Source organism: Gobio gobio (assembly GCF_949357685.1).
Source record: "Gobio gobio genome assembly, chromosome: 15".
Taxonomy (NCBI): Eukaryota; Metazoa; Chordata; class Actinopteri; order Cypriniformes; family Gobionidae; genus Gobio; species Gobio gobio.
This window is the reverse complement of record NC_137108.1, coordinates 16,511,727-16,583,815: the sequence shown is the minus strand read 5'-3', so window position 1 is coordinate 16,583,815 and position 72,089 is coordinate 16,511,727. Positions and strand designations below refer to the sequence as shown.

Genomic DNA, 72,089 nt, shown 5'->3' with positions numbered 1-72,089 from the left:
AAAATTTTCTTAGGGTAGGTTGTAACATTTAATTATTGTTACAACTAACCCCGAGTCTTGTTGTTACAACTAACCCAGAGTCATGTAGCCATGAACTAGCTCACCTTACAGCTAACAGCTAAAACATTAGCACTAACAATTTGCATGAAAGATATCTACACAGACACACAATAAACATAATTTACATTTGATGAGTTTAACTACAAAGCAGAAATTCCCATAACAAAAATAAAAAAAGTAAAAAAAGTAACTTTCTTAGCTAAATTTTTTTTTTCTCACTAGCATCTGCTATGTCTGCCACACAGCACTACTTTTTCACATGTGGAATAAGGACTAAACTGAGCATGTGCGAAGTGAATCAGGTGATTTGTAACTAGTTCCTGATTGGACAGATTGGAGTTGTTACAACTGACCCGTGTTACAACCATCCTCGGTCTCCCCATATCATATTGTGACACGAGTGTATTGTTACAACCCTAATTATGAGCAATATGAAACGTGAAGCATGCTAACCCAGGATTCCATTTACCCAGTTTAGAATAGTGACCATCGGAATAGTGATAATGAGTTAACAATTTTAAGTGTGAAAAGCCCTCTGCTGTTTTCTGAATGGACTTTTCGGACTATAAAAGGTAAGAATAAAATGGTCTGTTCTTCACTCCAATTGTCATGTTTTCTGTCACTATTTTACATTTTTCCTGCTGAACTACTGTTTATCCAAAGCTCAATTCACCCTTTGCCGCAAGTTTGATTGACAGGCAATCTGAATCACATCTCCGAATCTGCCGTTTTGTCCGACAAAGCAGTCAGGAGAGTTAGTAGATTAAAGGGGTGGTAAACCACGATTTCACTATTCTAACTTTAGCTAGCGTGTAATGTTGCTGCTTGAGCATAAACAACATCTGCAAAGTTACAACGTTCAAAGTTTAAAGCAAAGGGAGATATTTGCTTTTAAAGAAATCAGTTTCTAAGAACTACTGCAAACGGCCAGTAGGCGACTACACACATTCCTCCAGGGCTTGCTGACATCACCAGGCTCAATATTTACATTAACCCCTCCTCCGAGAATATTAAATAGGGGGGGGGGGGGCATTTTGTATTGCGGCGCTGTTGTGGTATGGTAGGCTGGAGTGTTGTTGCCGCGATGCCGAGGAAACAATGTTATTTTCATCCGGATTGCAGGTCTGGGGTACTTGCTCTGTTCAGCCTTCATAGGGACGGGGGTGCGTTGCAGAGCGTTTAACATACAGCATGTTATATGCTCGTGTGTTTGAGTCAGCGGGGAATCAGGCGCGCGCAGGGCTCCCTGCAGAGGAGATCTAACATCTAAGCACATCTAACAGAGGAAAACATCCACCGTCTTCGCGATTTCAATGCCAGATTTGCACAACGTCAGCTGCGTGAAAAAAACACTGCCGGTGCGTGGATGCATGACGCGCGCGCTGCACATTTCACGGAGGACAACACAAACTTCCACAAACTTCGCGAGTTCAATACAGGATATGCACAACGGCTTGTCCTGAAAGCTGGATTTACAAACAGAAGCTGTTCACGGGCCACAACCTGTAAGTCTGATTTATTTTTCATCGATGTGTTTTCCTGTAATAGGTTGTAGCAAGGAAGTAAACAGATGACAACGCTGTTCTGCAAACCAGTCTGTTAAATGCTCATTCATACTTAACGATATCCGACGAACATCTAACGTTACAAACATTAACGTTAAAATCTCAACAGCGAACCTGGCATTAGTGTAAATGATTCTTTGATTAGAGCTTTTATGTATTGTTTATCTTCAGGCATGCTAAACATGGTTCTGTGTGTGATTTGGCTAACTTACTAAAGTCAGTGCTTAGTGTTCGTTTTGGGTTAACGTTAGTTCTTGCGACAGATATTTGGCTATAATCGTTCTAAAAATACAAAAGTTAAAGTGCCATTCAGTAGCAATCATTATAGATCCGCAGTCTTTACTCTTGAGGAATGAACAGGTTCTGCTCGATCATCTTCACTCAAATGTTCTGGGTCTGATTCGAGCTCATATGGTTTTATTGACGTCGTTGTTTCTAATACTGAACAGCCTCCGGTAAGGGGCGTGACGTTTCCGACGTGCACTGCGGTTAGCGAATCACAACACACTGGGCCAGCTAACCAATCAGAGCCCACTGCGTATTTTTGAGGGACTGGCTTCATACAACCCGGAAAGCATCAGACCGTTTTACAAGGAGGGACAGAGCAGTGTAGAATAAAGGTCAAATATATGACAAATAAGGCAATTTTTTTTTTAAACGAAGCATGAACACATGTTACAGTGCACCCCACAAACACAGCCAAGCCTTCAAAAGAATGTGTTTTACCACCCCTTTAATGTCGGTGGACTTGAACTTGGAAAAACGGTGCTGACGTCTTTCCGCGGTTGAAACCATATTTCTTTTAGTGTTCATTCATGTTTATGTTATGCTTATCAATGAACTACAAGGAAGAGATAATCTGTTCACGAGTAGCTTTAACTGAGGCGCTACAGCAATCACGACACATTAAAGAGCCACAAAACGGTATTTATTGTTAAATTTCTTTAAAAAAAAAAGTCAATTTCAAAGTTGAGAATTTGTTTCATATCAAAAGTAACTTGATCTGTCCTGTCTGTCGGCATGTTGTCAGTGTCCTCTTTGCTCCGCGATGTATTTTCTCTACGTGAGAACGTGTGTGGTGTGAGAGCGCCATGGCTTGTCGGACATAGGAACAGTAACTAAAGATTGTGGGTCTTTGCGAACGGTCATGTTTCCATGACTGTCCAAAGCATGTAATATGAGGCACATGATTGGTTGTCTGTTGCTAAGCATCTATCAAATTACAAATGTGAAATGGTCCTTTATCCGATGTTAAAAGCGGGGTTTAAACCAATGATATCCTGGGCCCAGTTGTTCAAAACATTTAATCTGGATCTGAATTATCTGAATTTGGAAATCCCATGTTTTTCTATCCAGGATCAAATAATCCATTTTACTTTTGTGCAAGTTTTCCAAAGCAAAATTGTATTAATCACCCTGATCCAGATACACACCTTTTCAGATCACCAAATCTGGATTACTAGTGCTTATGATTGTGTCAATGTAGTTAACAAACAGTGATAAAAACACTTAGAATAATGTTTTTTTTTGATATTCACAGCTTTTTGGCATCATTATTGTGTGATGCCAAAATATATTTTTTACTTTACTGTAGGCTACCGAAAGTCTTAATAGGTGTAATGTCTACTTCTAATTTATCACAGTTAATTTATCTAAAGCAAAATAAGAATTATATGTGTGTGTATATTACATGATACAAATGTTGTATTTAAAAAAAAAAATATGAAATATGAAATTTATGTTGCTAAAATCCTCCCTTCTGCTGAGATCAGGATAATCCAGATTTTTTTGGATCAAAAGGTATCCTAATCTTACTAAAAGGTTTTGATGATTTCCAGATCAAATCCAGTATTGGATTTTGTGATCTAATCTGATTTCAAAATCTTTTTTTTTCTTTTCTTTTGAACAACCCATTTTCAAGATTTGATTCAAAATCTAATCAGATTACTTTTGAACAACTGTCCCCTGGAGTTAAGCGCAGTGTGAAAAGCCATATTTAGTACATTTGTTTGTTTTTTTACTCACGTGGTCAAGGAAGGATAAAATAAGATTATAGCTTTTTTGCGGTCAGAGGTTACCGCTACCTTACTTAAGTTTTTTTTCAATTTAGAGTAATAGCTAATCTCAAGTCCTTTTTATCCCGAAATGATCTTGAAATTCTTATACATGCTTTTATTACCTCCAGACAGGGGCGCCGCTAGCAATTTTGGGCCCTATGAAAGAAAATGATTTTGGGCCCTCTACCGCACCAACCTAGCTATCCAAAATCTTTGTCTGCTATGTAATAATACTGAACAATTAAGCTCAACCCAGAATGCCCCAATTGGCTGATGAAACATTGATTAAAATTAAGATAAAATTTATACAAAATGTAATTAACTTTAAAGAAAGGCTTTCTACTAAACAAAACTTGATGACGCGGTCAAAATCATGTCTGACCCACTCCGTGTCTCCTGGCATTGCGCATCTTACGATGTGTCCTTTCTCACTCATGCTGTTCACTTTTCATAATCAACATAGATTGACAGATTGACAACATAGATAGATATAAAAAAATAACATTATAATATTTAAACAATAAAAATAAAAAACGAAATACCTTTTCTTAATGGCTGCAACAATATAGTAGCCTACAGTACCGAAAAATTTCATGTCGGAGTGGGATTTGAGCAAATGTCCTTTTACCCGCGAGCGGTTCATGAGTGGAGCGTTTTGCTGGATTTTGCCGGAAATGCAGAAATAAGCCATAATTTTGTTATATTTGTAACTGTTTGGTAGATTATACATTTATAATTTCTATTACATTACTACTAGTAAAACCAATCTCTGGGGGCCCCAAAAGTGCGTGGGCCCTTAGAAAGAATAAATTTTGTTTGTCATGTACAGCACTTTGGGACAACTCCTGTTGTTTTGTAAATGTGCTCTATAAATAAAAGTGACTTGACTTGACTTGACTAAGTAGAAATTTTGGGTATCTATACTTTACTGGAGTAATTATTTTTCAGCCTACTTTTTACTTCTACTCCTTACATTTTCAAGCAATTATCTGTACTTTCTACTCCTTACATTTTAATAATAGCCTCGTTACTCCTATTCCATTTCGGCATGTTTTCATTCCGGCTTGTCGTCAAAAAAAAACTATCCACTGTATCCAGATAAATCGCGCCATCCGGATAGAGTGAATTTGATTGTGGTTGGATGAGAAGGATAAACACAAACCATTCCGACACCCTATTGGGTTGTAGGCGATCAATCACGCCTGCACCTGGACAAATCACACACCATGTTGCCAGATAGGGCGGGTTCTCACCGAGGAGCACGTACTTTCAGCCAATCAGCGATCAGCAGGCAGACGAGCTCATTCAAGACTTTAGCCGGGTTTTTAACGCGATGACTCGTAGCTGTATATTCCAGCGATCGCTATGCCAGTGGCATAAATATACAGTAAGTTGTATCTACAGTAAAGAGTGGGAGAGTGACTCAACTCTCAAACGTGAAGTACACATGTGACACGAAGACTCTTTATAAATATAACCATGACTCCTGTCCATCTTCATACACACACATCTGCAAAGTGCAACACTGGCATGAAGTTGGTTTGACGTTTGACGTTTGATATTCGCAAATTTAGGGACCGTCTCTAAAGTTGCATACGACATTGGTATGCACGTTTCAAACTTCAATAACATTTGAAGGGAATAATTTACAGTCATAAATCCAACTGTACAGTGTTCATCCAGGTGTCGGCTATCATGCACATCTTTTATATTTTTGATTTATATTAAAATATACTGTCAAATCATACTTAAATATTGCTGTTTTTCACTACTGTATATTGGCATGAAGTTGGTTTGACGTTTGACGTTTGATATTCGCAAATTTAGGGACCGTCTCTAAAGTTGCATACGACATTGGTATGCACGTTTCAAACTTCAATAACATTTGAAGGGAATAATTTACAGTCATAAATCCAACTGTACAGTGTTCATCCAGGTGTCGGCTATCATGCACATCTTTTATATTTTTGATTTATATTAAAATATACTGTCAAATCATACTTAAATATTGCTGTTTTTCACTACTGTATATTGGCTCACACATAAATATGTCATAATCTAAAGCTCAATAACATTTGAAGGGAATAATTTACAGTCATAAAACCAACTGTACAGTGTTCATCCAGGTGTGGGCTATCATGCACATCTTTTATATTTTTGATTTATATTAAAATATACTGTCAAATCATACTTAAATATTGCTGTTTTTCACTACTGTATATTGGCTCACACATAAATATGTCATAATCTAAAGCTCAATAACATTTGAAGGGAATAATTTACAGTCATAAATCCAACTGTACAGTGTTCATCCAGGTGTCGGCTATCATGCACATCTTTTATATTTTTGATTTATATTAAAATATACTGTCAAATCATACTTAAATATTGCTGTTTTTCACTACTGTATATTGGCTCACACATAAATATGTCATAATCTAAAGCTCAATAACATTTGAAGGGAATAATTTACAGTCATAAAACCAACTGTACAGTGTTCATCCAGGTGTGGGCTATCATGCACATCTTTTATATTTTTGATTTATATTAAAATATACTGTCAAATCATACTTAAATATTGCTGTTTTTCACTACTGTATATTGGCTCACACATAAATATGTCATAATCTAAAGCTCAATAACATTTGAAGGGAATAATTTACAGTCATAAATCCAACTGTACAGTGTTCATCCAGGTGTGGGCTATCATGCACATCTTTTATATTTTTGATTTATATTAAAATATACTGTCAAATCATACTTAAATATTGCTGTTTTTCACTACTGTATATTGGCTCACACATAAATATGTCATAATCTAAAGCTCAATAACATTTGAAGGGAATAATTTACAGTCATAAATCCAACTGTACAGTGTTCATCCAGGTGTGGGCTATCATGCACATCTTTTATATTTTTGATTTATATTAAAATATACTGTCAAATCATACTTAAATATTGCTGTTTTTCACTACTGTATATTGGCTCACACATAAATATGTCATAATTTACCAAAAAGGAACAAAACAATTATACATTTCTTAATAATGAAATCGAACAGATTACACAAACATTTTATTATCTCAATTTAGTATTTTCTTCATTTTATTTTCTGTCAGCTGGCCACCAATATAACTGACAAAAATTGACCCAAAACGTTTTTGCTGGATCATCATGGGATTTTGAGGCATCAGCAGCACAGACTGAGCAATAATTCTCTTTCTTGAACACTGAAAACATACAGTTATAGCTGTGTTGGCAAATGATACATATATTAATGTGATATTAATGGTACATATTTCTAAAAAAAAAACCCTCTATTTACCATAATCTAAATGACAGCTATTTTTTTGTATTAGAAATAACTTACCTGAGGTTTTTAGAAGTTCCTCTGCCATTGCCAGTCGCAGTTGTTCTAGTTTCTCCTTGGATATGTCTAAGCTCAAATTGCAAGGGATGTTTGGGAAAGCATCAACAACTTGCTTTGCCATCTATATAAAACAAGATAAGTTAATTTTTTTTTCTGTCTCAGGGATGATTCACCACATCAGCCATGCATAGAAAAAAAAAAGAAAAAAAAAGAAATAAAATAAAAACATGCATAAATGATATGCAGGACTCTGTTCCCAAATTCTGCATTGAACAAACATTAAAGAGTCTAAGCCTCCACACAAGATTCTGCTCTGATCCTTCTTGTATATGTAGCCTTATTCTTGTACCGGCCCATTTGTTATTTTAGTACAATCTATTGATCTTATAAGACTGACTCATATCAGCATTCTTCTCCATAAATTTATAAGAATTATGTCAGAGTTTAGCCCAAATAAGAACTTGTTTTTCTTCATGTTGTACAATTAAATGAGGAAAACCAACCTGCATGACAAACACTCCGCAGCTGTACCAGTCTTGTTGCAATGAATGGTTCATTTTTCCTCCATTCCATTTTATGTCCACCCAGTCATTTTTACTGAGAGAATTTCTTCTCATCTTGAAGTACTCTCTGGGCACAGTAAACAAATAAAATGAATATTCTTCATGTAAATAGCCTTTTTATTACTCTTACTGTTTTAAGTCTAAATGTAGAAAAAGATGCATCCGTTGCTTCTCAGTGAGTGTTTAATTTCCTGGCTCATATGATATTTTTCTGATCACATCCCCACTGAAACTTTTAAATTAAGAGACCCAATATGTTAGCCAATTTAAATGAATGTGCTGCATTTGCTTTCTCTGTTATATTATTACAAACACAAAATGTGTGAGAGAAAAAAAAAATTTTGTTACACGTTGTAGGTACAGTATATAAAAAGCAAAAATGTTACCGAAATCTCCAGGCTGCATACATGGATTTAGCTTCTTCATCATGTCCTTCTGGGTCTACCACAAACACCTGACTGGATGCTGCATGGAGATACTGTGCAAGATGAAAAATTATTATAATAATTAAAAAAAGTATCTAGAATTAAACTACAAAACAAAGTTTGTAGAAAAACTGATTTGAAAAAGTCTGGTCTGAAAGTTTGGAAGGATGGATGGATGGATGGATTCATTCATTCATTTATTTAGTGATTTAAAAAACAAAAACAATCAAATGATGGTCATTTTCTATAGAATAGAGTATACAACATGTCATGTATATTAAAAAAGGCCTATGAAATGTATTCACCAAAAACACCCAATGATTCTGGTTGAGATTCAGGAAACTTATAATTCCCTCATAGTCATCAAAGTTCACCTGTATTTTAAAAATAAAAAGGCATTACATTTAACATCTTAATCTTTTAATGATTATAAAAAAATAAAAAAATATAATTTTTTACCTTTGAGAGACTATGTCTCCGTACTTGATCTCTTTCACCATTAATTATGACATTTGCTGTGAAGTGATCTAGTACATAAATCCTATGTCCATGGTCACTGTTGTTCGCCAACACTTGAAAATAGCATTGCATTGTCTAAGAACAAAAGCCCAGACATAAACTTGATTAGATAAATGTAAAAAAAAGAAAAAGAAAAAAACAAATGGTCACAACAAACTTTGATTTTGGTTTGAGAAAGCTCACCAGAATGACCAGATTGTTTGAACAAGATTTAAAAGCGTGAAGTTTGAAGGTTTTCAGTTAGATTTTTTTTTAATCTGTTTTTAACTTTACATTTTTTAAGGGAGTTTTTTTCAGTTTTGATTGCCATTTTCAGATCATATGGATTCAAAAAGGAGGAGGAGACAGAATTATACAATTTTGTCTCATAATAATAATAATAATAATAATAATAATAATAATAATAATAATAATAATAATAATAATAATAATAATGATAGTGTTTCAGTAGGTTGGCTTTCTCGAAACCAACCTAATCAATTACCGTGCAGTTTTTCTCAGTTGCTTTGGCATATTTCTCAAATAATCCTTAAAATTTGCAAAACATTACGTTAATTTCTCGGAACAATTTGTACAAACAGCACAACATATTGGATTACTTGCAAAAGCCTGTGATTAAAACTGTATTTTACCTGTATGGCATATATCAATTTTAACAGTACAAATGAACAGATTAATGAATATGGGAGATTGATTGCACAAGACTGGACAGGATTCATTTGTAGTATTAAGATCACAACATGCATACCATATTACAGTACAGTGCACACTGGGCCTCATTTCACCAGAAATGTGCATACACCCATGCCTTATCTACCCCTTCCTCTGTTTTCTGCTCTGTCTATATATATATGCCTTCTAGTTGAAGATTCATGACATGCATGTTTGAGCAGTTTTATAGAACTGGCTGTGTCATTGGTTGATCTAATGCTTTACCCCTGAACACTTAGAAATGTATACATAATATATTTTTCACATTATGATAACTAGGTCAACCATTTTGCATTTAACGACTTATGCGATGAACTAATGACTGGATGCTTTGAGGGGTAAGACTATTCAACAGAGAACCATTTAATACATTTTGAGCAACGTGGCATTAGCAATTGTAGGAAATAGCAGACAATTGTACATAATCAATAGCATGAATTTACCAAAGCATTTTAATTTTGTTAAAAAAAAATGAGAAACTGCTTTTATGATGTGCACAAGTGACTAGGTAATGTGGTGGTTGAACAAATAGCTTTGAGATTTTCAGCTCTGATCTGAGAAATGTGCCAAAGTGAATGAGAAAAACTGTAAAAGCAAAGCATTTCCCAAAAGTTTTTTTTTCTCACCTCTCCTGCCAGCCATTTATGTGGCTGGAGTGTTTTCAGCTCTGAATGATGCAGGATAAAGGACCTTTTTTTGTCCTTTGACTGTGTGATGGCAATGACAATCTCACATGCTTTCTTGGACCACAGAGATTGGATCTGTAATGCGATATTTGAATTTAATACTAAATGTACTATGAGTTAATGTAAACAAAAGCGTAATTACATGATTGAGAATTTCATTGTACCTGGGCTGATGTATCATCTGAATGATCCTCAGGCACTGCTGGTCTTTCAGATGTTGATTTCTTGTCCCATTGCTCCTCAACTTGAGAAAGACTATCAAGATTTTGCATCATCTGATGGATGGATGGATGGATGGATGGATGGATCGATGGATGAGTTAATGTAAACAAAAGCTACATGATTAGGAATTGTATTATACCTGTGCTGTCGTATCCTCTGAATGATCCTTGGGTATTTTCTTTGTCCTGTGTCTTTTTGGTTGAGGCACTGCTGGTCTTTCAGATGTTGATTTCTTGGCCCATTGTTCTTGAGAAAGACTATCAAGATTTTTCATCATCATCTGATGGATGGATGGATGGATGGATGGATGGATGAATAGATAGATAGATAGATAGATAGATAGATAGATAGATAGATAGATAGATAGATAGATAGATAGATAGATAGATAGATAGATAGATAGATAGATAGATAGATAGATAGATAGATAGATAGATAGATAGATAGATAGATAGATAGATAGATAGATAGATAGATAGATAGATAGATAGATAGATGAGTTAATGTAAACAAAAGCTTTATTTACATGATTGAGAATTTCATTATACCTTGGCTGATGTATCCTCGGAATGATCCTCAGGTATTTTCTTTGTCTTGCGTCTTTTTGGTTGGGGCACTGCTTCTGGTGGATCAAAATACTTTGAACAACGCTTTGCAGATCTTTCAGATATGGATCTTTTGGCCCATTGCTCCTCTTGCTGGTCAATGGTCTGTTGCTTGGGAGATGCACTTTGAGACTGACAATCAATGCTATGCATCATCTGATGTTGTGTATATCTTCCTTGCAGAGAGTTAAACATCTTTGTAATGAAATCTGCAGGCCGCAGGAACTTCTTTCGATGTAAAATGTGATTCTTTACAATTGAGAACCACTGCTCCACATGGCAATTTGTCTCCCTTGTTTTGATTTCTTTGTTGGTCTCTTTGGCGTATCTGCTCAGGTCCCCAAGCAATATGCCACTCCAAAGGGGAAAAATTCCCATATAGTTCTTTATGAGGACATTCATGATCCCTGGGCAGTAGAAGTCATTATTTATGTCACTCTCTGTCTCTGCACACCTGCCCTTTTCTAGAAGACTGTTGAACACGTGTGAAGGGAGATTTGCCACATATTGTCCTGATGTTGCTCGAACTCTCCATATCTTCTGCGTACGGTGGAAGTGTTTCAACCATTGTAGTAGGTTTGGACTTTAGGATCTTTTGGTCCAGTGTGTTTTTTGCCTCCATAACTTTTTTTGAATTGTTTGCTGATGTGAACAACACAGCCATATCTTCAAAGATGTGAAGCGCTTCCTGTAGGGTGGAACTGTTAAGTAGAAGACCAAAAGAGTATGTGGCATATTCCTTCACAGCATGGTCACCAGTTTCCTTTGAAAAGGCTTGTGTTATAGCCTTTATAATGTGAGATGAACAGAGATGGAGCACTGTGAAATTCACTGCATCTGCACTTTTCACTTTTTGGCTGACAATTAAATGTGCTCTGTTTATATAGGATGAGACACTTTCTTTATTGAAGGCCAGGAGGACACTACCAATGAGTGCCCAGCTAAAATCAGTCTCAACCTGGTGGACCTTCCGTGTCGTTATCTGACTTAGATGTCTCAATGTTTCCATCTGCCAAAATGTGAGAGTTGGTATGGAGTGCTGGTTAGATATTAGCTCAGACACAGGAATGGGTGGTTTATCCTTCCCCTTTCCAGGGAGAACAAGGGCATAATAAAGGATTCTTTTGTTTTGGTTGGGAATCCTTGACATGACGCTGCCTGTAGCATCTAGATGCAATGTGACTGGGGGTGAGTTTTTTAAATGCTCTGCCAGTATTCGTAGACCACAATCTGTATACAAGTGGACACCAAATGGGTCCACTTGTAAGTGTTGAATGTAACCTGCCACTTGAGAGGCAGTACCACTGCACTCCTTCATGATCTTCTGACAGAGCATCATCTCCATTATAATATCATCATGGAGTCTAGTGCTTTTCCTAACTTCACTGGATATTACTCTTAGGACATCCATAGTAAGGCATCTGGAGATGTTTCCAGCCAAGATCTCATCTGGTGGTGTGCTTCTCAGTGATTCATAGTAGTGCTGACTTACTCCTTTTGCTATTGTTGCAGCAATTTTTCCTCTTTTAGTGAATTTTGCATTTCTGAATTTAAATTATTTGTCCTTGTGGGTCACATCACCAATTCGCATGACATGTATGTCAATATGCTTCTGGAATGGTTTGGGCTTTGTTTTAATTGTAAACTTGTATTTTGCTGAGCAATCATTAAAGACACAGACAGCAAGTGCCCTGAAATAAGGTGCTCTTTTTTTATGACTTTTCCGGCATTTTACATGCTGATACTTGAATGAAAGGACACAGCAAGGATTTACTTTGGTGAACGCTTCATAAAAGATATCTGTCCAGGGCTTTTGTAACTGAGTTGAGTCTGCGTTTGGCTTTATTTTTTTCCAACTACTTGTTTTTATGGTCACCACAAAATTTTTTGGTCCTGGTCTTGTTTTCCTCAAGTTTCCGGTGTCTGACTTATCGTTATTTACATCTTTATCAGCATTGTTATGGTTCCTGTCTCCAGCCTCATCTTCCCTGTCACAGGAATAATCATTGTCCCTGCTTTCCTCTGTGCCACTCAGCTTACTGTGCCTTGAATTTGCATCATCACCCTCATCTTCATCTGCAGTGTTGTGTCTGTCTCCAGCCTCATCTTCCCTGTCACAGGAATAATCCTTGTCCCTGCTTTCCTCTGTGCTACTCAGCTTACTGTGCCTTGAATTTGCATCATCACCCTCATCTTCATCTGCAGTGTTGTTCCTGTATTCAGCCTCATCTACCCTGTCACAGGAATGATCCTTGTTCCTCCTTTCCTCTGTACAGTTCAGCTTACTGTACTCTGAACTTGCACCACCATCCTCATCTTCATCTGCAGTGTTGTGTCTGTCTCCAGCCTCATCTTCCCTGTCACAGGAATAATCCTTGTCCCTGCCACTCAGCTTACTGTGTCCTGAATTTGCATCATCACCCTCATCTTCATCTGCAGTGTTGTGTCTGTCCTCAGCCTCATCTTTCCTGTCCTCATCTTTCCTATCACCTGTGCTGTTCCTTTCATCTTCCCTGTCGAAACTATAGTCTTCATCCCTTCTTTCCATGGTTTCATTGATTTTATTTTGCCCTCCAATTGCCTCATCAATTTTCTTATCTTTCTCAACATTTTCCCTATCTTCGAATAAAAAAGGGTTAATAAATGACTGTAAAAAATATATAAATATATATATGAATAAATATATATATATATATATATATATATATATATATATATATATATATATATATATATATATATATATATATATATATATATATATATATATATATATATATATATATATATATATGACAGAAAGCTATATATGATACATATATATTAGTGCTGTCAGTTAAACGCGTTATTAACGGCGTTAACGCAAACCTATTTTAACGGCGTCAATTTTTTTATCGCGAGATTAACGTTCTTTTTGGTCTAACAAACTTTGTAGTTTTTTCACATGCTGTTGCAACAACTAGTAACGTTAGAAAAACTACAACACCACTCCGGATGTAGCTAGACCGGAAACAAAACATCAGGCACGCTGCGGCTGCCCGCACTCGTTTGGGCCATTAAAAGAGTAGACGTGGATGGCAAGCGTGAGACGCCGAAATGAGAAACGTATTAAGCCATGGTTTAACTCAGGGGTCTTCAACTAAAAGTGCTTGTCTTGAGCGCTGCTTTCTGCTCTGATGGTGCGTAGCCTACACACCAGACGCGAATGAAGCGTTTTGCGCGAGTGATTTAAGTCAATGCAAAGACGCAAATAGACATTCTGCGGCGCGGATTAAGCGGTGTGCATGTCGCGTCATTCGCGTCCGGTGTGAGCGCACCATCAGTCTCTTCTTCACTGCATGCTTGACCGCGCGTCTGGGTCTGAACGTAGTAACAGTGAGCATTGCAACGTTAACTGTTTCATTATGTCAAAAGGCTTCGCGGTCCGGATGGACGCATCTCGCGGTCCGGATTCGGACCGGAGTTCACTAGTTGGCGACCCCTGGTTTAACTGCACTATAGGCGGAGTCCTAGTTTACCTTGCATGTGCACTTTGTAATTTTATTTTGTATCACCCTGTTTTGATCCCTTAGAAAGGGCTGTTGAAGGGGCTGTTTGTGCAACAGAGTATTTGTTTCACCCTTTTATTGATGGGCAGTGTTACATTGTGTGAGATTATTTGCTCCAAGTGAGAATGTTGGTGTGAAATCGAACACTAAAGTATGCCAATGTTGTTTTCAATAAAACAAACATTTGAACAAAGCAAGCCGATCCACTTTTCTATGTTGATAAGAGCATTAAAATAAGAAAAAATAATGGGACAAAAAGAAATCAAGGGACATTTATAATAAATAAAAATGTGCGATTAATTGTGATTAATTGTGAGTTAACTATGACATTAATGCGATTAATCGCGATTAAATATTTTAATCGTTTGACAGCACTAATATATATACATGATACATATATATATACACACACACTCACACGTTGGTTTATGTGGTTTAAAGGGACTCTCCATAGGCGTAATGGTTTTAATACTGTACAAACTGTATATTCTCTCCTCCTATGTTTATGTTGTAATACCTATGTTATTATAGACATTTTTGTCCTCATAAACCATATAGACAAGAACACACACACACACACACACACACACACACACACACACACACACACACACACACACACACACACACACACACACACACCACATGCACATACACACACATGTTATTACAATATTATTATATGTGTTTATATATATAATACACATGTAATAACAAATATGTTTAGCTATACATGTTACAAAAGCTTTCTTCCTCAGATAAATGCTGATATGTATACCATCAGTGATTTCTGATTATGACAGAAAAACAACAGTGTTTCCATGCATGCTGTACTGTGCATGCTGTACATACTATGAGCCACTTAACTTAACATGTCATTGTGCAAAATTAAAATATTGTTAAGTGAACATAAGTTAGCTTTGGCCATGTTGCTTATTCGAGTCAAATGGCTAAGCTACTGTCAAGCTACTGAAAAATAAAACTTAAGTTAGTAACTCAGCTATTCATGTCTACCTACTCCCAAAAACTGTAAAACATTATTCTATTATAAATATATTCATGATATTTAACAGATGTTCTGTCTGTTTGGAGTACCTGTCCTCGAACACCTTTTCTGTCCTCCGTCCAGACAGTTTGCAGCCATTTTGCCAGTTTTTTGTCATCGGATTTGAAAATGGAAACTGCAAGGGTAGGCCACTTTGTCCTTCCCTTTCCAACACCATGTCTAAGAAATGCCTGAATTATTTCATGTCTTCCTCCAGCTTTTGACCAAACATTTTCTTCTCTCTTGCGCTTTCCTTTTTTAATTCGGACCATGATGGCTCCTGCAATCTCCTTACAGCATGCTCTTAATTGTGTGTTGAGCCCCTCCCCCCCTTAGTAGTAGAAAATTACTGAGAAAGCACCATTAAGAGATACTGGACATTTAAAAAAAAGTGTAAATATAAGACACATACCTTCACATTTTGATATGATTTGCAATTTTTTTTATCAACAAAAAATATTTATTTGCACTTGAAACTCAAAAAACTTTTGAGACTTTTGGCTCTGAGCCAAGAATTTCCCTCCACCAGGTCACATGACATCAGTTGTCATAAAACATTTTCAAGTCACAGCAAGCACTTAGCAATGTTTCTCCTATTCTCATGTCAAAGTAAATTTTAACTTGGGTATAAAATATAATTGAGAAACACATTATAGATCATATAGTACTTTTTATTTTTATTTTTACTTGTTCATAAAAGCATTACATTTGGTACACGTGTACAAAAAAAGCCTTGTGGTCACTATGGCGAGGATTTTACTTTTCACCATAACATCATGATGTATTTTGTATCATCTTCTAAATATATATCATGATAACACAAACATGTATCTGAACACTGTACAGTTGGTTTTATGACTGTAAATTATTCCCTTCAAATGTTATTGAGCTTTAGATTATGACATATTTATGTGTGAGCCAATATACAGTAGTGAAAAACAGCAATATTTAAGTATGATTTGACAGTATATTTTAATATAAATCAAAAATATAAAAGATGTGCATGATAGCCGACACCTGGATGAACACTGTACAGTTGGATTTATGACTGTAAATTATTCCCTTCAAATGTTATTGAAGTTTGAAACGTGCATACCAATGTCGTATGCAACTTTAGAGACGGTCCCTAAATTTGCGAATATCAAACGTCAAACGTCAAACCAACTTCATGCCAGTATTAGCAACACCGACAGATGCTGAAAGATGTTAAAATCAACGATTAATCCGTTCTGACTGTACTAAGTGCATGTGCCATGTACTTCACAAAAGACGTACTGTAGTTTTGTCAAAGCAAAGTGCAACAGTGGTAAGCGCATTGTTGTTATTTTTGGTTGGCGGATTATTGTACAGTTTACGCATTTTGACCAACACAGTCTCACTCCCACTCGTCACATATTGACGCTTGGTCAGGACCCCTCGTCGTCACTTTTTTTACGTACAGGGTACCCCTTGAAAGGCATTTTTCGACGTTAAGGGTACTGCAGTGATTCCAATGAGACACCTTTGGCGTCATACACAGACGTGTTGGGCATGTGAATGTTATCATGATGTAACTATTTATTGGGTTATAATTTTTCCATTATGACATGCTGGAGTATGATTCTCAATTTAATCAGCCAGCATTATTTTATTTACATTTATTAATTTGTATTTACGCTATTCAGACACGTTTGAAAGTAGCCCAACCCCGCCCCTTAACCTACCCATTTGCGTTATATGATATAAAACACAGAATATAACTGACAACAAGCACACTTTATTGAAAAATGTCAAGTATTCCAACTGTTCCGAGGCCAAACGATTGATTTGTGTGAAGAAAAGACCCAAAAGCGATCTGCGTTTCCCTCCGCACCCCGGCGTCATAGTGAAGACGCTACAGGCACGGCCATACCCCTCGGCGTCAGTCTATAGACGAACTGGGAACTCCATTGCTTTCAATCGCGATGTTTGGCATCAGTGCACGTGGGCCACATGTTGGTGAGTAGCCATGAATATTTGATATAAAGTATTTTCTGTCGTTATTGATCAGATTATGTTCAGTCACTGCATTATATCTTTCATTTCCACTCAGGCTTCGCTTTTCTTTGCTTTCTAAATCAACACACCTTGCTAATAGGGCGATTAAACACTGTCACGTGACGTGCTATAGACCTTTTAAACAGTTATTCATATTTAATAATAACAACTAGTGTAGTTCCAACGTGGCATTTGTAGTAGAAGCACAATAAAAACAACCTTAGTTGTAATGTGATGTTTGTTGTAAATAGACAGTAACCACAACACTTACCATGCTTTTAATGCCTTTTAATGTAAAATCCAAATATTGTGATGTAAATAGTACTTTGTCCTGTATATAATGTATGTGTTATATTTTATGACTTTTTTACCTGAAACGACCAAAAGGGCCTTTCGGACTCAGTCAGCCCATTCTTGTTCATGGAAAAGTAATGGAGAAGACCGAAAGCAGCAACAGCAAATATTTGCAATGGTAAGTATGTGTTGGTTTGAACTCTTTATCAAGCATTTGTTGTTTCTTAAACATATTCTTATAAACCCCATGGCTCAATCAGTGAGAACATGTTCTCAAAGTCTTAATAATTCACAAGATTTAACAAGCTGTCAAATTCATATGATACTCGTACATATTTGTACAAATACTCATACATAATCCTGCAGCTTTTACTCCGACTCCTGCCATTGGCTACAGCCTCAATTCCTGTACATATTTATCATGATTTTTGTAAATCAGTTGCGCCCCTTCTTGGAAAGCAGTCCCAGAAAGAAAAGTTTATATTATGTCCAATGTATTCTTTAAAATGATTACAAATTGGGCCATTGGGGAGGTCTCTTCACACCTCATGACCTACCTCTGTTTGCAAGAGTGGAAATGCTCACATAACATCAGATATTCAATTATTTTGTCATCATTTGCACTGCTGATAACGTCCCGTTTGCATGTAAATAATTTACGTGATCAAAAGATTAAGTGAATAATCAACATTTTTAAACAAAGTCATATGTGCTACTAAAAATATACTTTTAATAATGGAAATGCACACTTATCAGTGAACTTGTTTCATAAATGTATTTAACATTTAATTATGCAACACTTTTTAAAGAAAGAAACAGTTATGTATGAAATCACAACTTGCATGCAATGTAATGAAATTTCCTTTCTTTCTGTTTTGCAGGATTACTTGCAGATTACTTTTATGAGCCAACCCTCACAAGAGCTACTAGTTAGTTGTAGTGAATCTTGCCATAATCAGGTAAATAATATTTTTAGTATATCAGTATTTACTCATGAAATGCTCCCCTGAATCGTATGTAAATTCATTTTATTGTAACTGTCTTAATTTATATGTTTCAAAAACAATAGTAATTGCACATAGAGTAAGTGAGACTTTCTTGTTTTACAGCAGAGAAGAAAGACCAGACCCTTATATCGAAGCAAGCTAATCGAATAAGTCCTTTGTTTAGGGTGAGGAAGGAACATGGCCATCTTGTGCCCAAAGACGACAGAAAAGTGCGCAAGTCCATTGGTATGTCTTGTATTGATGTATTGTCTTGCTTTAATATGTAGTACAGAATTTGATGTTGATCTCTCAAAGGACAGCTGTGATCATTCTTTCTATACTCTGATAAAATACACACCATTATTCATGTCTAAATCTTTTTATAACCCCTAAAATGAGCAAATTAGGTTCTGTATCTTGGATTTATCTAAAATGGTAAATATTTGTTTCCCTTTTTGATACAATTATTATTAAAATGATTGCCTTTTAGCATAAAGGCTGGAACACTTTTGGCCTTCAATTCTTAAAAATGGCACCATCTGTTTGTCTTAGATAAAAGCAGACATGTATTGAAGGGTTAAAAAAAGCATTTAGTTGGTATAAACTCCAGGTATTTCTCTATTGTTTTGTAGACCATGGGTGGTTCTGTGTAGCTTTGGAAGATAATGAGTTGTGGCATATATTAGGAATCAAATAGTAAATGTTCTTTGAATTATGTGAAATATCTGGTTAGTTTTTTGGCTTGAAACAAGGCTTTATACTCCACAGACTAAAACACATTGCATTTGTGTTTTAAGATGGATAGCAAGAGAAGGCACACACTTCAGAAGATTCTACAGGAAAAGACTAATGTGCAGCCAAGGAGGAATACAAGAGGCAAAAACTCCAGTCTCTGAGAACTATGCATGGCCATGGGTGCTTCATAAGCATGGTAAGTCTTGTGCCTCTGTACCTATTGTATTGCCGTATTTTAACAATTTTACATTGTGCAGGCTATCACAAGTGATGCTCTTGAAACAAGTGACAGAAGAGTATGTTGTCTTAAAAGAAATCTAGCATCACTGGCAAAGGCTAAGAAGAGACCATGCCTTTCTAAAATATATTTTTAAAGATCTGCTGTTTAAAAGGTTGCTGTTGATATGGGTAAAATATTTTTTGTCAGTACTTGGCTAATATAATGTGCTGCAATATTATATACATAATGCTTCAATGTGTATATTATATAATGTACTGACTGCGGCTTTGTAAATTTAAATTAGGAATGGGCAACTCTGGGCCTTTTGAAATGGAGAGTTTGCCTCCAAGACTAATCGAGCATGCCTGGAATTTGTAACTAAAGTCTTCAGGTATACTTATAGATAATTATAGGCAGGTGGGTTTGAGGTTGGAGCTAAATCTGCAGGACAATGGATGCTGAGGGCCAGAGTAGCCAACCACTGCTTAAATCATGCAGAACATATGCTAACCTGACTACATTAAACTTAATTTGAATTGTGTTTTTTCTTTTACTTTAAGACCAGGACTGGAGAATGCCTGACAATGGGATGTTACAACTTCTTCCTCTGGTTGAGAAAAGGCTACACCACATCAGTGACCACATCATCTGTTTATCAGTTATACACTGTAGGGTACAAGTGGGCAAACTGTTTAGAAGAAGAAGAACAGGATAGAACATGAACATGATAGAGGGAAGAGCAAGAAACCAGTCTAGCTGTGATAATGAATCATTATTTTTCAACACAATATCAAATCTGTTTTCTGTATCATAGTTGACTGGATGGGATTCTGTGGCACTCATTTGTGTGGCTTCAGCAGCTGTGAATGGATTAATATGATGTTAATGTATTTTTGAAGACCCATTTTTATTTATCTTGAATCTAATTTTTCTTTATGCTACTTTATCAACTGTATACTGTATCCTCCAATAAAGAGTTGAGTGATAAAGTATGGTGAATATTGTGTATGGTGTTTTTAAAGTAAATACACATTTTATGAGTTGATTTAGGTTATCAAAGTAATTAACAATATTATTTTACTTGAAACATAAACATTTTTCACCTGGTTATATTATATTTGGTACAACAATGCACCAAAAAGTTGTATTTGCATGCTGTGACAATATGCCAGTTTTTAGTGAAATAAAGGGAAGGATTTCAAACACTTCAAGCTTAACTGACGATGATCCATGTTGATAAATCTGGTACATTAACTACTGCAATAAAAATTAAAGCATGCACATTACCGATGTCAGGTACGTGAAAATACATACAATTTTGGCAATGTCTCTTGTTATTTTACTTAATGGTGCATTGTCCTATATTTAATAATAATAGTGAAGTGTAAATCTAAATAGTTTTTGTTTACACTGGAAACTGGATAATGGCAAGTTGTTTTGGGTTCATCCATTATATTTATGGGTGTTTATCCATAAAAGAAAATAAATATTAATAATTATATTACATTTCTTTCAAATATTTCTGTATTTCATCAGATGGTCTCACAATACCCATCAAAACCTAATACAAGCATGATGTTAGAATAGAAAAGAGAAAATACTCTGATATTTAAATGTGACTCAAAGTTTGTTGTCCATGATGAGGAAAATAGATCTGTGTATGTTGTACTGCCCTTCCGCCCTCAGGGACCCAGTAGAGGCCCCTGGAAGAGCAAAAAAAAGCACATTTCAAATGGCTGTTACTCAAAGTCTGGTTAGCGTATCACAGAGAAAATTGGCAGGACAACTGCTTATGCTATGTTTACTAAATAATGTTGGGCACAGTTTTCAGACAGATATGGAAAGCTGGCATAAAGGTTTTCTAAAAGTGCTCACAGTAAAATATCAAATTTCAGCCTGCCCCTCATATATGTCATAAAGGTTTACACAATGAACATAATTAGATATCCAGTTGTCCATTAAAGATGTCATTTACTTAACATTTATTGTCTCGTTATTAAACGTTTTAAACTACATTACCCATATACCTTTGTCAGTGTATCAATGCAATGGGAAACATGGCGCTGTAGTTCATTGAAGTGTGCAGAAATGCTTAGGGTTAGGGTTGGGATCTCGGTAAAGGAGTAATTTCTCACAACATAGCGACACTTTATAGTTAACTTAACGTATTACTAACGTAACAATAACACCAAAACATACTTTGTAACATGAAACGCCGTTTTATATCGGTTAAAAGATAGTCCAATCACAGCGAGTTCTGCGATAAAGTCCTAGCCAATGACAACGGAGCAGAACAGAGGCGTCACACTTACTTGTCCATTTATGGAAAATGATGACAGATCTCATCCGGTTCCAACTGAAGGGATATCCTTAAATACTTAATATTTAGGCTGCTAAATATTTATTTCTTCTAATTAATTAATACAACTCACATTTTAAAACAAAAATCTCCTTTGTGTGGTTAAACTGATGCATAGATATATATGGAAGAGAAACCTTTCTCTCTCTCTCTCTATATATATATGTGCGTGTGTGTGTGTGTGTGTGTGTATTTATATATATATATATATATATATATATATATATATATATATATATATATATATATATTATATCACTTCTTTATGCCATCGTTCACCATCTGAACTCATGGAATTAAAATAAATGTAACAAAAGCATAATGAATGCACACAATTTTGTAAGCATATTCCAATATTTAATGTCAAACAGTTTAAATACCAATGTAGCGGCCAAACTACTGCACAACAGTATAAAATAACTATGCTGCGGTACAAATAAAAGAAATGAGGTTAAACTTTATCTGAAAATATATTGGTTTCTTGCCTTTAAGAAATAAATAGGCAAAAACATTAAGAACATTTTACATTCTCAACTTTAAAACTATATAAACTATATCCTTGTGAGTATTGTTCACTTCTATTGTAACTAAATGAAAGGCCAATTCAAATAGTTAATGATTATTATAAATGTTAACCATTTTCAGTAAGAAAATGCTTTAATAAAATACATTCCTGTTACATTTACATTAGCAAGGTAGTGATATAATGATACCATATATTTAGTTATGGTGGACATTTACTATAGTGAATACTATCCCACTGTAATAAAAGGTTTAATGAATACATATTGATTTCAAAAGGTGTTCACTCTCACTCTATCTTCATTTGTTCAAACACTGTTATACAAATGCATATATATGCAAATATACAAATGCAGATATATACATTGGAATATAGCATCATGAAGTCGATGGCAATAAATATGTCCTTTACTAAAACTCCTGATGAGCACTGATGCTTTTTTGATAAAGGCATAAGCAGACATCAAGTACAGTTTATGAATATTGGTTCTGCATATATCGAAGAGATCATGAGGAGGAGTGGTACTCCACGTGAAGACTTTGAGAAACTGTGACATAGCAAAGGGTGCGCCTCACTGGACATATCCTACGCATGCCCAAACAACAACACCCCAAAACAGTTATGAAGTGGACACCACCAGGAAGACGCAGGAGACAGGGAAGACCAAGGAAGACATGAGACAGATGTTTCGTGAAGACCAGAAGAATGCAGGTGTTCCATGAGAAGATGTGAAGAACGTGGCCACAGATCGAATATGTTGGAGGACACATGTTGCCCAGTGTGCCCAGGACAGGACAGGACAGGACATGATGATGATGTTGTTGTTGTCCCTTTACATAACTGTAGGATTTCCTTCTGTAAAAAGTGTTGCATAATTAAATGTTAAATACATTTATGTAACAAGTTCCCTGATAGGTGTGCATTTCCATTATTAAAAGTATATTTTTAATAGCACATATGAATTTGTTTAAAAATGTTGATTATTCACTTAATCTTTTGATCACGTAAATTATTTACATGCAAACGGGACGTTATCAGCAGTGCAAATGATGACAAAATAATTGAATATCTGATGTTATGTGAGGATTTCCACTCTTGCAAACAGAGGTAGGTCATGAGGTGTGAAGAGACCTCCCCAATGGCCCAATTTGTAATCATTTTAAAGAATACATTGGACATAATATAAACTTTTCTTTCTGGGACTGCTTTCCAAGAAGGGGCGCAACTGATTTACAAAAATCATGATAAATATGTACAGGAATTGAGGCTGTAGCCAATGGCAGGAGTCGGAGTAAAAGCTGCAGGATTATGTATGAGTATTTGTACAAATATGTACGAGTATCATATGAATTTGACAGCTTGTTAAATCTTGTGAATTATTAAGACTTTGAGAACATGTTCTCACTGATTGAGCCACGGGGTTTGTAAGAATATGTTTAAGAAACAACAAATGCTTGATAAAGAGTTCAAACCAACACATACTTACCATTGCAAATATTTGCTGTTGCTGCTTTCGGTCTTCTCCATTACTTTTCCATGAACAAGAATGGGCTGACTGAGTCCGAAAGGCCCTTTTGGTCGTTTCAGGTAAAAAAAAAAAGAGAAAAAGTCATAATATATAACACATACATTATATACAGGACAAAGTACTATTTACATCACAATATTTGGATTTTACATTAAAAGGCATTAAAAGCATGGTAAGTGTTGTGGTTACTGCCTATTTACAACAAAAATCACATTAAAACTACCGATACTGTGGTAAAAGCATGGTAAGTGTTGTGGTTACTGTCTATTTACAACAAACATCACATTACAACTAAGGTTGTTTTTATTGTGCTTCTACTACAAATGCCACGTTGGAACTACACTAGTTGTTATTATTAAATATGAATAACTGTTTAAAAGGTCTATAGCACGTCACGTGACAGTGTTTAATCGCCCTATTAGCAAGGTGTGTTGATTTAGAAAGAAAAGAAAAGCGAAGCCTGAGTGGAAATGAAAGATATAATGCAGTGACTGAACATAATCTGATCAATAACGACAGAAAATACTTTATATCAAATATTCATGGCTACTCACCAACATGTGGCCCACGTGCACTGATGCCAAACATCGCGATGTATTCTGAATGAGACTTCTTCAGCGAGATTTCATACCGATAGAATACCGGCAAAGGTTTCCCATTGAAAGCAATGGAGTTCCCAGTTCGTCTATAGACTGACGCCGAGGGGTATGGCCGTGCCTGTAGCGTCTTCACTATGACGCCGGGGTGCGGAGGGAAACGCAGATCGCTTTTGGGTCTTTTCTTCACACAAATCAATCGTTTGGCCTCGGAACAGTTGGAATACTTGACATTTTTCAATAAAGTGTGCTTGTTGTCAGTTATATTCTGTGTTTTATATCATATAACGCAAATGGGTAGGTTAAGGGGCGGGGTTGGGCTACTTTCAAACGTGTCTGAATAGCGTAAATACAAATCAATAAATGTAAATAAAATAATGCTGGCTGATTAAATTGAGAATCATACTCCAGCATGTCATAATGGAAAAATTATAACCCAATAAATAGTTACATCATGATAACATTCACATGCCCAACACGTCTGTGTATGACGCCAAAGGTGTCTCATTGGAATCACTGCAGTACCCTTAACGTCGAAAAATGCCTTTCAAGGGGTACCCTGTACGTAAAAAAGTGACGACGAGGGGTCCTGACCAAGCGTCAATATGTGACGAGTGGGAGTGAGACTGTGTTGTTTTGACAGTGGTGTGTGCATTAACGTGTGAAATGCCTGTTTATTACATTGCTTTTTCCAATCTCTATATTGGGCACTTTTTGCACATTGGCTTCTTACTGTTGACATTGTGTTTTTCTGAGGTATTGCCGTTTTGACAGTTTCTACCTGGACATAGTCATATTTGATCCGTTTTACTGGGAATTTTTTTATCATCAATGTTATGTTTTAAGGAGATAAAATGGTAACTTACTTATCAACATTGATTGTAATGGTAATAAAATAATATCACATTATTTTGGCAGTTAAAGTTTTGGGATTTTTCTTGGAGTGACTAGTTGCCTATAAGTAGCTATTGTAAAGGTGCAAAAAGTCAAAATTCAGAGGCATGTTATCAATAACCATTTTTGAATATAAATGCACATTTGGTGAGTTTTTGGGCTGGAAATCGTCAACCCAATCTGGCCACACTGATCACACACTCAAATAATGGTTATTGATAACATGCCTCTGAATTTTGACTTTTTGCTCAGTACACATATGGTTCTTTAATGTATTTGCATTGTCCTAAAATGCGTTGATTTTCAATGGGAATATATGCAGCTGAAACGGGTAGCCTATGCATCTAAAAAATTTCAACATTACATTTTTAATATAACATTATAGTCATTATGGCCTTTAGACATTTTTTTTTTTTTTGAGGAGGTGGGGTATTCACTGTGGCACGGCCTAATCTTTTGTCCTTAAAGGGATAGTTCACCCAAAAATGAAAATTCTGTCATCATTTACTCACCCTCAAGTTGTTCCAACCGGTATGAGTTTCTTTGTTCTGAAGATATTTTGAAGAATATTTGTAACCAAGCAGATTATATGCAACCATTGACTGCCATAGCATTTTGCCCCTACTATGGCAGTCAATGCTTTCTCTATCTGCTTGGTTACAAACATTCTTCTAAATATCTTCAGAACAAAGAAACTCATACCGGTTGGAAGTACTTGAGGGTGAGTAAATGATGGCAGAATTTTCATTTTTGGGTGAACTACCCCTTTAATGGCATTTTTTCCCCTTACATTACTTTTACTTTTATACTTTAAGTAGTTTTGAAACCAGTACTTTTACACTTTTACTTGAGTAAAAAGCTTGAGTTGATACTTCAACTTCTACAGAAGTCTTTTTAAACCCTAGTATCTATACTTCTACTTTTTTTTTCTCCTATCAACCTGAGTTTGCATTCACAACTGGATTAAACGGCACTGTCCAGACAGACTCAGGTCTCTCTCTCATTCACATTTACATAAATGCTTTTTTTATCGTCTTATGCATTTATTTCGTAACCAATTCAAATGTAGCCACTAGCCATAACCAAATATTGTTATTCAACCCTTTAAATTCTAAAGTGTTACGTTAATAAATTCTACTAATGACTCGGCATTAATATTTAAGTGCTACCAGTAGCAATGCAATATATAGTACCTTCTAGCAATGCTCTCGCACTTATTTTTCTACTGCTTATTTTTCTAATTTACAGTTTTACACCATCATGTTGATAAAGCGTCTTGAGTCATTCAATCCTGCAGCCTGAACCACTGTAGACTACTTATATGACAGAAAATATTATGCATATTTTAAAGAAGACATCACAATAAACATTAAAGTTTCAAATATGTTTTTATTTATAGTAAGTATAGTAAGTAAATGTTAACCAACAAAATGTTTTTAGTTTAATAACATTGTATTTTAATTGTATTTATAATATGTTATTTATGTATTATTTTAACAAATAATCTTTAAGGTAACTTAAAATAAAAATGTATTTCCACCATCAGTAAATAATGTTAGAAGTTCGTTAAAACACCACAATATAGGCTTTTTTTTGTGTCCCACACCTAACATCATGTGTATCAAACACACATGGGTTTGTAATATGTTTGTGAATAATCTTATAGATAGAATCAGACAAAGAAAGAAGCCAATGGAAATAAGAATATTTTTGGAACACATGCTAAACTACATAACCACATGTTTAGTTTTATTTATAAAGCACATTTTAAAACAACAGATGTTGAAACCAAGGTGTTGTACAAAAAACAGAAATATACACTAAATAAAACTAAACAAAACCCCAAAAAAGGATCAAAGAAAAATGTACACCCTTAATTAAAACATAAAGAATACAACTAGGTCTTCAAAGAGGATTTAAACATAGAAACAGAAGTGGAAGATCTAATGTGAAAGGGAAAACTATTACAGAGCCTAAGAGCATCCACAGAGAAAGCCTGGTCACCTTTAGCCTTAAAACATGAACTAGGAACTGAGAGTAGTAACTGACAGGATGATCGAAGGGATCTAGAAGAAAAAAGCAACATTTTAAAATCAACACGGAACTTAACCGGTAAACAGCGAAGAGAAACGAGCACAAGTGTGATGTGCTCATGTTTTTTTAAGTGCCAGTCAGTAATATGCCGCGTTTTGTACCAACTGTAAACAACCTTCGACTGTTTTAGGCAAACCCAGATAAGAGCCAATTACAATAGTCCAACCTATATATTATAAATGCATGAGTAACAGTTTCGACGTCCTTTTTAGAGAGTATTGTCTTGATTCTAGCAATAGATCTTAACTGAAAGAAACTGCTTTTCACCACAGCACTTATCTGCTTATCAAAATACAGTGTGGAATCACCAGCATGTAATGTCATGTAGACAGTCTAACAAACTAGACACAGAGCAGCTACTATTTTTCACAGGAAGATAAAGCTGAGTGTCATCGGCATAGACATGATATGATAAGATGTGTCTCTTAATGATATGACCTAGAGGAAGCATATATAAAGAAAAGAGAAGAGGAGCCAAAATGGAACCCTGGGGAACACCATAGGAGATTTGAGCACAGGGTGAGAAACACTTCCCTACATTAACAGAAAAAAAGTTATCTCCTTCAGGTAAGAGGCAAACCACTCCTGCACAGGCCCCGGAAACCCAACTACATGATTGAGTCTTTGCAAAAGGACTCTGGAATTATGATCTACTGTGTCAAATGCTGCACTTAAAGCAAGCTTAAAATACAGCAAAAGCCTGAGTCAAGAGTGAGTAAGATATCATAGGTAACCATCAACAAAGCAGACTCAGTACTGTGCAGTTCCCTGAAGCCAGTCTGAAATGTATAAAACATACTAAAAGCACTGAGGTATGAAGAAATCTGAGAATAAACAACTTTTTCCATGACTTTTGAAATGAAAGATAGTTTGGAAATGAGTCTGTAATTATTTATGACATGCTGATCAATATGATGCTATTTTAACAGCAGTTGTACTATAGCATGTTTAAAAATGGTAGGCACCACTAGAGAACTATTATTAATAACAGGCTCAAAGCCTCTTTAAAAATATGCAAAGGCAGAACATTAGAAGGGCAGAAAGAGGACTTCATAATAGAAACAGTATCAGCTGTGAAGGTGACACTGGTTGAAAAAGAGAAAGAGAGCTCTGTCAAGGAGATGTTTCTAGGAGAAGAACTATGTTGTTAACCCAAAAAATAAAATGTGTTAAAAACTGATAAAACTGATCACACAGGTCAGTAGAAATCACGAATGGAACACTAGGAGAGTGATTTAGAAAGGCATATACTACTCTAAAGCATGATTAGTCCTCAGGTCTTTCTCGGGTCTCATCAGATCAGATGCAGGAAGATGCTAAGAAGGCAAATTACAGCTGTAAGTCATAAGAAAAGAGAGAGTTATTTGAACTGTATACATTGAGAAAAGACCATATGTTATTGTTGAATAAATTTTGTTTTAACACGTCATTGGAGAACTTTTGAGAAATATATTTACCATGACTCAATAGGCTGGTGAGTGAGATGCTGGCATTTGACTTAGCTGTGGTGCTAACTGTGGTGCCAGCTGTGGTTCTAGCTGTGGTGCCGGCTGTGGTGCTTACAACATTAGTAGAATTGACATCAGCTAGATTAAGCAGAACAGAGGACTCAAGTACACTTCTTCGTTCTCCCAGTGCAGTTCCTTTAAAACAAATTGGAAAATGGCAGTCTAATCAGCTCAGAGTTTATGCATGTAGTTGGGACCAAAAGTCTGAGGCCACTTCACGAATTCACGCTAACAAATAATCAGATGGTAAAGTAGTAGGCCTACATCATAAATCAGTAAATAGTATGCGTATGGCGTGCTGTCTGAGAAGAGGGCTCTGAGCTCGGTATTTTGGCTTGAACCCAATGTGCAAAACAATGGTACATCTATCTCATTATTTCTCTGCTCTTTTGTTTTGCTTGCATGTTATTTACATTTAATTTATTGTTACTGGACTTCTTTCCTTTAGTAGGCATGAAGGCAGATGAGGATAGACAATTAAAAAAATGAGAAACCTCCTGATAATGATGACATTGCCTGCTTTATCTCCAGCTCCCCAATTACTTAATCAGGTAATCAATCATTCATGTTCCTGAATCTGTATTACATTAGAGGAATGTAACTGATCTCCTTTCAGTTTAGCCTGTCCCCACTGAAACACAGTCAGAAAATAAAATACTTGTGTTTATGAGGAAGTAACATGGCTATTTTGTGATATTTTTTTTTCTATACAGTTTGCCGTTAATTGGTCCCCACGCAAACGCAGTATCTTTTTTTAAGTTTAGATTTTTAAAATCTTTGGTTGCAGTGTTGTTGTGTAGACAGTGAAACAAGAGATTTTGGCTTGTGACGTCTGAGTGCGCACAGTTACCTCCTTAGTTTGACATCAGATTTGCGCCGCTATCTCCTTTGTTTACATGAGGCGAGTCTGTGCAATGGCGGACGTAGCCAGGGCTTATGCTGTCTTCACTTGCTATCGGAATCATCATAAAAACTAGTTTCCTAAGTAAAAGTTGGACATGAACACCCTTCTCAAGTCAAAATCTGAATGCGATGAGCTACTACTCATGACTTCAGAAGTGGGAAGTAGGACATTTCCAATAGCACGTGAAGGCAGCATTATAGCCTACCTTCTGATTGGCCAACATGGCTTTATGGTTAGGGTTATATCGCCACCTGTTGGTTTGGCATGCTCTTGACAGCGCTTCATAGTGTTTTTGCATTTTCATGTCGATGGAGGTTTATTTTAAATCGTGCTTGTCTGGACGAGATTTTTTTTTAATCAAAGGAGAAAATTAAAAAAATGTACAATATAAAAATAACTGTACATGTGGAATAGGCCTAAATGAGGTGAATCTGCAGCTAATATTAGTGGATCAATTTAGGGAATAGTGAATGAGGGAATAGGGGGCGATTACGTACACAGCACTTTCCATGCAGCTTCGTTTGATAGTGGTGTTAATAGATTTGAGATAATTATACACAATTTAACAGTATTATGGATATAGTTAGATTATTTTGAGCAATTTAAAAAAGTTAATCAATTTGTGTTTAGCATATTAACATTCTTGAATGTGACTGTATGACAACTGAATTGATTTTTCCGTAACTTCATGTTTTTTTTTTTTTTAGATTTCAGAGAATCTAAAGGAAAAGAGGCTGGTGCTATAGCCAGATTTTAAAAACTTGAACAGTGGGATCACTTGTAGTTATAATGACATCAGACTTCTGAAAGTAGGGTATTTTTGAAAGGTTGTTGTCCTTTTTGTCCCATTTTTTTTGTTTAATCTTTTTTTTTGTCATTGATTGTGTTAAACTGTCAAATAAAATAAATTGACCCAACTGCTGGAAAGGTGTTTCAAAAGTCAACATTCAAAAGTCAACTAAAAACTCAGCTCTTCCGTGACCACTTAACCTCATAAAAAAATCAAATAAATAAAAAAACCTTTCCTTTCCTCTTTCTTCCCCTTTTTTCCCTCCCTACTCTAGCCTGTGCTACACTGAGCAATGTACACGGTCTCAGTATTTCAGGCACTTGTTGCGCTTACTCGACTCTTCATGACCTATCGCTTCGTGTACTCCCAAGTTGTAAGTTGCTTTGGATAAAAGCGTCTGCTAAATGCATAAATGTAAATGTAAATGTGTCATTTATATTTTAAAAGGTGTTCCCCAAACTTTGGAATGATCAGGAATTTGTTGACGTACCATTGAAGTGTACCTGAAATATTAATGTTGTTTTAACATTAACTTGGGACATCAGATGGCAACATTGTTTTATCTTGAAATTAAATTTTAGTTGTATTTTCAATGTTTCAACAAAGGTGACTTAGCATCAACATCACATTGTAACATTGATCAAACTGTAACAGTTTTGAGAAGCTGTTTCATGTCATGTGATGTAATGCTCCTCCCCACCTCAAGGGGGATCTAGGGAGGTTTCTGAAGGACAGGTTATCCTTTTAAGAGGGACAAGTAAGACTGTTTTGGAGAGGTATTGGCATGGCTTTGAGTGTTTGCTCAACTTTGTGATGCATGGGACCCTGTATTGAGGAACCTCTTTGGTTCTACAGCTCAGTGTAAGTTGTTAGTGATGGCCAAATGAGGCTTTCTGAACCACTGAGGCTTTCCAGCCCATTGGTTCACCAAAAGGTTCATTTAGCTGAAGCCTCATGAAACAGTGTGCTCCCTAGTGACACCTGCTGTGCAAAGCAATGAATCGCACACAAATCTATTCATCCTGAGCAACCAAATTGTCATAGCGTGGGCACACCCTTTTTCTATTGCCTGTGTATTAAATAAAGTATTTTACTCTGCTTGTATTAACCTATGCACACACAACTCACACAAACACACAACTTTGTGTTCAACTATTCAGTAGTTCTTTGGGTTAGTGATGACAGTGAATGGCCCAAATGATTGTAAAGAAATTATTGTGTGTGCAGTGCTGATTGGGAGTGCAATAGTGCATGGAACTGGGAGGCTATACATATAATAATAATATATATATATATATATATATATATATATATATATATATATACATATATATATATATATATATATATACATATATATATATATATATATATACATATATATATATATATATATACATATATACATATATATACATATATATATATATATATATATATATATATATATATATATATATACATATATATATATATATATATATACATATATATACATATATATACATATATATATATATATATATATATATATATATATATATATATATATATATATATATATATATATATATATATATATATATATATATATATATATATATATATATATATATATTTCTATCTGTATTGTCTTTATTGTTTGATGAAACTTTTATCTTTTGTGTGAACTTTGTAAGGTGTCCTTGAGTGTCATGAAAGGCGCCTATAAATAAAATGAATAATATATATATATATATATATATATATATACATACATACATACATACACGTATTATAGGTATTACAACTAGATATAGGCTCAGAATGAAGCAATGACGTATTCAACAGAAACCGAGGCCTCGTTTGTCATCGTCACGTGATTTTCACGGAAACGATACAAGCCTCGAATCGGGGCTTCATCTGGAACGCCCCTTTTTGCTCGACACAAGCTCCGGAGCCTCGCTTCAGATGTCCCATCACTATAAGTTGTGTATATTTTGTAACTTTGTTTGTTTTCTGCATTCAGTTGCATATTTTGATTTATGTTTTGCATATTTGTTCAGAGGGTTTTCTTTTGGCCTCATTCGTCAAGCAAGGATGCTTCATCTGGACTATATGGTTTTCTTCCACACCTTGGATTGTTTGGACTGACGTTTGGTTATAGTTTGGGACACTGTATGTTGAACTTTTGTGGACTTCCATTGAACTGTCGGGATGGGGTAAGATGCACACTTCTTACCTGACTAGGTGGGAGTTGTGAGAAATGGACTTTATTTCTGAGTGAACTCTACATGTTGTGGTTGGGCTGAAATGCTCTAACAAGATGTGAATTGTGAATTTCCATTTCTTTGAATGTATGTTTGGTGATATTGTTGCTGTTTGGGATATTTACTCTTTAAACCTTTAAATATATTCTTCTCTGCTCTGGGATAAACGGATCTCCCTCATTTATGATATGTGACAAAATGAGTGTTACAAAACACTATAACCAATGTTTTTTTTTTTGTGGAAATTTCAATGTCGATTCAACAACAGTGATGTAGAATTAGTCATAGTGTAATGTTGATTCAGTGGCATTACCATTGTTGTTGTTTTTTTGTGGAAATCTTACTTTTGTTTCAATATTAATTGAGGGTGCAAAAAGTGATACTGAACTGTCTCTTTGTAATGTTAATTCAATGCAATTAGCATTGATGCATCAACATTGACTCAACATTGTTTCAGTGATTGCCAGCTATCTGTGTAGTCTGCTACTGGTATAATATAAGCATGGATGAACTTTTTGCAAATCATGAAAAGTCAGAAATTATTGAAGTTTTGAAATAGTTTTCAACTGGTAGAAGCTATTTTAACGACAAAACAGATTAAATATCATGGCAGCGATCTGAATCAAATAACACCCAGATTGTTTTGCATTTTCCATTGCATATGGCCTACTTGCTAGCAAGACAGCTAGCATTTTCAATGTCTTAGACACTTGGACCCCACTGTATTATTACCAACCTGATCTCACAGAATTCCGAGAAATGAACACGGGCCCCTTAACTCAAAATCCGTGGCAGTTTCACGGAATCGCCGAAAATTCTATGATGTGTCCACGGAAGTGATTCCTAAGTAAGTCAATGACAGTAAAAAGTAGACATGATTTTATGAATATTTATAGGTTACTTTTATATTTTGGAGCAACTACTCCACTCCTACCCTAAACCTACCCAATCTCAACAATATAAAACACATAACAGGCAAATACTTTACAGTCACAGGTATTTATTGCAAAAACTGACCAAAAACAGTATAAAAGTATTAACTCATGTTGCATTCCAAGTCTTCTGAAGTCACACAATGTCTTCCTGTAAAGAACAGAGTTGATCTTAATGTTTTAATCGCTAAAATGATGATCCGCCACTCCGTGAACACACTCATTCATATCTCATTCAAAAAATACACATGACTCTTTAGCATGACGCAATCTGTCACAAGACACACGAGAGCCAATGCTGTCAAAGCTGACGTAACGTTTCTTCCGGCGGTAAAATTTGGGGATTTTCTTCACACAAATCAATCGTTTAGCCTCGGAACACTTGGAATATTTGTACTTTTTTAATAAATAGTGCCTGCAGTCGTATCTGCCTGTTATATCCTGTTTTTTTATAATACACAAATGGGTAGGTTTAGGGAAGGGATTGGGTTACGTGTTCAAAACATGTCTGAATACTTTAAATAAAAAAATTGAAAATAATTGTAAATAAAATTATGCTGGCTGATTAAATCGAGAATGTCATTTTAGATTAGATTAGATTAGATTAGATTCAACTTTATTGTCATTACACAAGTACAAGGCAACGAAATGCAGTTTAGGTCTAACCAGAAGTGCAATAGCAGCAAGTGCAGGATATACAATGGATGCGTAAGTGCAGGACATGGATATGTACTGAATATGTATAAATAGAGAGACGTTATTACTATAAACAGAACTGAATTTACAGGTGAATATGTACAGTGAATAAATATACAGATGGCTATTACTATAAACAGAATTTACAGGTGAATATGTACTATGAATACAATATACAGATGGCTATTACTATAAACAGAATTTTAGGTATAGAGGTATACAATAATATGTTAGGCTAATATGAGGAATAGCAGTGGATTAGGGTAGTGCAATAAATTATGGACAGAGCTATCCGGAGAAAAAAAATAAAAATAAAAAGCAAAATCATAGTTTCATGATGATAACCATGCCCAACGCGTCTGTATACTGTCATTGACTTACATAGGCATCACTTCCGTGGACCCATCACGGAATTTTTGGCGATTCTGTGCAACTGCCACGGATTTTGAGTTAAGGGGCCCATGTTCATTTCATGGAATTCTGTGAGACCAGGTTGATTATTATTGATTATTTTCTTTCAGTATTAGCTACATATCCTATAACAACATGTAATGTGTTTGAAATATGAAAAACTCACCATTGGTTGAACCCTTAAAGATGTCAATGAATATGTGAATTTGGGAATTAACAATGTTGCTGTTGTTGAAATTTGTGCCGTTGACATTGCGTAGGAACCATGTGAAGTTTCCATCAAATGGGATGCTGAAAACACACTGAATCAAGCTTGGCTGTATCGAACCCTGGATAATGCGTACATTAGTCTGGAAAAAAAAGGATATTGATTCATATATCTAAATCTGATCATTTGATAATTTTGAATTATTGTAAAATCGTAAAAGGCCATTGGTCTTTACAAGTGCTCAAACAATATGCTCACAAATGTTATCCTTACTGAATTTGTGATCTCCAGTGTATTGTTGCGCATTGCATTTTGGAAGAAAAACATGCCATTATTATTGCCACAGGAAAAGATGATATAAAGATCCTGCAAAAAAAAGGTTGTGAAAGGAGATTATCAAAACAATGTTGTCATCTGTACAAAGAAAAAAGTTTTCCGTTTAAAGTACATCATTGTCGTGTAAACAATAGGAAATAAACACAGGAACTGGAAACATCTAAAACTAAACCAAAACGGGCTCACACTCTCGCACATTCTCCACGGTCGAAGGTGGTAACTTTGGCTCTGGGTTCTGAATTGGGGTGGTACGCTCTCCAGACAAGTCAAGTCAAGTAAACTTTATTTATATAGCGCTTTTAACAATGCAGATTTCAAAGCAGCTTCAGTGTTAAACAGGAAAATAATGCAACAGAATTGTATTCAGCCGTATAGCCGTTCCGGAGAAAACGGTGATGTCATCAGCTCATTTCAATTATCATGCAGTGACAATGTGGGCTTTAGAACAGTAATTAGATCATTAATTTAGTTTATATGGTTAATTTAGTTTGATCGAGAGCCAACTTTGCCCGATCGTCCATATTAGGCAGTCCGGTCATCTGTCATAATTGGCCTAAGCAGGCAGACAGATGAAGACAGACAAATAAAGTTCTGAACATTTAATCTCAGGAAATCCAAAACAGGCAGACAGGTAAGCGCACAGCACAACTAAACGTAAAGGTGATCGGACAGAGAATGACTGTGAGGGACCAACTTATAAAGCACCCACAAATGAGGATGATTAATAGAACAGCTCACACAAATGAACTAATAACAAGGAACATGAAAACTGAACAAAGGAACACATGGTGAACATAAAAACAAACTAAAAGTCCATGATAATGAAAGTAACAGAACACAATGGTGACAAGTCAGTTTAAATACATGTGTTTATTGCCATGGTTGGTTAAATAAGAAGTAGCCAATTTCATTCTTCATTACTGCAAATAGGTATTTCTGATACATGCAATGGCAATCCATTATGCTATTTAAACAATGGTGGTGCTGGACGTTAAAATGATAATTACATAGGGCTGAAACTAGCAAAAAACACTTGAGTTGCCTGGCGTCTGCATTGTGCCGGGCCCTAGACTCGTTCTGAGTGTTCACAGCTGAATGATTGGTTCTTGGCTCGGAGCACGACTTAAAGATCGCCTCACCCTTCCCCGGTCAGTGTATATTTTGGCCATTTGATTTTCCTTGGACACAAAACGAAAAACAAAAATTCAGCTTGATTTTACGTTTTGTTCAGAAGTAGAAAAATTTATAAACGGCTTGAATATTCGATTACTAGACGTAGGTGGGAATTATTTCCCCTTCCTGCTGATTGGTCGGCCGAAGATCAAACTGTTCCCTCATCAGTTCTTCCTCAGTTCCGCACTGCAGAATAAAAGTCCTGCGCTGCTACAGCTGTACGGATTACCGCGTTTATTGCAGCTACATTTAATCTTTTATTCTTCAAACAACAAGACTAACTAATGGCTCGACACAACCCGTACTGGGGCAGAGCCTATACAGGGCTTTCTTCAGTGCAGATAGAAATTCACATACACTTCGCATCAGCTCGCAGGATAGGACTATATGACGGCTGTCTTAGCCTACCCTGGTTGCCCAGTAAAAATAAATAAATTAAGATTTGAATTAATTAGTTGTAAATTAAATATTTTAAACACTAATAAAAATAAATAGATTAAGATATAAATTAATTAGTTGTAAATTAAATATTTTAAACACTAATACAAAAAGGATGTATAATGCGTTGACGTAGCCTATGGCCTATAACGTTCACGCATGAACTGTCATTCTGACTAACTGACAACCTGAGAACAACAGATGTTAAAAAAAATTTTTATTAACATTTATTATAATTGATATCTCAAAGAATGCGCTTGTGCGTGGAGCGAGCTGCTGCACACGCACACAGGACTGCAACAAGATTTTCACTTGCCATTTCGGTTTGTTTCTCACCAGCAAACCCTATAGAAGCTATAGCCTACCTTCAGAACGCTTGGAATTTAGCCTACGACATGAGTTGCATTGGATTATTTTACAAATTTGCATCCGCTTGAAAAAAATTGATGGGCAAATGAGAGCAAATGCGAATTCTTGATGCGTTTATTGCAACTTGCATTTCATCTCTTTCTCATTAAACCACCAGACTAACGAATGGCTTGACACAACATGTCCCGGGGCAGAGCCTAGACAGGAGTTTATTCTGTGTAGACCAGCAGCTTTAGACCAGCAAAGTGCCAGGGGGTCCGCAAATTTGCTATATCATACCGTATTTTCCGTCACGTTTTTTATTATCATGAAACATGCTGTGATTTATTTCAAAGTGACTAAATAATGCATTTAACATCAAATAATCGAAATGTTGACTTTTAAAAGTAGACTCGTTCGCTGTAGGCTATTTTGTTTCATGTTTGTGGTGTGCGCCAGATGTTCAAGGAGACCAAGGCGCACGCAGCGCATCCTGTTTTATTTAATTTTCAAAGGCATGATTTTGTAGTCATTTTAAATGTGCCCAAATAAAATTATACATTTTACTGTTTTGATGATGATTATGATGTCCTACTCATCTGTAGCTTATGATGATGACAGTATTAGGCTAAGTTATTTCCCCTGCTGAGGAAAACATCTAATTTGGTGCTGGCGCATCACATTATCACAATAAAACACAGACAGCCAAACATTTAAAAATATTCTGCTTTATTTAATTGGTCTTTTGTACAATGGTCAATGGTTACAATTGGTCTGTTGGGCAAGTAGAATGTGCATAGCCTGTGGTGTTGTTGTAGCTATTTTATTTACCTGTAGCCTATTTTATACTAATTCTGAATGTAAGCTAATAATGATAAAGTGCAGTTTTAACAACGATGCAACGCGTGCGTCTTTCTCAACATGACCAGGGGCCTCATTTATAAAACTTTGCGTAGGATTTGCGTCAGAAGTGGCGTACGGATGAAATATAGGACGTGCGTACGCACAGAAATATTCGGATTTATAAAACCGTGCGCACGCACATCCTACGCAGTTTTCCCTTAATAAATCACAATCAATTCTAAATGTAGCGCAGCTTTTGCGGCTTCATGTCACGCCCATAGTTGCCCATAAATAGTCCGTGAAACGCCCACAAATTAATATTCATCGATTGCGAAATCATGGCAAATACAGAGAGGAAATCAAAAAAACGTAACTTCACTCAATGTGAAGTAGAAATTATCGTTGGCGAGGTGGAAAAGAGGAGAAAAATATTTTTTGGAGGGCACAGTGTGGCCATTACTAATGCCAAAAAGGCACTTGAAGTGCAAAAGGTTGCAGACGCCGTAAATGCTGTAGCCTCACAACCTCGGACCGTGGCCGAAAAAAAAAGAAATGGTCGGACATCAAAGTCGAGGCAATAAAGCGTCTAGCGCTGCATCGCCAGAGTGTGTCTGCCACGGGTGGGGGAGACGGGACACCGGAGCGGACCCCTCTTGATGAGAGACTGGCGGCAATTATTGGGGAATCCCTATTAATCCCTATCCCTATTATCTACGTGTAAATGGGAAATAGTTCAGTGCAAATGTAATTTCTTGCAGCTTTCTGAGTGGTTGAGACATACGTCCGTTATTTTATCGAAAATAAAACAAACTAAAGGCATTTGCATGAATACCATGATTCCGTAGCTGATGAAGAATTTTTTACTATGAAAACAACTTTCCCCAGTGGACCATTAATACATCTATCTATCTATTTATCTATTTATCTATCTCCCTAATTATCTATCTATCTGTCTATCTAATTGCATCTATATCTGCTCCGCCAGACGGACACATTGACGAGAATATCAGTTTTGTACATTATTTCGTTCTGTTTACCATATTATATATGAGGATGAATTGCATAACATGTCAATATTTTTGCAGAACATATTTCACTTTTTTTTTTTTTGCATTTCTGTTGTAATTTTCGTTTGATTTTGTTTGTTTTACACTGCAGATCGATCAAACGGGTGTTCGTGTAGGCTGTTAATTGTAATACTTGTTTTGTGAAGTCTTCAAGTTATTTATGAGAGACATAGCCTATTGCCATTTCTTTTACACAACGGTCTACAGTTTCACACACTTTCACGTGTTTCTTCCATCTGCCGACGGTGTCGCCATTTCTCTTTTCATCCGTTTTTGTGCGCACGCCTGGGTCAGAGCTTGCGTGAAGGACCGCACATTTTCCCGTTAAGTTTGCTTTTTATAAATACCAATTATTGCGTAGAGAGCGGCGTACGCCTTCTTTTGTGCGTACGCAACGTTTATAAATGAGGCCCCAGGTGTGACACTCAGGTGCGACTTATTTTCTGGCAAATAGCGATGGTCGATTATAAAAGTTGGAGGCTATTAAAACAAAAATCATAGGATGGAGGCCATTTGCACACAGACACACACACACAAAAAAAAACATTTTGTGTTCATTGCCCCACCCACATTAATTTTGGGCTGAATCACTGTTATAATTAGGCTATGGGGTCCTTGTCCTTGTAATTTTAAAATCCACTTATGACTATACGCATGTAAAAGAGACATAGGCTAGGCTATTGTAAGTGTTTATTTAATAAATGAATGTAGGCTACCTCGCATCTCCCATACACTTCTTTGGCCTGTTTTGTTTGGATGGCCAACTCTCACAATCTGTGTGAAAGCTGCGGGACACACAGGACAGCGTGGAGAGAACGCACATGATGTGCTTTGGAAGTTTACTTGGCAGAGAAAATAACACACCGTTTTGCTTGACATCAATTAACACTCACTATTAACAAGATAAACTCAAAAACAAAAGGTAGCTATAACAGCTGCGTATTTCCTGAACACTTCAATAGGCCTACTGGTCTGCGCTTGACTGTTGGCTTGTTTATCTGCTTTAGTTTATTTAACTCATCGCAACTTAGACTATTGGAACTGTTTAAACTGTTGTTCTCCGGTTGTCAGTCAGGGGTGCGTTTCCGGTACAACGACGTAACTCACTGCTTAACTACCATAGTACGATGCATTGTTGAAGAAATCCACTAGCTAGTCACGACTGTTTCCCGAAACAGTATTGTCGCAAATCTGTCATTTAACCACGTTAGTTAATTATGGCACGCAGGTGGTGGAGTAATAAATACTTTTAATGAATTATTTTGAGATCAGAAAATCTGAAACCCATTAAAAGATAATCATCTGAAAGTTAAAAATTTTTTGTACTTATGGACTTATGTACGAGCATATCAATATTTACTTATTCAATTGCCCATATTTTAATTGAAGATATGTCATAATAAAAAAAACAATAGATTTTGGCATAATAGATTTTCACTCAATTAACCGTTTTCATGAAAGTGAAGACGCCTGAAATGTACATCTAATTCATGAAAATATTAAATAATAGCCCCGTTAATTACAATAGGTATTACATTTAAAAACAATAACACCAGTAACATGCCCCTTGGGGCCTTCTGAGCCAAATATGGCTGGGTCATCTTACCCCAAGAGTCTAATTTTATCTTTTTACTTCAAAATAAAAGCTATAACATTTACTCCACAAATCCCTCATTAACAAATAGACACAAAAACTTTGATATTCAACATAATACAATGTCATATAGGCCTATCACTATTTTCTATAGACACAAAATTAAATCAAAACTGTTTTGACTGACTAGTAAGAGTAAGATGGATAATTTGATGGCAGCTCTGGCTGTTGAGCCACACAGTGCCGTTGAACAGACCGTCTCCGCCTGGCATGCAATGGCTGTCCTTGCATCCAATCTCCTTCCAAAATCCTTGAATCTCAATACACTCCCATATACAATGATAAAGGGTACCAACCCTTACTAAAAATAAGTTTCTTCAAGTGAGCTATTATCATACTTCTTTAAACTAAAAATAAGAGAGTATTCTTTCAGTCTACTTTTTATGTCAGAAATATACTTAAAATTGCACTTAAGTATACTTGACTTATACTGACAGAAAGGTCTAAGTATATTTGGACTATACATAAGCTACTCAATCTTTTGATTCTGATATACTTAAAAGGATAATTAAGTATACTTGGCTTGTAGTTGTGTTTATCCTTTTGATTGAGGGGCCTATTAAATACTTTTTTCACATAGTTATACATACAGGGAGTGCAGAATTATGAAGTTGATTTTCTGATCATATTTTTTTTCCAGGCACATTTGACCAATTCCAAACCACAGTAATCCTAATAACTACTATTGATTTAGTATTTAATAATGTATAAGTGATATATAATTGTTCATGAAGGCTGGAAATGAAAATCACCTTATATTCAGGTGTGCAGAATTATTAGGCATGTTTTCTTTTACAGATAAATTGAGCCAAAAAAGAGATTTAACTCAGACTGAAAAGTCAAAAAGTATTAAATGCCCATGAGAAGGGTGCAATACTAATGCAATACTAGACATTGCAGTTAAGGCGTGACCATTGGACAGTGAAATGCTCGTTGGGTCAGCAGGATCTGACAAAAACATGTGGCGGAGAAATGACACCTGTTAACTGCAGAAGAATTAAGAATTAAGGTGAAGAATTAAGGGTGAAACCATCAGGAACCCTTTAGTCTCCAGCGCCACCAGAGCCGGCTCTGTAAATCTGGGGGCCCTAAGCAGGATAATTTTGGGGCCCTGCCTTGCAGTGAATAATGGAGTATTGCACTGCAAACCAGCAACTGTATACAATCTAACACTTACATATTTCATCTGTATATCTTTTAACATGATTGCCTACAATTATTTTACTGCTTAATAAAGTACACTCACTGAAACAGTAAAAGTAAAGATTATAGATTTGCAAATTTAAGGTCAATTTGTTGTAAACAAATAAATATGAATAATTTAGCATGAACAATATATAGCTAACTTACAACATTAGCCATAGTGGTATGCCGCTCGCTATGCTCTACTGAAGCAGTAGTAGAGTCACCTCCTCCAGCTGTTGAGATTACAATATAATTAATAATAAATACAGTATGCAGAGTAGATAAAACACATTAATTTTAAATTAATATTAAAGTACAATTAGACAACATAGTGAATTATGATTATAAAACGAAATTTTTTATTGGCAAGAGGAAAATTAGCTATGTTGAAGTTGCGCACAAAACTATTCAAAAGAAAGGCAGTGGGAAATATTTACTTGTGTCAGCCTCATGAAATGTTTCTCCACAACCACCAAAATATTTAAGAATGGCTCCTCCTGAGAAAGTGACATTTAGTTTTTTACAATTATGTTAAGGGTAAATTAAAAGAAATCCAATGTTAAATTATATTATTTAATTATTGGTTGATTAACTCTTACATACTGTTCATATTTTAAACCTTCACAGCATAGACTGCATTCACTGTAAAAAAAAAATCAGGTGCCCAATTGAAAATTTTCTAGTGAGCGATCACATCTAAAATTTTCAGTTGGCCAAATTTAATTTCTTGAATTTTAATTGAATAATTCAATTTGGCCAACTGAAAAATTTAGATGTGATCGCTCACTAGAAAATTTTCGATTGGGGACCTGATTTTTTTTACAGTGTTCTTTACTAAAATTTACCACAAATCCATTTTGCTTTTAGGTGTCTTGTATCGATCATCATTCAAAAATGTTTCAGAGAGGACACTGTGTTTTCTTTAGGTTTAAATGGTCTGGGCGATTTAGCTTAACAATAGCCTATATAAAATATTTCATAATAGTATATAGATTAATATTTATTAATAATCTTTAATTGCCTATTCAATTAAGACCATAAGAAAAAGCTTGTATTTAATCGCTTTATTTTAAACTTCATTTTGATTTTGACTGTCAAATGATTGCTCTTTCTCTTCCTATTACTTTCTTTCTCTCGAATGTTCTTAAACTATTTTTTTATTGTAATAAGCGTCTATTGAGACAAAGATTTTTCAGTTTTTTCTTTCCCAGAACTAGTGTAGGTCATGTAACATTAACTGTTAAAAAGAAAATACATTCAAAGGAGGTGGGTCTGTCTCTACGCGGTCTGTAGCCCAGAGCTGGGGCCGACGGCTGGACCATAGCGCAAGCAATGTTGATTCAGCATAATCGACTAACGTTATGCTGCGTTCACACCAAACGCAAATGTCTGGAGCGAGTGATTTGATTTCAATGTTAAGTCAATGGAAAGGCGCGTTGACGCGCGTCTAGAGGTCCCGCGGCGCGGAAGGTGCTTTTTGCGCGGTGCGAATGACGCGAATTGAGCGTCTTGCGTGATAAACTGCGGCGACGCTGGCGAGTGCAATCTGTAGTTAGGGGGCCCCCTAGTGGCGGCGGGGCCCTAAGCAGCCGCTTAGTTCGCTTATAGGGAGAGCCGGCTCTGAGCGCCACCATTTTCCAGAGCTGCAACCTACCTGGAGTCTCCAGAAGTGCAAGGTGTCAGGATCTCAGAGACTTCAGTTAGGTAAAGAATCCTAAAAAATGACCCCCACGATAAGAATCATAAGCTGAAGTGTTGTAAAATACATGAAGAAGGTTTTTTTATAGGCTTTATGGACAGATAGGTTGAGAGTGACTCTTGAAGGACCAGCACCACATCCTCTAGTACCACTGTTTGAAGAATTCATCTTCCAGAATCTGGCAGTACATTTTGGGAGTTCGTTTTAGTCCATCCTGAAGTCCGTTTTGCAGAGATGGACTAAAAATGAACTCCCAAAACGTTTTGGACATTGGTTTGAGTCTGATATATTGTTGGTTGGTCACTTGTTGAATTCGAATGGTCAGTTTTTGAGTATTGGTGAACTATGTCTTAAATTTAAGTGTCATATTTCTGTTAAAGAATATTGTATTGTCCTGAACTCTATTTCTGCCAAAATTCTATCTCTATTCAGGAATCAGGGTACTTGGTGTAACACTGTAGGGAGTAAAGTCTCTAAACATTTGTTTTTAGATAAAATTGATTTAATTAATGATAAATGCAGTAACCAATCGATTAGATCTCTTTTTGTTAATATCTCTTCTCCTCCATCTAAATTTGTTTGGGTTAATATGTTTCCTTCATTTGTGTGGGAACATCTTTGGAGTGGTTAAGGATATTCATACCCAAGCCGTCAAACTGACGTCACCAGAAAGGGAACGCCAAAAGTTACTTTTCATATTTTGATTAAAGATTACCACTGCAAACACTTTTTTTTTTTTGCTTCTGTGTATTAACTTGCACTGATTAATTGTTCACCCTAAGACCTGCAATGTGTGCTAACAACAGTGGTGGAGGAAGTACTGAATCTCAGTACTTAAGTAAAAGTACAAATACACAGAGATATATTTACTTTAGTAAAAGTAGAAGTACCACAATGAAAACCCTACTTAAGTAAAAAGTACCTGATTTTAAATGTACTTTAAGTATTAAAAGTAAAAGTACTTGCATAACAATTTATTCTTTTAATGTCTATTCTAATAATTTAAAAAAAGGGCATTTTTTGGGGGTTAATGTAATTGTGCTTACCATCTGTGGCCCAGTTTACATTCTGACTTACAATTCTGGTTATCAGGGTGATCTGCAGAGTTAAATATCATTATTCTGAAGCAATATTCTCGCTATAGTGTTCAGTGAACAGCTTTGACTTATTTAAATCTGCATATTTATTATATTTTTACCTTTATAAAGGGCATTTTTCCCCTAATCTTATTAAATATAGTCAATGCTTCAGCTTTCCTTTTATATTCTTAAATTGTATCAATACATTCAATTAGAATAAGACAAGACTGTTACCAATCAAATTAAATAATTTACACTGAAAAATTACAACTTAATTAAATTATGTTATGAGATTGTTTTAGATATTTTTTTGAATACAAATAAGAAATGTTGGAAAGAATGTTTTAACATTAAACTAAACTGCCAGTAGGTGGCGGCAGGTATTAATGAGTGAATCGTTGAGTCGATTCGTTCAAACGGCTGATTTGTTCAAGAATGAGGCAGTCGTTTATGAACAGGTCATTGAATCTTTGATTCAACCGATTCATTCAAAACACTGAATCATTCAGTAACGCTCTGTTGCTGCTTTGCGATGCTGAAATAGAACAAAAACAGTCAATATATTGCATCAAAATGTAAGTAACTTTTTGTTAATTAATTGTTTATGGAACTGTCAGTGTCATATGAAATCAGTGACACATTTTCAGTCGTGATGGCATTCAGGAAAACAGCACTCATGGTCGTTTGATGTTTTTAACTGCATTATATGTTTTAAATATAAAAACTCGACATTTTGAATCATTACTGCAGTGTGTGACTGAGTTTCTCTGTGTGAGCGGCGCTCATTTGTTTCCATTTCTCATGAGGCTGCGCGAGCCTCAACAGCACAACCTTACCATTAGTTCATTACAAGAGGACAAGCGTTAATGTCGAGCCCTGAAACTGATCAGAAAATGTAATGAAAATGTAACGAAACATTGTAGAAATGTTGAGTAGAAAGTATAATAATTGCTGCAAAATGTAACGAAGTAAAAGTAAAAAGTATGCACTATTGATTCTACTTAAGTAAAGTACAGATATGTGAAAAATGTATATTATACGTATAGATACATAGATACGTATTTGTACTTCGTTACATTCCACCACTGGCTAACAAAGATAAGATATTAGTGCTGATCTCAATGAAAGAGGTTCAAATGATTCATTAAAGGTCCCATGGCATGAAAATGTCATTTTATGAGTTTTTTTTTAACATTAATATGAGTTCCCCTAGCCTGTATATGGTCCCCAAGTGGCTAGAAATTCTGATAGGTGTAAACCGTGTTCTGGGTGTCCTGCTCTGCCTTTGAGAAAATTAAAGCTCAGACGAGCCAATCTGGAATCTTCCCTGTATGTCGACATACGGGGTGTTATGATCTTGAAGTTTTATTTTATCAACTAGTTGTGTATACGGTCTATCTCTGTGTGTAGATGTATGTTTGTGTTGCAGATTGGTGTTTCATCTATTAATCACCCGAAGACTGTGATTGGTCCAGCCAAGCACCTGATCCAGATATAAGGACCGCCCCAAACACTCATTCAGGGCTTCATGCCATTTTGTGCCGTCGGTCTTCATGACATTCTGTTTGTCGTCGTACGTCGTGTTTTTTTTTGCTTCGTTTGAATTAGAGAGTCTTATCAGAGAGATTGATAGTATTTCTGTGAAACTATGAAGTGTTTGTTTATTTGGTGAGCCTTGATTTTCCAGTTTTTTCCTGATGTTTGTTTGTTTGTTTGTTTGATTTTTGACCTGGTAATATATCTTGATTTATTTGCCACTCAATGTTATATCTATTTTCTTTAAACATTGTTTTGTCTACTTAAGGGATGTAGGGGGTTTGACGCCAATTTATTTATACCTCATTTTGAACCTTGTTTATGCTAAAGGGAGATAGGGAAGCTAACTGTATTTTGTTTTCTTTATTTTTGTTATAGGTAAATTAGTTTCTAAAAGAAGTTTGTTTTGTTTGTTATTTTGGCCTTGTCTGCCCCTGACGCTAAACCCTTATTTTTGTAAATAAAAACTTATTATTTAGAATTCTCTCTGGTGTGGACTCTCTTCCTTTTTCTGTTACGGCTGAACCCTAGCGGTCGTAACAGAATTTGGGGGCTCGTCCGAAAACGGATGTTTTTCCGAAACCAATTGGATTGGCGTCGTTGCGTGCGATAAAACCTAATGAAATTTGCTTTGTATATTGTTGTTTGGCTAGCGGTTTTCACTTTAAGGGGGAGGGAATTTGGAATGTCTTCGAAATTTGAGCTAGACAAATTTGCGGTTCAGCCTACGTCTGAACAGTTAGATATTTGCCGCAAAGATGATCTGTTTGCAGTCGCGGATTTGTATCAGATTACAGTTCCTCGTGGTGCAGTGAAACGGGAGATTAAGGAGGTGATTCATAGACACCTTGTGGAGCACGGAGTTTTGCCAGAGGAGAGTGAGTCGGCGGGTGTTGCATTTCGGTTGCCGGTTTCCGTGGGTGAGGGTGAGCAACCCAAGCCTGAGGAGCTAGCCAGCATAGATCCCATCGATCTACCTTCTCTGAGAGATCCCTTTCTGGCACTCAAACTGAAAGAACTAGATGTGGAGTTGAGCAAGCAACGATATCAGAGTCAGCTGTTGCATGCACGCACAGTTGAGCTTGAAACCAAGAGAGATATCAGGCTCAAAGAGCTGGAGCTTGAACTCAAAACTAAATCATCTGTTCACCCCTCAGTTGCTGATGCGCCTGGGGTAAGCGTGCCTGTGTCGTCACCCATCGCCGTTTCCACTCCGAGTCCTATCCCTGCACCACGACGCAACCCACAAGTAAGTCCACCTGAATTTGATATTAGTCGCCAAATTTCACTAGTTCCACTGTTTCGAGAAAGCGAGGTTGACACTTACTTCACTGTGTTTGAACGAATTGCCGCCACGTTAAAGTGGCCGCGTAACGTTTGGCCGCTGTTATTGCAATGTAAACTTGTTGGCAAAGCACAAGAAGTTTGTTCGGCATTAACGCTTGAACAAAGCCTTGATTATGATGTAATGAAGACTGCCGTTTTGCGTGCTTATGAATTAGTTCCCGAAGCGTACCGACAAAAGTTCCGTAGTCATATGAAAACCTCTAGTCAAACTTATGTAGAATTTGCGAGAGACAAAGCAAATTTGTTTGATAAGTGGTGCACGGCAAACAAAGTAGTTACGTTTGAGCAGCTTAAGGAGCTAATGTTGTTGGAGGAGTTTAAGAATTGTTTACCCGAGAAAATCGTGGTTTACTTAAATGAGCAGAAAGTGTCTTCTCTTTCTGATGCTGCCGTTTTTTCTGATGAGTTCGTGCTTACTCATAAAGTAATATTTTCAGCTGCAAAGCTTAATTTCCCTGATCGATTTCACAGTTCTAAGGATGTCACAGTGATGCCTAAGAACGTTTCAAGTGCAGACAGAAGTGAAAGTCGTGAATGTTTTTACTGCCATGAGGTGGGGCATCTTATTGCTGCTTGTCCTGTTCTGAAACGTAAATCTGGCAAGAAAGCGAACACTTCTAAAAGTGTCGCATTAGTTGAACGACCTATCTTTTCTTCCGAACCGATCTCTTCGAACACAGCCACTGAATCTACTTTTGAGCCGTTCATCTTTGATGGTGTTGTTTCACTTGACGAAGCTGAATTAGAAAGGAAACCTGTTCGCATGCTCCGTGACACAGGTGCTGCGCAATCCTTTATTTTAGAGAGTGTGCTGCGATTTTCAGAACAGTCAAATTGTGGTACCAATGTACTAGTTCAAGGCATTGATCTTTCAGTAGTAAAAGTTCCTTTGCATAATGTCTTTTTGCGCTCTAAGATTGTTTTGGGGAATGTTAGACTGGCTGTTCGGACTGAATTACCTGTTAAAGGTGTATCGCTCATTTTGGGAAATGATCTGGCAGGTGACAAAGTGTTCTGTTTACCTGAAGTGATGGATGTGCCTGTTTCACCTGACGAAGATGTGCTAGAGAGAGAGTTTCCTGATGTTTTTAGTACCTGTGTAGTGACGCGAGCTCAAGCTGAGAAATTTAAAGACTCTGTGGATCTGTCCAAAACTTTTTTGTGTGATGATAATTCTGCTGAGACAAAGGAAAATGTTGATTCAGTTGAATTAAAAATGTGTGCACTTCCTAATGTTGATTTGCCATTTGGGAAAGCTATGTTAATTGAGGCACAACGTGCCGATCAAACTCTGTTTCACTGTGTTGCAGCTGTTGTCGAGCCGACCGTTTTGCCAGAGCATCCCGTGGCTTACTACTTTGAAGACGGCGTTCTTATGCGCAAGTGGTCTCCACATGTCAAGGATGAATGGGGCACTGTTGTTCAAGTCGTCGTTCCAAAACCCTTTCGCGAACAAGTGCTGAGTGTGGCACATGACCATGAGCTTTCCGGTCACGTAGGTGTTCGGAAAACATATGATGGTTTGTTGAAGCATTTCTTTTGGCCTGCAATGAAATCTGACGTTGCTAAATTCTGTAAATCTTGTCACGCGTGTCAGTTATCTGGTAAGCCCAATCAGGTCATTCCCCCAGCGCCATTGAAACCGATACCTGTACTTGGTGAACCATTTGAGCGGATTTTGATTGATTGTGTTGGGCCGTTACCCAAAACTAAATCTGGAAATTCCTACTTGTTAACTTTAATGTGTACGTCGACCAGGTATCCTGAAGCGATACCACTACGTTCACTTAAGGCTCATGCAATTGTCAAAGCGATTGTTAAATTCTGTACTACTTTTGGAATTCCGAAATACATTCAGTCTGATCAAGGAACCAATTTCATGTCTAAAGTGTTCGCCAAAGTAATAAAAAAATTAAACATTAAGCATCAAGTATCTAGTGCGTATCATCCTCAGTCTCAAGGTGCTATCGAACGATTTCATCAAACTCTCAAGTCCATGCTCCGAACTTTTTGTGTTGAACAACAGAAGGAATGGGATGAGGAAATTCCATTGTTACTGTTTGCAATTCGAACCACAACTCAAGCTTCTCTCGGTTTTAGTCCGTCTGAATTGATCTTTGGGCACACTGTGCGTGGTCCATTAAGGATTTTGCAAGAGCAATTTCTTTCTTCTGACCATCCGTCTCCCACTCAGAATGTTTTAGATTACGTTAGTTCGTTTCGTGAGCGATTGCATAAAGTATGCCTGCTGGCAAAACGCTCTCTTGATTCTGCCCAAGAGCAAATGAAAGCTAGGTATGATCAAAAAGCTGTACAACGCTCGTTTCAAATTGGAGACAAAGTTCTTGTTTTACTTCCTGTGCCGGGTTCGGCACTTAAGGCAAAATTTTCTGGTCCCTACGAGATTAAAGAGAAACTGAGTGAAACTGATTATGTTGTTGACACCCCAAATCGCAAGAGAAAGTCCCGAGTCTGTCATATTAATATGATGAAAGCCTATGTGACACGCTCTAACTCTGAGACTAAAGTTCCTGTTGTAACTGTCGTCCCAGCTAATGTATCACTCTCAGAATATTCCCCAGAAATTGATGGTTTGAAGATGAGTAGTGCCGCCTTTTCGACTGCTCGGTTACCAAATTCTGAAACTCTGTTAAACTTTTCTGCAAAAGTGTTGCATTTGTCCGTGTCTGCCCAGGCTGACATCACACATTTGATTGAGAGGTATCCGACTTTGTTTAGTGACTCGCCTACTACAACTCACGTGTTAAAACATGACATTGATGTCGATTCACATGCACCCGTGAAACAAAGTGCTTATCGAGTTAACCCACTTAAGAGAGAACTGATGAGGCAAGAAACTCAGTATTTGCTTGAAAACGGCTTGGCAGTTCCTAGTTCTAGTCCATGGTGTTCACCTTGTCTTCTGGTTCCCAAACCAGATGGTACTTCAAGGTTCTGTACAGATTATAGAAAAGTGAATATATTAACTAAGGCTGATTCTTTCCCACTTCCACGCATGGAAGATTGTGTAGATCGTGTGGGAAATGCTAAATTTGTGACTAAACTCGATCTGCTAAAAGGTTATTGGCAGGTGCCGCTCACGGAAAGAGCGTCCGAAATTTCGGCTTTTGCTACCCCTGATGCATTTCTACAATACCGGGTAATGCCTTTCGGCCTTCGAAATGCTGGAGCAACTTTTCAGCGTTTAATGTCTGTCGTGTTAGCCAATGTGTCAAGGTGTGAAGCTTATTTAGATGATGTTGTGTGTTATGCTAACACTTGGGAAGAACATCTTAAAACTTTAGAGGAAGTCTTCAAACGTCTTAGAGATGCTAGTCTTACCTTGAATCTAGCGAAATGTGAATTCGGTTGTGCCACAGTCACCTATTTAGGTAAAGAAGTCGGTAGTGGTCAAGTTCGTCCCTTGAACTCAAAGGTTCAGGTCATCCTCGATTTTCCGATTCCAAAATCAAGAAGGGAACTCCGTCGATTTTTAGGAATGACGGGTTATTATCGTTGTTTTTGTAAGAATTTTTCTGATGTTGCTAGGTCTCTCACTGAATTACTGAGTAAAGCAGTATCTTTCAAGTGGACTTCTGAATGTCAATCAGCTTTTGACGCTCTGAAAACTTTGCTCTGTAGTACCCCTGTACTTGTTGCACCCCATTTTGAAAAACCATTCCAGATTGAAGTTGATGCTAGTGGCACTGGTGCCGGTGCTGTGTTATTACAGACCGGTGAAGATGATTTGAGTCATCCGATTAGTTTCTTTTCTAAGAAGTTCCTCAAACATCAAATGAACTACAGTACCATAGAGAAAGAAGCTCTCGCATTGATCCTCGCCTTACAACACTTCGAAGTGTATGTCGGTTCAAGTGTACACCCAGTTACCATTTTTACTGACCATAATCCTCTTACGTTTCTTCAACAGATGTGTAATTCCAATCATCGTTTAATGCGATGGTCCCTTATCTGTCAAAGTTACAATATGAAGATTTCGCATAAGAGAGGTATTGAAAATGTGATAGCTGATTCACTATCCCGTGTCCACCAGTAAAACGGTGTGTTTTATTTTATGGGTGGGGGTGTTATGATCTTGAAGTTTTATTTTATCAACTAGTTGTGTATACGGTCTATCTCTGTGTGTAGATGTATGTTTGTGTTGCAGATTGGTGTTTCATCTATTAATCACCCGAAGACTGTGATTGGTCCAGCCAAGCACCTGATCCAGATATAAGGACCGCCCCAAACACTCATTCAGGGCTTCATGCCATTTTGTGCCGTCGGTCTTCATGACATTCTGTTTGTCGTCGTACGTCGTGTTTTTTTTTGCTTCGTTTGAATTAGAGAGTCTTATCAGAGAGATTGATAGTATTTCTGTGAAACTATGAAGTGTTTGTTTATTTGGTGAGCCTTGATTTTCCAGTTTTTTCCTGATGTTTGTTTGTTTGTTTGTTTGATTTTTGACCTGGTAATATATCTTGATTTATTTGCCACTCAATGTTATATCTATTTTCTTTAAACATTGTTTTGTCTACTTAAGGGATGTAGGGGGTTTGACGCCAATTTATTTATACCTCATTTTGAACCTTGTTTATGCTAAAGGGAGATAGGGAAGCTAACTGTATTTTGTTTTCTTTATTTTTGTTATAGGTAAATTAGTTTCTAAAAGAAGTTTGTTTTGTTTGTTATTTTGGCCTTGTCTGCCCCTGACGCTAAACCCTTATTTTTGTAAATAAAAACTTATTATTTAGAATTCTCTCTGGTGTGGACTCTCTTCCTTTTTCTGTTACGGCTGAACCCTAGCGGTCGTAACAGGGGAAACGTTACTTCCCCTTCCTCTGCTTTGCCCGCCCAGAGAATAAGAAGAAAATGGATTCCGTTTCGCAATGTCAGCACAGGCCTTTACGATATGGAATCGACAGCACCGCCACAAACAGTGAGTAACAGTGTTCATTAATGCCTTCAAGTTCACACAGACTTTCTTTATAAATCTTTTATGCATCCGTGAATCAAGCCAGTGACTAAACGATCAACTTCACATCGTTTCTCTTAGTAGCATGAAACAAATCTGTTATTTAATTTGTGATTAGATGCTAGTTTAGCGATCAAAGAACACCCTCTTTATAATGTTCGGATCTGTCAATCACACGTTGCGAGTGTATACACTTGCCCAAACTGCCGTTATAATGAATGATGTTGTTATACTGCATAACAAAGCTCTTACTGTATTCAAATCGATGTCAGGTTTGCTGTTAGTTGTGGTCAAAGCATTTTGTGAGAGAAAACGCGTTGCAATGACGAGATCACTGCATTCACGCGATCAACAGACTGTGTAACATTACTCAATGCTCATCACTGCAGCTTTTCATCAGACCTGCAAACTCCTCAGAGTAAAAAAGGTGACAGTGTCGTGGGGTGGTGGGGGGGGTGGGGGGGTAATATGCAAATGACAAATTTCTGAGCGTGACTTAAAGAGAATGACACATTTAATATTTAAAAAATAATTTTATTTACAACACGGAAACACCTGGAACTCAAGGAAGTGTTGTGACGCATGACAAAAAATAAAAGACTGACAGTAGAGGTGTAACACAAAACTGACGGTTCGGTACGTACCTCAGTTTTGAAATCACGGTTCGGTACGAGTTCGGTATAGCAGTTTTACAAAATTGCTTTTTAGATTTAACAGTGGTTTACTAAAGAAGAAAAAAAGTGTCTGTCCTTGAATTAATTAAATTATATCTAAAAGTGTATTGAAGATATTGCTGTAAACTATATAGGGAGCCCTTACTTGCACATTAATATTAAAGGTTAACAAAATAGAGCCCAAACTATTAGCCTAAATTCAGTTGCTATTTATTTTTAGGTATAATAATCAACACTCAAATAACACATTGTATGCAAACATGTAAACTTCACATTAGGCAGTTTTTGCATTAACTTCTAAATCTAATTATAAAATAGTTTTTTTCTCCAATTCGTTGTTGAAATATAATAATTTATACACAGTGTCTGTCATTTTCATAACAGGTTTATTTAACATGCATGAAATAATAAAGACATCACTAACAGGTTAAGTAAAATATAATGAATATATAGGCTAATATAGAGCTTATATTTAGTGAAAGAGTTGATTTCTCTAGTGAATAAAATTCTGTGGACATTGAATGACTGCCTGAGGTAAATGTGATGCTAACGTTACATGACATGGTTTAGTTTACAAGCAGTTATATTGACGTCATTGAAACACTGATTTAGCGATTACACCACATATATACATGACAGTAAGTTGTAATGTATACTCAGCATACCTTCATTCATGTTTAATCTTTAGTAAGAGATGATCGATCGCCTTCACAGATGATTGCGTGCGCGTCGCGCGGCCGCTTGAACTGTGATCATGAAGTTACCAGTCACGCCATATATAGAGCGTCAAAATGGCATTTATCGTTTGAATGTCGTGATAAAATGGACTGACTACTTAATATGTTCGTGTGGGAACTTGGATTGAAGTGTGTTCCGCGCTTCAAACAAGCCGACTGTGAACTGTTAAAGATTGCACCCGGAAACCGTTCGGTAACGTTACATGCGTGTACTGAACCTACCCCCCTCTCCATCTGGTCTACGAGTCCTTCTCTCTTTCTCTGGCACTGGCAGTGCGTGCAGATCTCGCTAAGCCACGCCCCCTCCGCCACAAGATCTAATACTCATTTAAAATGCAAAGATGTCAGCCAATCACAACAGTGGGTGTTTTCACTGAAGTCTCACAGCAGACATGCCTCTTCAAACAGAGCATTCAAGCCAGAGGGCTAATATCAGAATAGAAAAATGCCTTTTATTTCTAAATTATGACATTTTATGATGTAAAAATCATACTAACAATATAAGTACACCTCAGGAAACATTATAAAATAATAATAAAAAATCCACGCCATGGGACCTTTAAACATTTCAAGTGTGGTAAAAGTTTCCCCGCAATTTTTTTATAGATTTCCATTGGGAGGCCATCAGGCCTGGAAGCTTTTATACTCATCCCCTAGTGCCTCTGAGAGCTCTTCTATGCCAATCTTCCAATGGTCTTCTCCCCATTCGCTAAGGTTAATGAACTGATTACTTTTTTTTTTATTCTCCAAGCAAGCAACAAAAGCATTTGTCAGTTGTGTATTGCTCCATGTTCACAACAATATCAGCCCTTTTAATATAAAAGGCTTCAATTGCTTACTAAGTAAATTGGTTGCCTATAGAAAATTAGCCTATGCTTGATCCCATTTGTTTCAGTCGACATAATACTTGTTATAGCTCTACCAAATTATATTTATCATATAGATTCCAGAATGTATATTATAATATATATTCCAGCTAAAGATATTTCTCTCCAATCATTTTTACTGATTAATTACTAGGGGTGTAACGATTCATCTACTACATCGATGTATCGATTTATATTCCTATGATCTAACTACATCGATCTGTGCTCGGCAAGTTGGCCTTCCGGACGACATATATCGATCTAACATCGTTTTAAAAGGTAATCAATCGATTGTATCGATAATAGGAAATAACGCATTGCATTTAAGCACGTCAGACTTTATATGGATGTTTTTTCTTAGCACTTTTAATGATAAAGGCGTTAAACGTTACTCGATTCAGTCTGCCTATCTGTGACATCATCGCCTCGCACCAGCAGCAGCGCTAAGAAAACAAAACATAGCATGGCGGATGGCAGAGGAGAAGCCAACGATCGAGAAATTATCAAGCTACCAGGAGAAAGAGCTACCTGTACTTTCAACCCTTGCTAAATGTTACCTGTGCATTCCTGGCACCAGTGTGCCAGCAGAGCGAGTTTTTAGTACTGCTGGCGACATAGATGAACGTACAGAGAAGTGTTCTGCGGTCAGATCATGTTGATCAGTTGATATTTTGGGGAAAAAAAATCTGTAAATCTGTAGAGTCATTGAAGAGTAGTTGGTTACATTTTATCTTTTGTTAAATATTGTTTGTTTATTAAACTGAGAGTAGAAGCAGGTTCAGCCAGTTTATTCAACCTGAAGAAATGTTGGTTGCACTTTATTTTTGATATTAATATTGTATTTATATTATTTTAATGTTGAAACACAACAGCAAAAGTAGCAGGTAAACCTACTATTAATTAAACCCGAAGAGAAGTTAGTTGCACTTTATTTTTGATATTAATATTGTAATATTTTTATGTTGGAAAACAAAAGCAGAAGTAGCAGGTTAACCTACTGTTGAAATGTTGGTTGCACTTACTGTGCTTTAATGGAAAATGTATTGAATATTGAATATGAGAGCAGAAAAGGTCAACTTCCTATTAATTCAACCTAAACTGTTGGTTGCACTTTATTCAAATAAAATTTGAATGCATTTGCCATTAATTGTTGTTTACTTGTTTGTTTATATCCATAATTAATTTATACCTGATTCCCTTACAAGAAACAAAAGGAATCTAGGAAACTTCACCTGCACTGACCAGTATCCAGATATTTATTTCAGTCACACAATTTTTGGCTAAAAAGTAATTGAATCGATTTCAAGTCACTGAATCGTTTCGGATCGTATCGTTCTAAATTGACCAATATCGTCCTTGAATCGTATCGACAACCTCAAATCGTGATACGAATCGAATCGTTGTTAAAACGAATCGTTACACCACTATTAATTACTGATCATTTACCATAGTGTATTACCATGTAGAAATAGCTGGGATGAGAAGGAATAAAAGTGAATCCTCAACTCATTATCTTGTGATGCTTAATATACCAGACAAAAAAAGTTTGGATTAATCAAAACATTTTTTTTTTAAGGATTTGTTTTTTAAATTATTTTCTTTTCTTCCAAGAAAGGAAGTACTCACCAAGGCTGTATTCATTTGATCAATAATACAATAACAACAATAAATAATATTGTACAATTTTATTACAATTTAAAAGAACTGTTTTCTTAATATATTTTAGAATGTATTTTTCCCTGTGATGGCAAAGCTGAATTTTCAGCGTTAGAATGCAATCCAATGAAAGCACTGATGCAAGTAGAAAGTTCTGCATGTGATCTATATCGACAAGTTGCAAATTAAAGAACACTGATGCATTTCCATAACGAAATTCCAGATTATTTCCATAATGACTAACGCAATCTACCAAGGCATTAGCATAGAGTCGAAGCAAATAAAAAATAACTTGATATGTTCGGAAAACGTCTTTCATTCTAATTAAAAATAAACATTGCATGATTAATTTAAATAAACTCCTCACATAAATATTGCATCTGAAAGGGAAACTTCTAAATGCATATGCAATTAAGGTCAGCCGGAAAAAAAAGGAAAAAAAACCCTGTCCACGCCTTTTCATTGCTAATTTTTCACTGCGCGTCTTAAGTAAATCCTGACAGTAGTTTTTTTTTTGCATTGATACAAGCTGTTAATCTGGCCCTAATTTGTTGCTCAATTGTTATTAATTATTGGTGCTCAATTAGTTATTGTTTATTAATGGTTCTTATCATCAATGTTGATGATCTTTGATAAATAGAACAGCATTTATTCGAATTAGAAATCTTTTGTAACATTATAAATGCCTTTACTGACGTTTAATCAATTTAATGTGTTGCTGAATAAAAGTGTTAAAATGTAAAAGTCTTTAATGTAATGCAAATAATGTAAATTACTTTTGGTCCAACAAGTTATACGCTACATGTATTTTCTTTGCTTTAAGGAATTATATGGTCAACAGAGGAACTGAAGCATGAATGTGTGTTGTTAAATGTGCTTTGCATACCTGAAACACATTTGATGTTTTTCCAATTGCTAAAGCGATGTAACCAGTAGAGTTGCCACTGAGCTCAATCGTGAGGCTGATGTTGGATAAGGCAACTGAGGTGAAGTAACACTGAGAGCTACCTGAAGGATCACATCCTTTTGGGTAGTCCACACACTGTTTGGTTTTTCCACACTCATCGCGGGTGATTCTGGACTATGAATAAGAAAAATCAGAAATTAAAAGCCAGGGATGCCTTTGTCAACATCAATACCCTAAACTGCTTTCATCCATCATTGTTTAAAAGGAAAATAATAGTTCTCTGAACCGAGTAAGCTAATTGTAAAAAAAGAGTAAATGGTATTCTTACAGTCAGATTTGTTGGTGTTGATAGGTTGTCATCAGCCTTAATGCAAGACACTGCACAGCAAATCACGCAAACCACCAAAAACATCAGCTTACTCTCCATGACTGAAGGAAAAATTATACATGAATTTAATTAAATAAGAATGATAAATCTGATATCATGCATGCATGGGCCTCTTTACTAAATTGAATTAATTGGGATTACAATTAAGATAAAACATTTTTTATTTAAACTAAATGTTGTCAATAATAAACAAATATATTACAAGGAAGTATTTTTCACTCAACAATTTAAAAAATTGTTTTAGGGTAGAGAGATCAGATTAAAAATCTAACATAAAATAAAGTTTTAGGGTTCTGGAATAGGTCAATTAAAGACACATTAGAAGCACAAGATCCTCTCTTAAATTCTAATTCTGAAATTCTTGTACATTTTTTTCAGTTCAATATCTCAAATGTTTATGCAGATAATTCAATTTATAAAAACAAATATTTCTTATATATATTATACTGTAATTAATTTGATGTTTATTAGTATATTCAATTGCAAAATATAAAAATACTATTCACTGCAAGTACACTGAACTTAATTTAGTGTGTTTATCCAATTGATTTGTCCAAAGTATTTGTATTGACAAAGTTAAAAAAGTTATATATAAGTTCAAATTCAAATAAAATCATATTTAATATGATTAATCATATTTGTGAATTAAAATCATAAACTTATTTTAAAATACCTATCTGTAGATGTGTCTTTACTAGTAGATATGTTGATCTTCACACCCTTGGAAATGAGCAGGAATTAATCTTTTAAATGTAGAACACAAACCCCTGCAGAACCAGACTGAGAATGATCACACCCCATTCACTGTATATGGAAATACAACTGTGGTCAAAAGAAATTTCCCTTTTCAGGATACTGTTTTTTTAAGGATCTATGGAAGTGTTACATATCTGTGTTTCTGTCGTGTTGTTTACTTTGGTCACATGTTCCTTTGTCAATAGGCTTGTTTGAGATGCGCCTCACCTCGCCTGCAGTTCAGCCGAGACTAGGCGGCTGCAGTGAGGGGAGGAGTGAAAAAAGTGCAGGCAAGCCGGACAGTTCTCTCTTCTCGTAGTGGATCAGACACCTGCGAGATCAAAGGCGGATATCGCGGGATTCACACTCGTGCGCTTTGTTGCTGATAAACTGGATGTAATTTAAGTTCTGTTACTTTTATATGAAAATAAATATTATGAACAAGACACCCAAAGTTTTTGTTATTTATTTCCATTCGAAAGACGTGTTTATCAATCATTTTGACTTTAATTAGGCCTACATACATGTGTATGTGTATATATTTTATAAATATAACAACAATCACATAACCCACAGAGAGATCGCCTTTGTTAGAGAGTTTGGGAATATTCACACATAAAAACATGATGTATCAGAGTTTTAAAATCAAACATTTTTAAAAAGAACCATACAGCACGGTTGTTTTAACCAATAAGCATTAAGCTGTGTCGTCAGCAAGTCGTTTCCCATCATGCTTTTGCTCCGCGCAGTCGGTGGAGAGCAACTGCGCTCAACTGCAGAATCCGACACACCCGCCTTTCGCTCGCGAGAGTTTTTTGACATACGTCGGCATGGCATCAGAGCAAGGCGGACCGCCCTCGGACACATTTCTAACCGGCATGCATCTCGCGCTGATCACCGGTGATCGGTTCTGCGCAGATTTTGCTCATCTCAAACAAGCCTTATGTTTCCCACCACTTTCTCTGTTTCCTTGGTTACCCTCGTTAGTCTAGTTCTGTTCAGCTGTGTTTAGATACCCTCATCTGTATCACCTGTGCCCCTCGTTAGTCAGTCATCAGTGTGGTGAACATCAGTTAGGATGGCATTCCAGAGACCAGTTTATGGCAAGGCCCCTCTCTAACTACCAGTGTGGTGGAAGATGTGCCACACTGTGATTGGACCCTTGGTGAATGAACATAAACAAATGTTCAGCAACATCAGATAAGATGCCAAGACAACTGCCAGACACCTCTTACTGGGCAGGAAGGGGGACCTTCTGCACCCACCACCACCAAGGAGAGGACTCGTATTGGTCTAAAAGTTGACTTTAACCACCAAACTCATTCCTAAGGTTTAGGCAAGAGCTGCCATAAAAAATCCTTCAGGACCTCCTGGATGCAGCAGCAAAAGAGAGGCCATAGAGATCTATCTAAATCCATTCATACACATGTTTGGAGTCCTTAAATGTATATAAACTGCAACTCATCCACTTCATCTTCACACCAAGCACTGTTTATGTTAATGGTCATAGACTGTAAACACAACAGTCCAAGGGACAGATCCATTAACAGACAAATGTGTGGACGATGACTTAACCGTTTCTTATCATATTTGGTCTCTATCTGTTCCATTTGATGCCTTTTATATTTTAAAAGAGGTTTGGTAAAGAAATAATGCATGGGTAAAACATTAAAGACATTGTCTTGACATGCCACTTTATGCTATGCAAATGAGTTCCACACTAGGGTGGGAAACATTGGGGCTACTTCGGACATCAGTAGCCAATCACACTCCAGAATTGGAAAGGCGCCGGATTTCAATCTCCGCCTCAACGGAAAGGGATAAATATGTCCCCCGGGTAGACACACCCTTGTTCTGCGTTTCTAACCCGACGGGGAAGGAGACAATAACAGACACATCACGTCCTGAGTTTCAAACCTGACGAGGAAAGCGACACATTATACAAAAGTATGACAGATAATAAAAAAAAGTATTTAAGCCATGGTATTTTTGACACAGAATAAACTCATTATTATTATTATTATAATTTTTAAACTTTGGCCATGTTTAGCATGAAAACTTTGGCATGGGAACTTTGGTTAACTTTGGCCATGTTTAGCATGGGAATCCAACTCTTTAACAGTGAGCATCTGTGGGATGTGCTGAATAAACAAGTCTGATCCATGGAGACCCCACCTCCCAACTTACAGGACGTAAAAGATCTGCTGCTTACATCTTGGTGGCAGATACCACAGCACACCTTCAGGGGTCTAGTGGAGTCCATGCCTCGACGGGTCAGGGCTGTTTTGGCAGCAAAAGAGGGACCAACACAATTTTATGCCTGATCGGGTGTATATTTCCATATATTTATGATCCATATATTATATGGTGTAAATATACTGAAAAATATATGAAATCATATATTGCATTAATATATTGTGTTATATATTACACTATATTGAATAATATAAGGAATTTCTGCTTTTCATATATTGAAAAATATAACTCATCCATGGTTCCCGGTATGCATTTCCACAGCAATGTTTAATCTCTTGTTATAGTTTTACAGCGTTCATAATACAATATTTAGAATGCACTTAATGATCCAACATATTTTTGATCAGTGACAAATTTTGGGATATGATCTGTGACTCAGTATAATTAATGATGATTATGGCATCATCAATAAATACCCAACAAATTATCCACAAAATTTCTCTTGGCTTTTTTGCCATAACAACTGCATTATATAAACACACAGATACAGCAGCCAGAGAAAAATTAAAGCTAAAAAGTCAAGAGTCAAGAGCCCACCTAAAGCAAACACTGATCTATTTGTATTTATTGGTATTTTAAATAAATCATCAACATCTAAACCTCTATTAATTCTCAAAAAGAACTTCTTTAGGCGTCTGACAGAAATAAAGTCAAACTGGTTTGTAATAAGTGAAGCTGGTAATGCTCTGTTGGGATTTGAAGGGCTTCTGTTGCCTTGAGTTTTGTGGGTTACCATTGTACTGAAGAGTAGAACCTGAGCTTTTGTTCAGGAGAAGACCAAGAAACACTGATGATATGCTGCATATTGCTTTATTTAAAATGCAAAAATATATTGCAGTCATAGTAACTTCTTTGTTTGGATGATGTTTTTTTTTGGTAATTTATTCAGTTACATTTCTGTTTAATGAATACAAATTAAGGCACACCGTCTATCATTGTCTTGACAGTCTTTAATGTAAATATATTGTAAATAAATACATTTTTCAATATATGAAAAGTGGCCATTTCTTATGTATTATTTAATATATTGTATATAACACATTATATTAACACAATATATTATTTAATATATTTTTCAGTATATTTAATCCATATAATATATTGATCATAAATATATGGAAATATATTTTTGTTCCATAAGGGTCCGCATTGTGCTTTGTGTTAATTTATGTCCACACATGAAATTAGCACTGACAAGGGTTGCTATTACTGATGATGACAAAAAGTGGAGGCTAGTTTGGAAAATAAAAATTATGTTAATGTTTTTCAGAACTCTTTCAGAACTGTTTTTCCCATGATATTTTATTATATTGAGTTTTAAAGGCCAATTTCAGTTTTGATTACCACTTTGGAACCAGTTCCAGGAACTTATCTGTTTACTTCAAACACAATTTGTATTCCACAAAACTCTTTAACTTCCTGATTCTATCCTCTGATATATAAAGGGTTTGCATAACATTTTCTTCTTCCTGTACAGTTTACATGAACAAAATCAGTTCCTTGTTGAACTACACTAGAACGTATTGTCTTTCAACTGAAAAAACAAGGAAGCTAATTTGGTAGAACGAGGTGCAGATAGGAAAGACCAGGGAAAAAAAACTAAAGTAACAAGAGTTTGATTATATTGATGAACCGAAACAGAACGAACAAGGAACACCACACCTCAATACTACGCCACCCCCACCTATCATTTGTATTCAAGGTTTTTTATCAGTTGGATATAATCTGATAACACTGTCAAAGGGGGGGGGGGGGGGGGCTTCAAAATGAAGTGAGTTTTTGCTTAGTTAGTTAACTTTATTGTCCCCAAGGGGAAATTCTGCTTGGACACAGTGCAGAGTTGCTTCATAAAGGTAGACCAGATAACTTAAAACAATCTATATTCTCTGCAACAACAATTAATGATTTATTCAACTATAATTTATGATTTATTACACCAATTTATTAAAACACAAAAATTAGCTAATGAGATTAAAACCATGTTTTTACTCCAAACTTACTTTACATCACAAGTCAAATGTTTTAAATAACCTTGTGATCTCATTTGGCTTTCGATCACAAAATCAGACAGAAAATATATTTTACAATATTCTGCATAATTATAAAAGCTTGAGTAGCATTGCATTATTAATATAATCTATTATGAAAACACCCAACATGGTATAAATAACACAGATAAGACATATATTGTCGCGATTGTGTGTTTATTATCTTCAAACGTGGTATCTGCATGTTAGAGCGATTTCTGGAAGCTGTTGTTTATGTCAATGTCACATGGTATCTTCTTCATGCGTGCTATATATGGACTACATGTGCACGGAGCGCCCTTCGGCTGCCAGTATGAAGTATGAAGAGTTTTTTATGAATGAGAGCAGCTGACCGTACCGACGGTTTTCATATTCATAACTCCTGACACATATTAACAAATTACGGTCAATATATGACTTTGAGAATAAAACAGAGGTCAAAAATGGAAGCTTGAGTCTTAGATCTTTTAAATGATGTATAGTTTGTCAAGGTAATTACTTACATCTGACAGTAATTTTGAGCTAATTTAAACAAAGAAAGCTTCAGTGCGCCCTCGTGCACAATGTGTTTGTTTGAGCTGATGTGTGTGTGTGGGCATGGTCGCATTAGTGTTTAATGAGCCGCTCAGGAACGACTAACATCGCTCTGCTTTCAAATGGATTACATAAACACAGAATATTTGTTTTTGATTTGGTTTACAGTGTTTAAAACCTGACATTTCAGCGTTTCTTTAGACATTTGTCTCATGTTTTTGAGACAAGTATTCAATAAGCTAGAGGTCATTTTCTGAAGACTATCTGAGTGAACGTCTTTGACAGAGAGGCTGCAGATCATGCATCATGTTTGATTTCTTTATTTTGCAAAAAGCACAACAATTTGTTTTTATTGTGACTGTACTAAAAAAAAATAGAAACTTAACAGATTATAATGACGTATAACACTTGCCTGAATGATAAAAAACAACAGAGTTATTTGAGTCTCTTTGGCACTGATAAGAAAAAAAGCAAGCCAATCCCGCCAGCGCGACGGCCGACTCAAGAGGGTTAATTTGTGTACAACAACAAATGTGGTTGATTACTGGAGGGTATCTAACCCAAATAGCATTCAAAATACATGGTTTAAACCCTCAGGAAATGGACAATGCTCAAGATTAGACTAAATCCTTTTAAATCAAGGGAGTAGAGATGGATGAGTCCAAGATCAAGGCAGTCACTGAGTGGCCAGCTCCCACAACCATCAGGGAACTACAAAGATTTCTTCGGTTTGCAAACTTTTATAGAAGATTTATAAGGAACTACAGCACTGTTGCGGCCCCTCTTACTACATTACTCAGAGAAAGACCTAAGAAGTTGACTTGGCCAGAGAACGCACAGGATGCTTTTAACAGACTCAAGTCCTGCTTTACCACTGCTCCCATCTTAAAACTTCCAGATTCAGGCCTCCCCTTCATGGTAGAAGTGGATGCTTCTGACAGTGGCATCAGAGCTGTACTTTCCCAGCGTCATGGTTCTCCAGGTAAACTCCACCCATGTGCCTTTTTCTCTAGAAAGCTCACCCCTGCAGAAATTAATTACGATATGGGAAACAAGGAATTGCTGTCCATCAAGTCTGTTCTAGAGGTGTGGAGACACTGGTTGGAGGGATCCAGATACCCATTTCAAGTCATCACTGACCACAAAAATATATACTTGAAATACTTGGAATATATCAAGAATGCCAAGAGAATGAATCCACGACAGGCCAGGTGGGCCTGATTCCTGAACTTTTACCAGATTCAATTTCACGGTTACTTATCGTCCAGGCAGCAAGAATAGCAAAGCAGATGCCCTATCTCGAAGACATGACCCAGTGCATTCAACAACTCACCCCGAGTCCATTCTGCCACAGTCTGTCATCCTTGCACCCATTCGTTGGGACCTTATGGAAGAGATCCATCGTGGACAACAAGATGAACCATCACCATCAGAATGTCCCTCCAATAGGCAGTATGTACCCCAAAATCTAGTGATGCACCGATCATGATTTTACATGGCCGATTCCGATACCGATTTTTTTCAAGAAACTGGCCGATTCCGATACCGATTTCCGATTTTTTTTTTTTTTTTTTTAACACAATAAAACAATGAAAGTATACATGAACAAGATGTTTATTTGGTATTTAACAGGCTAAATTGGCTTTTGGCTAATGAAAACAAGTCCGCAATCTGAAATTAACAAGAAATTTAATTGGAAATTAAAAGGCTGAAAGGTGAAATTAAAGGCAACAACTGCATATTCTGCAATCCAAACAAAGATGTTACTTAAATCAGCATTTGTTTTTAAATTCAGTGTAAAGAAAAAAAGTCTTTACCAGTGAAATTAAATAAAACCAAAGTATATAATTGTTCCAAAATGTTAAATCAAATAATGTTTAGTGCAACGAAAAAAAACTAAGATGCTACAGCAGGTGCTTTTTAAATCAAATTAAGTCAATGTAATTAAGGTAAAATAAAAGGTAACACTTTAGAATAATGGTCATTAGTTAACATTAGTTAATGTATTAACTAACATGAACTAACCATGAGCAGTACATTTGTTACTGTATTTGTTCATCTTTGTTAACGTTAGTTAATATAAATACAGCTGTTCATGGTTTGTTCATGTTAGTTCACAGTGCATTAACTAATGTTAACAAGATTTTAATAATGCATTAGTAAATGTTGAAATTAACATTAACAAAATTAATAAACGCTTTATAAGTGCAGTTCATTATTAGTTAATGTTAACTAATTTAGTTAACCAATATTAACTAATGACCATTATTCTAAAGTGTTACCAAATAAAAATTATCATCCTATAGCAGGGTTTTTCCTGGGTCAAAAATGGTCTTCGGTGGTGGCTGACAGACATTGTCATCCACACACACAGTAAAAAGTACTCTACCTACGTGATCTGTGAGCGCAACACTGACAATACATGTAAAATAAATGCAAAGAAACTTTTGTAATTTTTGCTTATCTTATTTTGACATCTGATATTATGTATGATCTCTACCTTGATGTTTGTTTCTTTTGATCCTCATTTTTTACACTATTTAATGATAATTGTTTTGGTATAATCATATCAATATTAAAAAGTAGCATAAATTAATAAATAGCCTAATTTTCTACCATATACAATTTAGTAAAATTATCAGCTAGCTAACAACTTTGTTCTGGTCTCACCTAACTCCAGTCTACACTAAATTATATTTCACTACACATTGTCAACATAAATAAGCTGAATGACTGTGGATGATTAAACTAATTCTTACTAATCACTCTTGCTGAATTGGGTAAAGCACACTTGTGTTCTCATTTCAGAGGAGTTCTGAGTAAATTAATAAACTGGTTCGTTAGTTCAAGTGTTGGACGGATCAGTTGTTCTAACCAGTCGTTAAAAGTCGATTCGGTTCAAATGAGTCATTGGTTCGCGAATTGGACATTAGCAGACGCGTTGTGTGAGCAGATGAAACTGAGCTGAACAAACGCTCACTATCTGCGCTTGTGCAGGGCGCGGAGAGGTAGGCTCGCGCAGGAAAGCGGCTCTTCCTCAGTTCTCCAGTTTCCGTTTGTAACACACAAGTGACATGTTCGCGAATTATTGCAATATAGGCATATGTGCACGCGGGCGCACTTCCGGATAAATCGGCAGAAAAATACAAAGAAAACCGGCCGGTTGCCGATCGCACGCTAGAAGCAAAAACCGGCCGGTTCCGGTTTTTGGCCGGTCAACCGGTGCATCCCTACCAAAATCTTAGACAGAGGGTCTTGCAGTGGATGCACACTTCTCTAGATTCTGGTCACCCAGGAATTCAAAGAACTACAACGCTGGTACGTAACTCTTTCTGGTGGCCCACTCTTCTCCAAGATGTGACTGAATATGTAAATGCCTGCCATGTCTGTGCACAAGTTAGAACTCCGCGTCAACTCCCTGCAAGGCTGTTGGAACCTCTGCCCATCCCTCAACGACCATGATCAAACTTGGCAATAGACTTCATCACTGATTTGCCCAATTCCAATGGTTTCACTGCCATCCGTGTCATAGTTGATCATTTTTCTAAGTCATGTCGTTTGATCCCCAGGAAAGGTCTAACCACAGCAATGGAGACGGCAGAGGCCCTGTTCAACCAGGTTTTCAGGGTGTATGGACTCCCTGATGACATTGTCACTGACCGGGGACCACAGTTCACCTCACAGGTATGGAAGGCCTTTTGTCATCAGTTAAATATCAATGTCAGTTTAACCTCTGGCTATCACCCTCAGGCCAATGGTCAAGTGGAAAGAGTGAACCAGGAGATTGGACGCTACTTGCACCAGTGGAGCACTTTCCTGCCATGGGCTGAGTATGCTCAAAACTCCCTCACACATTCATCCACAGGACTAACCCCGTTTCAGTGTGTTCTGGGTTATCAACCGCCACTGTTCCCTTGGTCGGGAGAACCATCAGAGGTGCCGGCGGTGGATGACTGGATTAGAAGAAGTGAGAGGGTGTGGGACAGCGCACATGTCCGGCTCCAGCGAGCTATCAGAAGACAGAAAATGATGGCCGACCGTAGGAGGCGTCCCCACCCTGATTACCAGCCTGGCCAGATGGTATTCCTTTCTACGAGGGATCTATGTCTGAGGCTACCTAGCAGGAAGCTCAGTCCAAGGTACGTGGGTCCCTTTAAGATACTAAGACAAATCAACCCCGTTACCTATAGACTAGAGCTTCCTGCTGATTATCGCATCTCCCCTTCCTTCCATGTGTCCCTCCTGAAACCTGCACCTTCTGAAACGATAACCACTGAATCTACACCACCTCCACCATTGGAGATCGAGGGATCCCCTGCCTATCTCGTCCGGGAGATCCTAGATTCCAGAAGGAGGGCTAATCGGTTACATTACCTTGTGGACTGGGAGGGATATGGTCCTGAGGAGAGATCCTGGGTAACAGCCTCAGACATTCTGGATCCCTCACTCATCAGTGAATTCCACCGTAATCATCCAGAACAACCGGCACCCAGACCAAGGGGACGGCCCAGGAAAAGAACACCTGGAGGTGTTCCTAGAGGGGGGACATCTTTAACACTTCAGCCCAGGAACAGTTCATCCCTCCACCAGAGGGAGCCATCACCTGAGTTCTAGTGACACTTCCTGTTTGTAGTCTCACTTCCTGTTTGTAGCTTTATAAGCCATGTGCCTCTCTGAACACATTGCGAAGTATTGCCAGTTTGTTCTGCCATACCAAGAGTTTTCTATTGCTATTTTCTTTGTTAATGTTTTGACCCTCTTGCCTGTTTACTGGATCTTCCCTTTGGATCTTCCGTTTGGATTTTGTTTGCTGTCTGCCTGCCCGCTCAGTATTGCTGCTGAGCCTTACCTGGACTTTGATTACACCTTTTGCCTGTCGTCTTGGATGGTTTGATCATCTGAGTGTTCTTTCCCAATAAATTACCTCTGCAACATGGATTCTGATCCGACTCCAGCTATGGCTTCGTTACACTAATCCTGGATATGACTGATTATCATTCAATGATACAATTATATAGCCTTATTTTATTCCTTTCTTTAAACTCTGCCTTATTGAGGGGGCATGAGAGGTACTTTATGAACTTTTTACCAGCTGCCTTAAAGAGCCAATATTCTCCATAAGTCAGTCTATTATTGCTTGTGACCAGACACTTTAAAGGGGTCATAGAATGACATTTTTGTACAAGTTAATATGATTCTTTAGTGTCTAAATGAAAAGTTTGTAATATACTTTAATTAAAAATTCTCATTAGTATTGTAAGAAAACACTCATTTTACCTGGTCAAAACCAACTCAGTTTTCAGCAAGTCATTTCAGTGTATGTGACTTTAAATGATAATGAGCTTTGCTCACCCCGCCCCCTCTGCTCTGTGGGGCGTTCGGTTCGACCCGACACAACACCACAACACACGTGGAGTGTTGCCTTGACAACATTTGAGGGTATATTTTCGAGAAATAATGGCAACGGGAGTCTCTGAGGACACATCTAAGCAACCTTATCATTTTGAACCGGAGTCGGACCAGGAACAGATGACGAACCCATCGAAGTTCGAACAGGACGTTTCTGAATGGTTGGTTAACGTCATGTCACTTTGATCTATCTTTGTACTGGCAGAGTAGCGTAGTTGCTATGTGTTTACTGATGTGTTAGTTCATTGACAGATTGATGTTATGTTATAAGAATTTTTTTTACATTACTTCTTAATCAGTAACAGACACCGTTATAAACCATGTACAAAAGTAAGCTTAGTGTAGTGTTACCACGTTAACTTTATCACCCGAGTACACAGTTTGTAATAACAAACATAACGCGTTGTTCATTATAAACGTGGGATTATGAATTATATTGAGAACGTCATACACAGAAAGCATGCCATAATGTAACTTACCCTGTAAACTTTAGCCTCATTCATCGTGAAGCGTGTAAGCGATTTGCAAAGATTAATATAAAGGTTAATAAAACACAACACCACAATTGCTTAGACGCCATTCTGCTCCAGAGTATCAACAATGGCGGACTGATGACAGCTCGCTCAGGGCGGGTCTGTGTTGAAACGCTGCTGTCAATCAACAATCGTAGGGGGGGCGTACACCGTGTAACGTCACACGGTCAGACGGCTCGATTTGAGACAGGGGAAAATATATAAGGATATTAAAAAAAAACACTGGATGTATTTTTATCATTATAGGATGGTTGTGTACAGGCACTGCCAACACACATTTCCGTATAATCAACTTGTAAAAGTGCATGTACCATTCTATGACCCCTTTAACACTGCAGTAACTGTAAAAAAAAAAACTCTGTGCATGCTAAGTTGTTTTAAATTTTGCTTTTGTAGTTGGGAGTTTCACTCAGAAGAAACAATTACGTAATTAAAAAATAATTATTCAGTTTTTTCCCCCTTAAATTTGCAGAAAGATGCCTTTATTGGACATCATGACGGAGGTCAACAGAAATGTATTTAGTCACAATCAGCAGAATCCTGAAAAGTATCAACTACAACTCTCTCATACACTACGTAAATTATTTTTTTCCTGTTTCCCTGTCTCTTTCTCGCACACACTCTACTTGTTTTAGAATAGAGTCATTGGTGCACCAAACTGTCCATGCACAGCATATTCATGTAGCCTTATTCATAGCCCTTTTCATCACTCCAGTGATTATAAGTAGCCTAATTGATCATGTAGAATATCAGTGGAGGAACTGGATGATTTGTGTTTGCAAATTATTAGAATACACTGACTTTGTGTTCTGCTTGAGATACTACAAATAAAAGACCATTTGATTACATAGGCCTACTTCGAAGAGGTTTGATTTCTTGTCTCTTCTTTCTTCAATCATTTAATCGCGCAAGTTTAACGAGTTACTTGTCGCCACCTACTGGCATGAAATATCATGCAAAGAGAATCAGTCAACTAATCTTTTCAGGGAGGCCCTGTCCACACGAACATGGGTATTTTCAAAACCGCAGCTTTTTCTACGCGGTTTGGCTGTTCGTCCACACGCAAACGCAGTATCCGGTTACTGAAACCGGACTTTTTTGAAAACTCCGGTCAGGGTGAAGTTTTTTAGAAACTCCGGTTATAGCGTTGTCGTGTAGACGGTGAAACCGGAGATTTCGGCTTGTTAAGTCGAAATGTGAGCCGTTATCGCTTTTGTTTATACATGAGTGGAGTCTATGCAATGGCGGATGCAACTTTTAATAACTCTGCTAACAGCACTTATTACATATATACAGATACATGCGCAGTTATCTCATTGTATTGCAGAACAGGGGCGCCAGAATACAATAATACAACATAGTAAGGCAAGTGTGTGAAGCTTCAGTCCACTTGAGCCCTGCCCCTGTGTATACAGTTACCTGTCACTAGCCACGTTTACATGAGCACTTTTTTGTCATTCCGATTAAAATCATTCCGATTGAAAGATTCTGTGGACTGTTTACATGAGACGTTATCTAAACCGATCTGGTGTTTACATGTGCTGACTTTCAGTCAGAAATCATTTTGTGACATGCGCACACAGTTTGTCTGCCGCCTCAGATTCGTAACGTTAGAATCGTGGATCAATAGTTCTGTGTTGGTATTTTTTTTATTTTTCTGTGGGCGGACATGCAGTAGTTTAACCTAATTTATGTCCTATACAATGGCTATTTCAACAGCTGTGAATGATGAATGCGGAATCAAAATTAATTAAATTCATTTATTTTGAAAAACACAAAATTAACAATAAAATGCACCCAAATTATTAATAAAAACATAGGATATACGGTGAAACATGAATTAAATAGGATTCAAGACCTGTCATCATTACTAGTAACAGTTACTAAACATAGATATTTCAGATGATTAAGGAAAGATACCATAATCACAAAGGTATAAATATTAACTAAAGTAATTAAAGTAGACTGTGGGTAATGTTACTTAACCAATTTGAAGCAGTTGTTGAACTTTTTTTTTTAAATCTAACTTAGGAGAAACCGAGAAATATACGTCCTCTCCAGCAGCTTGAATGTTCCCCGTTGAAATGGCAACTCTCAATGGCCACCAGGACTTATAACGTAACGTTACAGTTTTAAAAAAGCTATTTATTATTTGTCGTAAAGTGTAAGAATCACCTCAGAAAAATAAATTATTCTGTCAGGCGCAGTTGAAGCCTAGGACAAACGCTGTCAAGATGTTGTAGCCAGGCTATGTCTGTGTCATTATTCCAACATCATGTTCATAACATGTTACGAAATAAAAAGTTTAATACCTCAGAAAAATGAACTTTCCTCTCTTGTCAACATTAACCTGGTGTGAGCGCGGCGC

General features: G+C 36.6%; 1 protein-coding gene and 1 long non-coding RNA gene across 2 annotated transcripts; one reads left to right on the top strand and one right to left on the bottom strand.

The window, feature by feature from the left end:
- Positions 1-18,810: 18,810 nt before the first annotated feature.
- On the top strand, positions 18,811-20,268 carry LOC307138183. Its single transcript, XR_013818003.1, has 3 exons — positions 18,811-18,918; positions 19,470-19,603; positions 20,188-20,268. It is a non-coding gene; the product is annotated as an uncharacterized lncRNA (long non-coding RNA).
- Positions 20,269-27,239: 6,971 nt separating this feature from the next.
- Positions 27,240-59,053, bottom strand: LOC307138871 (uncharacterized protein). The gene is made up of 7 exons (XM_079837542.1): positions 58,901-59,053; positions 58,168-58,268; positions 57,819-58,013; positions 35,593-35,685; positions 35,278-35,461; positions 29,079-29,264; positions 27,240-28,956 (listed from the first exon to the last, which is right to left on the bottom strand). The coding sequence occupies exons 2-7, from the start codon at positions 58,264-58,266 to the stop codon at positions 28,916-28,918; spliced, it is 798 nt and encodes a 265-aa protein (XP_079693668.1). The 5' UTR covers positions 58,267-58,268; positions 58,901-59,053; the 3' UTR covers positions 27,240-28,915.
- Between the last annotated feature and the right edge of the window lie 13,036 nt (positions 59,054-72,089).

Coding starts and splice junctions, on each gene's coding strand:
- LOC307138871 (XM_079837542.1), bottom strand. CDS start 58,266: ATGGAGAGTAAGCTGATGTTTTTGGTGGTTTGCGTGATTTGCTGTGCA. Junction 35,686..57,818: donor AAACATCAAATGTGTTTCAG/GTATGCAAAGCA, acceptor TTTTTTTTGCAG/GATCTTTATATCATCTTTTC. Junction 29,265..35,277: donor CTTTAAGGGTTCAACCAATG/GTGAGTTTTTCA, acceptor TTTGTTTTAAAG/GAACTGCACTGGGAGAACGA.